We start from the raw sequence: 72,089 nt of genomic DNA, 5'->3' as shown, positions 1-72,089 counted from the left end.
GGGTGTTTGGTTTCAACCCAAAAGATCAGAATCCTTTCGCTTGTTTCCTTTCGGTTTCCGTTTTCTATTTATTGCATGTTGGGGTATCGCTGCCATCTTCTACGGCCTCACAACTTCGTGAGAGACGGCACTTTTAAGTTTCCTGCCAGCGCGCTACCGGGCGAACTCGATTTTCAAGCGCTTGCTGTTCTCCGTTCGATGGCGCCACGCATATATGCCACCATACGATGCTAAACTGACATGACCTCACTGCTCGCGACTCTCACTTGCCGGAGTGTCTTTTAAGCAACCGCATTTCAGAGCTTCACTCAAGGTGCAGTGTGTCTCTAGACTTACTAACATTAGTACGGAAGACTGTAGCTTGGACAAAACATCGACGTACCACGACGCTATTAAATGTAGACCACACAAACTTAATATTTTTCTAATTTTTTTATATTTGTGGTATGTGAAGTTCAGAACACAATTATGAATTTTCTAAAAGTAGTTCGACGCAGTTCTCCAAGAATTCTTTGGGCAATTGTCTTTGAAGTTTCTGCGAGAAGCCTTAATAATTTGAAGTTATACCAGAGTTTCGTTGGGCAGAGTGGCTCTGTGGTATTGTGCTCGCCTGACACAAACGGGCCCTGAAATCGATTCCTGGTCGATGTAAATATTTAAACGAATGCGTATATTTTACGAGCTTTCCCGTGAAGTGTAAAATGCATAAAGCTCGGAAAAAGTCCGTAGCGCTCGAGACGTAATCGCTGGATGGCTTGTTCGAGTCTCGTTGCAGTCATTATGCATTTAGCTGTCTTCTATTCAGTTCGAATATCTATATCATTTAAATATTAAATTCATCAAATATATTTAATTAACACACACACACATACCGAGGGATATTCGGAAAGTAAATTCCGATCGGCCAAGAAATGGCAATCACTGTGAAAATCTAATAAAAGCTTTGCACATATGTGTTCGACAGTGTCTTTAGTATGCCTGTCGGTTGCATCACTTCTCTCGTTTCTGTTCTGAGTCCGCAGCTCGTGGTCGTGAGGTAGCGTTCTCGTTTCCCACGCCCGGGTTCCCGGGTTCGATTCCCGGCGGGGTCAGGAATTTTCTCTGCCTCGTGATGACTGGGTGTTGTGTGATGTCCTTAGGTTAGTTAGGTTTAAGTAGTCCTAAGTTCTAGGCAGCTGCAAAATACTAACGCGAATTCTTTACAGACGAATGGAAAAACTGGTAGAAGCCGACCTCGGGGAAGATCAGTTTGGATTCCGTAGAAATGTTGGAACACGTGAGGCCATACTGACCTTACGACTTATCTTAGAAGAAAGATTAAGAAAAGGCAAACCTACGTTTCTAGCATTTGTAGACTTAGAGAAAGCTTTTGACAATGTTAACTGGAATACACTGTTTCAAATTCTGAAGGTGGCAGGGGTAAAATACAGGGAGCGAAAGGCTATTTACAATTTGTACAGAAACCAGATGGCAGTTATAAGAGTCGAGGGGCATGAAAGGGAAGCAGTGGTTGGGAAAGGAGTGAGACAGGGTTGTAGCCTCTCCCCGATGTTATTCAATCTGTATATTGAGCAAGCAGTAAAGGAAACAAAAGAAAAATTCGGAGTAGGTATTAAAATTCATGGAGAAAAATTAAAAACTTTGAGGTTCGCCGATGACATTGTAATTCTGTCAGAGACAGCAAAGGACTTGGAAGAGCAGTTGAACGGAATGGACAGTGTCTTGAAAGGAGGATATAAGATGAACATCAACAAAAGCAAAACGAGGATAATGGAATGTAGTCAAATTAAGTCGGGTGATGCTGAGGGAATTAGATTAGGAAATGAGACACTTAAAGTAGTAAAGGAGTTTTGCTATTTAGGGAGTAAAATAACCGATGATGGTCGAAGTAGAGAGGATATAAAATGTAGACTGACAATGGAAAGGAAAGCGTTTCTCAAGAAGAGAAATTTGTTAACATCGAGTATAGATTTAAGTATCAGGAAGTCGTTTCTGAAAGTATTTGTATGGAGTGTAGCCATGTATGGAAGTGAAACATGGACGATAACTGGTTTGGACAAGAAGAGAATAGAAGCTTTCGAAATGTGGTGCTACAGAAGAATGCTGAAGATAAGGTGGGTAGATCACGTAACTAATGAGGAGGTATTGAATAGGATTGGCGAGAAGAGAAGTTTGTGGCACAACTTGACTAGAAGAAGGGATCGGTTGGTAGGACATGTTTTGAGGCATCAAGGGATCGCAAATTTAGCTTTGGAGGGCAGCGTGGAGGGTAAAAATCGTAGAGGTAGACCAAGAGATGAATACACTAAGCAGATTCAGAAGGATGTAGGTTGCAGTAGGTACTGGGAGATGAAGAAGCTTGCACAGGATAGAGTAGCATGGAGAGCTGCATCAAACCAGTCTCAGGACTGAAGACCACAACAACGACAAGTTCTAGGGGACTGATGACCATAGATGTTAAGTCCCATAGTGCTCAGAGCCTTTTTTTCTGTTCTGAGCGCAAGGTGAGAACATCATGGAAAATAGTGTCTCCCGCCCAGTATGAGGTCCTGGTTGCAGATATCGCCTGATGTTATGCAGCCCACATTACAGAACTGTCGTAAGGTTCCTACTTCGTGACAATTCTCGGTCGCAATCTGCAGTGGCAATGAAAATTCTCCTGCACCGTTTTCGATGGGAAGTGTTTGATCACCCGCACTGTAGCCGGTAATTGTCTCCCTCTGTGTTTCATCTCTGCTCACATTAACTACTAGCTATGAAGACAACATTTTCGCACAGACAACGAGCTATTGATGAGCTTAGAGAATAGGGGGGAAGCACAGTCGGTTGCCTTCCATGACGAAGGTACTGGAAAATTGGTACAACGCTACAACAAATGTCTACGTCGGAGTGGTGGGTATGTAGAGCAGTAGCTCGAAGCTGTAGCTAACTGTTGCAAATAACATATTTCTGATTATCACAGCGGTTTACATTTCGCTATCAATCGGAACTTTATATACACTCCTGGAAATGGAAAAAAAAACACATTGACACCGGTGTGTCAGACCCACCATACTTGCTCCGGACACTGCGAGAGGGCTGTACAAGCAATGATCACACGCACGGCACAGCGGACACACCAGGAACCGCGGTGTTGGCTGTCGAATGGCGCTAGCTGCGCAGCATTTGTGCACCGCCGCCGTCAGTGTCAGCCAGTTTGCCGTGGCATACGGAGCTCCATCGCAGTCTTTAACACTGGTAGCATGCCGCGACAGCGTGGACGTGAACCGTATGTGCAGTTGACGGACTTTGAGCGAGGGCGTATAGTGGGCATGCGGGAGGCCGGGTGGACGTACCGCCGAATTGCTCAACACGTGGGGCGTGAGGTCTCCACAATACATCGATGTTGTCGCCAGTGATCGGCGGAAGGTGCACGTGCCCGTCGACCTGGGACCGGACCGCAGCGACGCACGGATGCACGCCAAGACCGTAGGATCCTACGCAGTGCCGTCGGGGACCGCACCGCCACTTCCCAGCAAATTAGGGACACTGTTGCTCCTGGGGTATCGGCGAGGACCATTCGCAACCGTCTCCATGAAGCTGGGCTACGGTCCCGCACACCGTTAGGCCGTCTTCCGCTCACGCCCCAACACCGTGCAGCCCACCTCCAGTGGTGTCGCGACAGGCGTGAATGGAGGGACGAATGGAGACGTGTCGTCTTCAGCGATGAGAGTCGCTTCTGCCTTGGTGCCAATGATGGTCGTATGCGTGTTTGGCGCCGTGCAGGTGAGCGCCACAATCAGGACTGCATACGACCGAGGCACACAGGGCCAACACCCGGCATCATGGTGTGGGGAGCGATCTCCTACACTGGCCGTACACCACTGGTGATCGTCGAGGGGACACTTAATAGTGCACGGTACATCCAAACCGTCATCGAACCCATCGTTCTACCATTCCTAGACCGGCAAGAGAACTTGCTGTTTCAACAGGACAATGCACGTCCGCATGTATCCCGTGCCACCCAACGTGCTCTAGAAGGTGTAAGTCAACTACCCTGGCCAGCAAGATCTCCGGATCTGTCCCCCATTGAGCATGTTTGGGACTGGATGAAGCGTCGTCTCACGCGGCCTGCACGTCCAGCACGAACGCTGGTCCAACTGAGGCGCCAGGTGGAAATGGCATGGCAAGCCGTTCCACAGGACTACATCCAGCATCTCTACGATCGTCTCCATGGGAGAATAGCAGCCTGCATTGCTGCGAAAGGTGGATATACACTGTACTAGTGCCGACATTGTGCATGCTCTGTTGCCTGTGTCTATGTGCCTGTGGTTCTGTCAGTGTGATGATGTGATGTATCTGACCCCAGGAATGTGTCAATAAAGTTTCCCCTTCCTGGGACAATGAATTAACGGTGTTCTTATTTCAATTTCCAGGAGTGTATATTAGGGCTATTCGGAATGTATATAATGGCACAGGTGACCTGATTACTCCACGTTAAGCCATGGTCCTGTTGTGGCTTATGTGATGGAAACAGGTGTTCTAGAAAAAGAAGGACGGATCAAAGCTCTACCAGGTACATTTAATAAGTAATGCAACATGTTTGTTTTGTGAAAGCGGGTTTGTTTTATTCAGGATTCCGATACACCACATTATACTCCACTCTTCTGGCTACAAAACAGTATGTTTCAATATAACCTCCGTCCAATGTCCGCCCCTGGTAGCTGAGTGGTCAGCGCGACGAAATGTCGCACCTCACGGCCCGGGTTCGATTCCTGGCTGGGTCTGAGATTTTCTCCGCTCAAGGACTGGGTGTTGTGTTGTCCTTATCATCATCATTTCATCCTCATCGACACGCAAGTCGCCGAAGTGGCGTCAACTCGAAAGACTTGCACCAGGCGAACGGTCTACCCGACGGGAAGCCCTAGCCACACGGCATTTCCATTTTACCTCCGTTCAATGCGACGGCGTTACGCCACCTTACTGGGAGGATCTTTTTGCTCGTATGGTACCACTCTACTGGTAGATGTCGGAGCGAATGTCGTGGTTCATCAATAATCTCTCCATATACTTACTAAGATGGTATCTGTTCTTCGGACATGTCCGACATGTCCGAAAGAACAGATACCATCGGTGACCAAGCAGCTCGTTGGAATGAGATTACAATGAAATGAACACCTTTAGCTGCTTACAGGCGTTGACATACGTCAACGGGGACAGATGAAAATGTGTGCCCCGGCCGGGACTCGAACCCGGGATCTCCTGCTTACATGCAGACGCTCTATCCATCTGAGCCACCGAGGACACAGAGGATAGCGCGACTGCAGGGATTTATCTCTGGCACGCCTCCCGCGAAACCCATATTCTCAACGTATTGTCCCGCACTACGTTCGTAGTGCCCCCGCCCATTATACTCGTTACTCGCGGCGCGTTGCCGATTCCCGTAAGAGTTCGGGCACTGTTTGTGCATTCGCACAGAAGAAGAACATGGTCAAGTGGCCGGTGAGCCTTAACTATATATACAAAAACTTGTACCAAGAACAATGCATTTTTGGTGGTTCCTCAGTGTGTCGTTGCCTTTAAATGTCATAGTCTCATAATACGCAAGGTACAATAATTCTTTTGCCACAAATATGATGATTCTCATTGTTTTATTGCAACGAATCATACAGGTAACAACGTGTTTCCGAGTGATTCTCAATTTGCTGGTGCTCAGAAACGGCATATATAGGCTTAAAATGAATGCCCATATGGCGCCTCAACTCTATGCTGAAGGAAGATGACGTGCTTGTGACGTAGATGGCGTTGTGCCATCTCGTTAGTCAACGCTCATACGCACGCTAAGTATATCTGACATGCTAGATATTTCCCTGCACGTTCGGAAAGACTACCGAACGTAGTATTCCACGCTGTGATGTCAGAAACTCGGCACGCTCAACGCTCAACGTTCGGATGCACGGTCCGTATGCCGACGGCTTAAGAGTTACTCGGATCAAAGACCCTCCCACTTTCGGCCTCTTCTGCCAAAAACTGCGGCTCTGCTGCTCACGCTGCGACCAAAGGAGTTGACTTAGCGCTCTGCAACCTGTGGGTCTACCATAGCTATTGTCAAGCTCCTAACCTGGAGGTCTACTGTCCGAGCCTGGGGACTAGCAATTGTTCAGCCACCATCACAGTGTGGGCAAACCCGTAGTCGGGTCCTCATCGTGATTTTGACGTCGCTGCGTGCCATTCCTGTGGCGCCAGGCAGCCCCTAGTCTACATTGCGAGCCTCAGCCTGCTGCTGTGGTCAGCATCCTTGCAAGGTTCCAAATGATTGGAAGAGAACACAGGTAGACTCTAATCAAGCTGCGGGCCTATGGGGTATCGTCTCAGTTGTGCGACTGGATTCGTGATTTCCTGTCAGGAAAGTCGCAGTTCGTAGTAATCGACGGCAAATCATCGAGTCAAACTGAAGTAATTTCAGGTGTTCCCCAGAGAAGCGTCCTGGGACCTCTGCTGTTCCTGATCTATATAAATTACCTGGGTGACAATCTGAGCAGTTCTCTTAGGTTGTTCGCAGATGATGCTGTAATTTACCGTCTAGTAAGGTCATCCGAAGACCAGTATCAGTTGCAAAGCGATTTAGAAAAGATTGCTGTATGGTGTGGCAGGTGGCAGTTGACGCTAAATAACGAAAAGTGTGAGGTGATCCACATGAGTCCCAAAAGAAATCCGTTGGAATTACAATTCTCAAGGCTGTCAATTCAACTAAGTACCTGGGTGTAAAAATTACGAACAACTTCAGTTGGAAAGACCACATAGCTAATATTGTGGGGAAGGCGAGCCAAAGGTTGCGTGTCATTGGCAGGACACTTAGAAGATGCAACAAGTCCACTAAAGAGACTGCTTACACTACACTCGTTCGTCCTCTGTTAGAATATTGCCGCGCGGTGTGGGATCCTTACCAGGTGGGATTGACGGAGGACATCGAAAGGGGGCAAAAAAGGGCAGCTCGTTTTGTATTATCACGTAACAGGTGAGAGAGTGTGGCAGATATGAAATGCGAGTTGCTCATTAAAGCAAAGAAATTTTTCGTCGCGGCGAGATCTATTTACGAAATTTCAGTCACCAACTTTCTCTTCCGAATGCGAAAATATTTTGCTGAACCCAACCTACATAGGTAGGAATGATCATAAAAGTAAAATAAGAGAAAGCAAAGCTCGAACAGAAAGGTTTAGGTGTTCGTTTTTCCCGCGCGCTGTTCGGGAGTGGAATGGTAGAGAGAAGTATGATTGTGGTTCGATGAACCCTCTGCCAAGCACTTAAATGTGAATTGCAGAGTAATCATGTACATGCAAATGTAGATGTAGATGTAGTTCCAGTTTTCAAGAAGGGTCGTCGAGCAGATGCGCAAACCTATAGGCCCATATCCCTGACATCGATCTGTTGTAGAATTTTAGAACATGTTTATTGCTCGCGTATCATGTCATTTCTGGAAACAGAGAATCTACTCTGTAGAAATCAACATGGATTCCGGAAACAGCGATCGTGTGTGATCCAACTCGCTTTATTTGTTCATGACACCGAGAAAATATTAGATACAGGCTCCCAGGTAGATGCCATTTTCCTTGGCTTCCGAAAGGCGTTCGATACAGTTCCGCACTGCCGCCTGATAAACAAAATAAGAGCCTACGGAATATCAGACCAGCTGTGTTGCTGGATTGAAGACTTTTTAGCAAACAGAAGATAGCATGTTGTTCTCTATGGAAAGACGTCTACAGACGATTAAGTAACCTCTAGCGTGCCACAGGGGAGTGTTATGGAACCACTGCTTTTCACAATATATATAAATGACCTAGTAGATAGTGTCGGAAGTTCCATGCGACTTTTCGCGGATGATGCTGTAGCATTAGAAAATTAAAGCGAAATGCAGGAAGATCTGCAGCGGATAGGCACTTGGTGCAGGGAGTGGCAACTGACCCTTAACATAGACAAATGTAATGTATTGCGAATACATAGAAAGAAGTACGCTTTATTGTATGATTATATGACAGCGGAACAAATACTGGTAGCAGTTACTTCAGTAAAATATCTGGGAGTCTGCGTACGGAACGATTTGAAATAGAATGATCATACAAAATTAATTGTTGGTAAGGTGGGGGCCAGGTTGCGATTCATTGAGAGAGTCCTTAGAAAATGTAGTCCATCAACAAAGGAGGTGGCTTACAAAACACTCGTTCGACCTATGCTTGAGTATTGCTCATTGGTGTGGGATCCGTACCAGGTCGGGTTGACAGAGGAGAAAGAGAAGATCCAAAGAAGAGCGGCGCGTTTCGTCACAGGGTTTTTGCTAACCGTGATAGCGTTACGGAGATGTTTAATAAACTCAACTGGCAGACTCTGCAAGAGAGGCGCTCTGCATCGCGGTGTAGCTTGCTCGCCAAGTTTCGAGAGGGTGCGTTTCTGGATGAGGTATCGAATATATTGCTTCCCCCTACTTATACCTCCCGAGGAGATCACGAATGTAAAATTAGAGAGATTCGAGCGCGCACGGAGGCTTTTCGGCAGTCGTTCTTCCCGCGAACGATACGTGACTGGAACAGGAAAGGGAGGTAATGACAGTGGCACGTAAAGTGCCCTCCACCACACACAGTTGGGTAGCTTGCGGTGTATAAATGTAGATGTTGATGTGAAAATCACTGACGTCACCACCTGCTGGCCGCCAACACTGCGTACTGCCACGCTGCCCACTGAGGAGCGCGCCTCGCCGCTGGCCGTGTGCAGCTTACGTCATTGGGCTATTGACTTCTCTATCATCACCGATGTAGTAACTGATGAACCCTACAGGAATGTTTTAACAATCAGATTTTCATGACAGCTTGTCGACGGTTACTAGGCACCCACCCAAGTGTCCACTGACACCTCGCCCAGAGGTCTCTTCACCTATGCTATCTCCGTTCCACCACCCATCTCAGAGACCTGCCAACTCGTCGTCAATAATACAATAAATTGTGCGAGGTGCCGGGACTAGCAGTGTATTTATTACTAAATTCTTCTACAATCTTCATATGTAAATGATGCTCTAAGCCCCCCCCCCCCTATTCTAACTCCGACTTTGATAGAAATTAATTAAATAAAGGAAAGTTTCATTAACGTAGTGAGAAATGAAAGGGTTGCTCTAGCGATTAACACAATGAAAGTTCTGTCCAAAATAACAATTTGATTTATTGTGACTAAACTCAAAATAATAAACAACACACATGAAACATTTACAATACATCAAATTGGATCAAATTGGATACTCAAATAAACGCTGTGAAGGTGAAGTTGTACATAAACTAGATTTTGACATTTATGACGAAGTGGCATGTGGAGCCATTACCTTGCAACTCAAATCTTAAGAGAAACACACAGTAAACCCAACATTAATTGCTGCTACGGTAGGGAGAACTCAGACAATGTACACCCAAGACAGAACAAAGTTAGAAGAGACAAACAGGCGCGCTCTGCTGAGCTCTGATTATCACCTAGCAAAATCCCTAATCTGCTGGTGCTGCAGATATACATTACCAAGCTCTCTTCTTAACTGCAAGAACATGATCTGGCGTACCGGAGGCGATGGCTGGTTGCTTCGACGTCCCGTCGTGGTGCTGATAATATCGCGAGTATAGCCCGAAACAAATTATTCTGGTCTGGTTGTTCCAGACTAAAGACTTCCTAGCAATACAATTGCGCCTCTGAGGGAGACGAAGAAGGCTCGCCACACAATCACTGACGGTACAGTGATTGAGTTTAACAAGCGAAGTCAGACAGTAACTCTGATACAGCAACTTTAGCCAAAACTGCTCAAGACAGAGAACATAGGCCGTTTGTACGCAGAGCGCTCAATTGCCAACTGTACTCGGAAAGTTACGTTGAAGTCAAAACTTCAGCAACTTCGTCAAACAGTTATAATTAAATAACAGTATATTAGACAGCCAACGGAAGGCAGGCTGTCCAGAGCAGCGAGAGCTCAGTCTTGTAACCTACTCCGACTGAAAGTCGAGAGCCTACTCTCTCAAGAGCACCCGTACAAGCCGAACACATAACATTCCCGCCCCCACGACAGTGGCCGTGGTTAAACGTTCCAATCAGCAACCCGAAAACTGGCGGAAAATTCCACTTTATTGCCGACGCACTATTAGTCGACCAATGGAGATACTTGGTGCCAATTTCTACGCCGATTTTGCTACGTCACGGAGCAAACCAATCACAATTATGAGTTTGCAGAAAATGCGGGAATTTGCCCGCCAAGACTGCCTGGGAACACAAGTCATTCCCACGCCTCGCTGGTAGCCCACCAGAAAGTGTTTTCACTAAGTTTCTGTGAATTAATGGAATCTCTAACCCCAACAGCACTTCCAGGCCCCTGTGGGCTTTTCGCCGCCGCTCTTATGACGATGTCGGAGTCTGGAATGCATCCACTCGACTCCCTCACACCCGTCGGGTTAACCCTTTCAAGATCAGCAGAACCCACTTGTCACTGGACCACCCGGGTGACTAGAGATGCTGTGTGGGAAGTCCGTGTATAAAGGAATAGCAACTTTTCACCGCATGCAATTAGAGAGAAAAATCGAATTACTCAGAGTAAGATAGAAAAATGAGAGGGGGCTCATGCCACCTCTCAGTTGCAATGACAGATCTCAGGCATCTTTAATAATAGCATAGCCCTGTGGACACTATGACCACACAAGTTAAGAAACGGATGTAGTCACGTACTTGGAACTTTAATGATTGTATTGTATTGAGATGAGGCTGAACGTAGAGAGGTGGTGAAACGATGGATTACAGCTGAGTCACATAGAGGGAAATTTTACAGATCTTCTGTTCGCCAGGAGAGTTTAATTATCGTACAAGAAATTTACGGTGAATAAATATTTACCCTGTTAACCTTCTTTATTACTGACTATTCATTCTACCGGACTGTGTGCACGCACGAAAGTGAGACCGACTCTCCGGTTTTGTTTTTCGCTCCAGCCGCTGGAAGCGGCCCGACCTGCCCCTCCGCTGGGCACGCACAGTGAGGGAGCTCCGCTTCCCTTCCAGTTCCAGTTGGCTCGCCGCCCTGCGGGCCTTTCGGGCAGGTAGCCCACGGTCGCGGTCGACTTCACACGCGGCGCTCGGACCCGCGTAATTAGGAATGCGCTTCCTCGCTTTCAGGAAGGGGAGGGGGGGGCGCGAGGCAGACGGGGAGAAGGTGGGAAAGGCGGCGGCAGATAGGCCGCAATTACGTCAAATGTAACTAGCGGCGTAATTAACGCGCGAGCCGCGCCGTTCCCGCCGCCCGGCCCAAAGAGTATTTCAGAATAATTACATGTTGCGTGATTAATTACAGCGAAATCCATTAACAATGTACCGAGACGGTAAGGGAGCCTCGCCTGACAACCGCGTTTCTTTTCTTCTCGCTTTCATCTGAAGCTCTGACACCTTTCTTTGGCCCGTTTTTCACGGCGCTGCCGTACCATTTGACGCCTTCCTGACCCCACACAAGTGACGCCTTTTATATTTATTAATATTGTGCAAACAGGTCGACTCTTTTTCACCTCCCACGAAGTATTGTCGTCAAGTGTAAATGAAACCGGAGCCACGAAACCGGGTGCCGTTGGATTATTAAAGGAAAAATTAGGAAAATTTCGCAGATTAACACGTACCTTCCTAAGTAATGATTAATATTTTCCACTTTCTATATGCTAAGCACCTTTTCTTCTGCACAGCGGTCATAACGTAACTGATACAGCAAACTCCCAATTATCTGGAAATAATTGGAAATTCACGTGTTTTTACCGGGATCTACTATTTATTATAATTACAAAAACGTCTCTGCATCTCAGATTTGAAAGCCAGCCGCATTACTTACAAATTAATTGCTAGAAACTGACAAATTACTTACACAGTTCCACAGTATCACTTGCTTTCCGTTCACTTTCTGAAACTAGTCGTTGAGTTTTTTTCTATTTCTGCTTTTCATTAACTTTTTGCCTGAAGACTGCTCTTATTTTCCGGAGAGGCAAGACGTCGCCACTGTTAAATGAATGTTGTCCTGTACACTCCTAAGAGATCAGCGTATTTCAGTGCTTAGGTAGGTATGATAAAACATGAGAAACAGGCCTAAAAATGTAACAGAATCTTCCGTCGGTTCTTGGTAGAACAACATTATAATAAATGAAAAGCACCAGTTCACTTTTGTTCTACAATATTACTTTTATTGTTAAGCGGTTTTTGCTTACAAGGCCATCTTCAGATATTTACTTAGTGCTTTCTGAACAAATGGTACACAAACCACAGTAATGTGCCAACGGTTGAAGTTAATGCTGAAAACTGTTAATTAGTGCCCGTCAAAGATCGAACATTAGCCGTTACTTTTATTGTTAACCGGTTTTTGCTTACAAGGCCATCTTCAGACATTTACTTAGTAAATGTCTGAAAATGGCCTTGTAAGCCGAAAACCGGTTAACAATAAAAGTAATAGTGTAGAACAAAAGCAAACTGGAAAGTATTCATCCTAATTGTAACAGCAAAATTGAGACATTGTCTTTTATTTCTTTAGAAATGATCGGATTATGGTTGGATAACTCGCAGATCTGATAATTCGCACCCGGTTACTTGGTACATGATGTTCACAAGTTGCAAAATAGTAAACGATGATAGTGTAGCATCTTATTGTTCAAAAATGGTTCAAATGGCTCTGAGCACTATGGGACTTAACATCTATGGTCATCAGTCCCCTAGAACTTAGAACTACTTAAACCTAACTAACCTAAGGACATCACACACAACACCCAGCCATCACGAGGCAGAGAAAATCCCTGACCCCGCCGGGAATCGAACCCGGGAACCCGGGCGTGGGAAGCGAGAAAGCTACCGCACGACCACGAGATGCGGGCTCTTATTGTTCAAAAATGGTTCAAATGGCTCTGAGCACTATGGGACTTAACATCTGTGGTCATCAGTCCCCTATAACTTACAACTACTTAAACCTAACTAACCTAATGACATCACACACATCCATGCCCGAGGCAGGATTCGAACCTGCGACCGTAGCGGTCACGCGGTTCCAGGCTGAAGCGCCTAGAACCGCACGGCCATACCGGCCGGCCATCTTATTGTACTTATCCGTTTCCTCAGCAGGCAAAACAACATGACACAGGTTAATTAGAGAACCAGATTTCATTGTAAGAAAGTTTCTGACGAATCGGCGTCGGTGGTGCTTTCTGAACATATGGTACAAAACCACAATAATGTAATAACGGTGGAAGTTAATACTGAATACTGTTAATTACTGGGAGGTAGCGTTGCTCACGTCCGTAGGTTTAACCTTAAAATACCCTACACGTGCCTCCTGGGTGGTGCTAATTGAGCAACAGTGATTACAGGCAGCCAGACTATCCATAGGATCTCCTGGCAATGACATATCAACTAAATAGCAGAAACAGTTGTTTTCAGAGCTCATTAACAAGAAACATTGGACCAACTATCAGACTCCTTCAACTGAATATCGAAAGCATTAGCAGGGCAAACTGTGACTACCTGTCAAAATTTTTGCTGGACAACAATATCGATGTCGTCGCCATTCAAGAAACTCGTGTTTCCAGTGAAGAAATATTCCGAAGCCGAGGTCGAATTCCTGGATATTCTGCACTTGGTGTAACTTACCACGAGGTGTATGGAATTGCTACGTATGTCAGTAACAACATAAACGAAGCTTCGCTGATTTCTGTAAGTGTGGAGGCAGATATACATACAGTTGTCATACAATTGCACGGCATTACTATTACAAATGTTTACAAACCACCCAAAACAACATGGCCCGATTTTGTCCTACACACAGCAGAACATCCTGCAATTTACATAGGAGACTTCAATAGTCACCATGAACTTTGGAAGTACTCTCAAAATGATGAAAATGGGAGCATGCTTGCAGAATGGATCGAAGAGAATAATCTTCATCTAGTGTTTGATGCCAAAGATCAAGGCACTTTCAGGTCAGCTGCTTGGGACAAGGATTCAAATCCTGACTTATGCTTTGTTAGCTGCAACGAAACTGGCTTTCCCATCAACACCACAAGGAAAGTGATAGATGCCTTTCGTCACAGCCAACACAGACCTGTAATAATACAAATTGGCTGCACTGTTCCTGTCATACGATCAACTCCGCATGCTCGATGAAATTTCCAGAAAGCCGACTGGATGAAGTTTTCAACGGAACTGGATAAGACCATTCGATGGATACCTCCATCACATAATAACTATCAACGCTTCATTGGTGCAGTAACAGCAATAGCTAAAAAGTGTATGCCAAGAGGATACCGAAAAGAATATGTTCCAGGATGGAATGAGGAAAGTGAAACACTGTACCAATACTTCCAGCAAAGTGGTGACCCAGAGATAGCTACGGAACTATTGTCCAGCTTGGACATGTCTCGGAGGCAGAAATGGGCAGAAACAGTCAAAACTATGGACTTTACCCACTCGAGCAGGAAAGCATGGAGTCTTCTGAGAAAACTGGGAGGAAGTGCACCAGCATGCAGAAAAAATTCCGAAGTAACACCAGACCAAATTGCTTCCCACATCGTTACCACCTCAAGAGTACCTCCTGACAAGAAACATACAAGACATATCAGACGACAGCTTCGTGACCTTAAAAAGAAGGCATCTCCCTCATCTGAGTATACCCATTCCTTCACAGTTTCAGACATTGACTCTGGACTGAAGGACCTCAAACCTCTTAAGGCACCTGGATTCGATGGTATCCACCCAGAATTCCTGATCCATATGGGAGGAAAAGCTAAGAAATTGCTGTCAGAATTCTTCACTGACATCCTGCTGGCTGGTCAACTTCCATCTGAGTTTAAAAAGGCGAAGATAATATCTGTTCTGAAACCTGGCAAACCCAGCAACAGGGTAGAAAACTATCGCCCCATTTCCATACTCAGCTGCTGCTACAAGCTTTTTGAAAGGCTAATATATAACAGAATAAGTAGCGCTATCTTAGAGAACGTTGCAGTTAATCAGGCAGGCTTCAGACCAGGGCGTAGCTGCTGCGACCAACTGTTGTCTCTCACATCCTTCATAGAGTCAGGATACCAAATGAAGCAGAAAACATCTGTGGCATTTGTTGATCTAACTGCCGCCTTACACACTGTGTGGAGGGAAGGCCTTATCTACAAATTTCTCCGCATCATACCCTGCAGAACAATGGCTCGACTGATTAACAGCATGCTAAGTGATCGGAAGTTCCAGGTAATCACTGGAAGCAACATAAGTAAGGAGAGAAAGCTGAACAACGGATTGCCTCAAGGATCAGTTCTCTCACCCTTACTGTTCAACCTATATCTATCTGATCTACCTGACACTTCGTCCAGAAAATACTGCTATGCCGATGACCTGGCTCTAGCCGTCAAACACCAGGAAATGAAGACAACAGAAGAGATATTAGCCAATGACCTGTCTGCATTAGACAATTACTTCAAAATCTGGAGACTCCAACCCAGTGTGAGTAAAACAGAAGTGTGTTGCTTCCATCTAAATAACCAGTTGGCGAACGTAAAACTGGAGGTAAGTTTCAGAGGCAGAATTCTTCGTCACAACTGGAACCCAAAATATCTTGGTGTCATCCTGGATCGTACACTATGCCTCAAACAAGACCTTCTTAACTTAGCTCAAAAGCTGAGGACTCGAAACAAGATCCTCCATAAGCTATGCGGAACTACCTGGGGATCTTCAGCAACCACCCTGCGAACTTCAGCTCTGGGCTTGGTATACTCAAGTGCTGGGTATTGTGCACCTGTTCGGATGAATAGTCATCATACAAGGCTTGTTGAAACCCAGCTGAATACGACAATGCACATAATATATGGCACAATCAGATCTACTCCAGTTTATTGGCTTCCACTGTTAAGCGGTATAATGCCTCCTGATCTACGCAGATGTACTGCCCTTATGAGAGAATTCCACAAGATCTCCAGGAATTCTAACCTAACCGTGCATAGCGACCTGCCACTTTTAAATCGCAAGAGACTGAAATCACGTCATCCAACTCTGTGCGATGCTGCTGACATGGTTGCTAAGAATTTCAAACCTCTTGAAGAATGGAAAAGTCGGTGGGAAGCAGTGACAGATGTGCACCTCCATAACATCATCTCAGGTGCTAAACTTCCAAGTGGATTCGACTTACCACGCAAGACGTGGTCTACTCTCAACAGAATCCGTACCAGCCATGGGCGATGCAGGGATGCTCTCTTTAAGTGGAAGAAGCTGCCTGATCCAGCTTGTGACTGCGGGGCTCCATACCAGACTGTTCACCACATTGTCAGTGAATGCAGGATTCGAGCCTATCACGGCGCCAAAGAGGACTTCCTGCTAGCAACTCCAGATACAGTGCGCTGGATTGAAGGACTGGATATTCAGTTATGAAGACAAACTTAAGTTTCTTGTGTGTCAATATGTACATATGTATATGTAATTTCATGATATGTCTGTATTAGCCATACACCCCCCCCCCCCCCCCCCCCCATGAACCATGGACCTTGCCGTTGGTGGGGAGGCTTGCGTGCCTCAGCGATACAGATAGCCGTACCGTAGGTACAACCACAACGGAGGGGTATCTGTTGAGAGGCCAGACAAACGTGTGGTTCCTGAAGAGGGGCAGCAGCCTTTTCAGTAGTTGCAAGGGCAACAGTCTGGCTGATTGACTGATCTGGCCTTGTAACAATAACCAAAACGGCCTTGCTGTGCTGGTACTGCGAACGGCTGAAAGCAAGGGGAAACTACGGCCGTAATTTTTCCCGAGGGCATGCAGCTTTACTGTATGATTAAATGATGATGGCGTCCTCTTGGGTAAAATATTCCGGAGGTAAAATAGTCCCCCATTCGGATCTCCGGGCGGGGACTACTCAAGAGGATGTCGTTATCAGGAGAAAGAAAACTGGCGTTCTACGGATCGGAGCGTGGAATGTCAGGTCCCTTAATCGGGCAGGTAGGTTAGAAAATTTGAAAAGGGAAATGGATAGGTTAAAGTTAGATATAGTGGGAATTAGTGAAGTTCGGTGGCGGGAGGAACAAGACTTCTGGTCAGGTGACTACAGGGTTATAAACACAAAGTCAAATAGGGGTAATGCAGGAGTAGGTTTAATAATGAATAGGAAAATAGCAACGCGGGTAAGCTACTACAAACAGCTTAGTGAACGCATTATTGTGGCCAAGATAGATACGAAGCCCACACCTACTACAGTAGTACAAGTTTATATGCCAACTAGCTCTGCAGATGACGAAGAAATTGAAGAAATGTATGATGAAATAAAAGAAATTATTCAGATAGTGAAGGGAGACGAAAATTTAATAGTCATGGGTGACTGGAATTCGAGTGTAGGAAAAGGGAGAGAAGGAAACGTAGTAGGTGAACATGGATTGGGGCTAAGAAATGAAAGAGGACGCCGCCTGGTAGAATTTTGCACAGAGCACAACTTAATCATAGCTAACACTTGGTTTAAGAATCATGATAGAAGGTTGTATACATGGAAGAACCCTGGAGATACTAAAAGGTATCAGATAGATTATATAATGGTAAGACAGAGATTTAGGAACCAGATTTTAAATTGTAAGACATTTCCAGGGGCAGATGCGGACTCTGACCACAATCTATTGGTTATGACCTGTAGATTAAAACTGAAGAAACTGCAAAAAGGTGGGAATTTAAGGAGATGGGACCTGGATAAACTGAAAGAACCAGAGGTTGTACAGAGTTTCAGGGAGCGCATAAGGGAACAATTGACAGGAATGGGGGAAAGAAATACAGTAGAAGAAGAATGGGTAGCTTTGAGGGATGAAGTAGTGAAGGCAGCAGAGGATCAAGTAGGTAAAAAGACGAGGGCTAGTAGAAATCCTTGGGTAACAGAAGAAATATTGAGTTTAATTGATGAAAGGGGAAAATATAAAAATGAAGTAAATGAAGCAGGCAAAAAGGAATACAAACGTCTCAAAAATGAGATTGACAGGAAGTGCAAAATGGCTAAGCAGGGATGGCTAGAGGACAAATGTAACGATGTAGAGGCTTATCTCACTAGGGGTAAGATAGATACTGCCTACAGGAAAATTAAAGAGACCTTTGGAGATAAGAGAACCACTTCTATGAACATCAAGAGCTCAGATGGAAACCCAGTTCTAAGCAAAGAAGGGAAAGCAGAAAGGTGGAAGGAGTATATAGAGGGTCTATACAAGGGCGATGTACTTGAGGACAATATTATGGAAATGGAAGAGGATGTAGATGAAGATCAAATGGGAGATACTATACTGCGTGAAGAGTTTGACAGAGCACTGAAAGACCTGAGTCGAAACAAGGCCCCCGGAGTAGACAACATTCCATTGGAACTACTGACGGCCTTGGGAGAGCCAGTCCTGACAAAACTCTACCATCTGGTGAGCAAGATGTATGAAACAGGCGAAATACCCTCAGACTTCAAGAAGAATATAATAATTCCAATCCCAAAGAAAGCAGGTGTTGACAGATGTGAGAATTACCGAACAATCAGTTTAATAAGCCACAGCTGCAAAATACTAACACGAATTCTTTACAGACGAATGGAAAAACTAGTAGATGCCGACCTCGGGGAAGATCAGTTTGGATTCCGTAGAAATACTGGAACACGTGAGGCAATACTGACCTTACGACTTATCTTAGAAGAAAGATTAAGGAAAGGCAAACCTACGTTTCTAGCATTTGTAGACTTAGAGAAAGCTTTTGACAACGTTGACTGGAATACTCTCTTTCAAATTCTAAAGGTGGCAGGGGTAAAATACAGGGAGCGAAAGGCTATTTACAATTTGTACAGAAACCAGATGGCAGTTATAAGAGTCGAGGGACACGAAAGGGAAGCAGTGGTTGGGAAGGGTGTAAGACAGGGTTGTAGCCTCTCCCCGATGTTATTCAATCTGTATATTGAGCAAGCAGTGAAGGAAACAAAAGAAAAATTCGGAGTAGGTATTAAAATCCATGGAGAAGAAATAAAAACTTTGAGGTTCGCCGATGACATTGTAATTCTGTCAGAGACAGCAAAGGACTTGGAAGAGCAGTTGAACGGAATGGATGGTGTCTTGAAGGGAGGATATAAGATGAACATCAACAAAAGCAAAACGAGGATAATGGAATGTAGTCGAAGTAAGTCGGGTGATGTTGAGGGTATTAGATTAGGAAATGAGACACTTAAAGTAGTAAAGGAGTTTTGCTATTTGGGGAGCAAAATAACCGATGATGGTCGAAGTAGAGAGGATATAAAATGCAGACTGGCAATGGCAAGGAAAGCGTTTCTGAAGAAGAGAAATTTGTTAACATCGAGTATAGATTTAAGTGTCAGGAAGTCTTTTCTGAAAGTATATGTATGGAGTGTAGCCATGTATGGAAGTGAAACATGGACGATAAATAGTTTGGACAAGAAGAGAATAGAAGCTTTCGAAATGTGGTGCTACAGAAGAATGCTGAAGATTAGATGGGTAGATCACATAACTAATGAGGAGGTACTGAATCGGATTGGGGAGAAGAGGAGTTTGTGGCACAACTTGACCAGAAGAAGGGATCGGTTGGTAGGACATGTTCTGAGGCATCAAGGGATCACCAATTTAGTATTGGAGGGCAGCGTGGAGGGTAAAAATCGTAGGGGGAGACCAAGAGATGCATACACTAAGCAGATTCAGAAGGATGTAGGTTGCAGTAGGTACTGGGAGATGAAGAAGCTTGCACAGGATAGAGTAGCATGGAGAGCTGCATCAAACCAGTCTCAGGACTGAAGACCACAACAACAATAGCCATACACTAAATAATAAATAAAAACTGTTAATTACTGTCCTCAAAGATCGAACACCAACCGTTACTGAAATTTCTAGAAATCCATTTCATGCATGGTGAATCCGCATATAGTTCCGATAAGGCCGGGAGAATCTACAGTAACAGCTTCAGAACAAGCTTTATCCTATTTTTAAGAAATGTAGCGCCGTGGATAGTAACTCAGTAGACAATGAGTCGTTCAAGTTAAAGAGAACAGGCCACTGTTCCCGACAAAAGACTGTTCGCTCTGCAGATGCCATCGAAAGGACGGTACAGGAATACGGGAAAAAACTGCTCAGTAGGCACTGCCCACGTCCCTCGTGAATTGTAAAATACAATGAGCAGACCACGGTGAGTACTGGTGCGTAAAAACAAGCTATTTTATGCAATACGAGGTGTGGCTAGAAAAAAACCGGACTAGTACTGGTGAAACAATAAAACGAATCCAATAAGGCTGAAAGTCGCGTGGCCTGTCACGTGACTCTCGCTCCGCCTACTGCTCGAGTTTCATCTGCCTCCTGCACTCAGTCTGCCCGTGGTGTCTGTTTTAAGTAGTTGACGTTTTGTCTGTGCGTCGGAAAATGTTGAGTGTACAGAAAGAACAGCGTGTTAACATCAAATTTTGTTTAAAACTAGGCAAATCTGCAAGTGAAACGTTTGTAATGTTACAACAAGTGTACGGCGATGATTGTTTATCGCGAACACAAGTGTTTGAGTGGTTTAAACGATTTAAAGATGGCCGCGAAGACACCAGTGATGACACTCGCACTGGCAGACCATTGTCAGAAAAAACTGATGCAAACATTGAAAAAATCGGTAAACTTGTTCGACAAGATCGCCGTTTAACAATCAGAGCAGTGTCTGAGTTAAAAGGAGTTGACAAGGAAAGTGTTTGGCAGATTCTTCATGAAAGTTTCAACATGAACAAAGTGTGTTCAAAAATGGTTCCAAAGTGTCTCACAATTGAACAGAAGGAACGCCGAAGAATGATTTGTTCTGACATCCTGGAAAACATTGAAAGTGATCCCACCTTCTTACAAAATGTTATTACTTGCGATGAATCGTGGTTTTTTACTTACGATCCCGAAACTAAACGCCAATCGATGCATTGGAAAACTCCTGGTTCTCCACGACAAAAAAAAGCACGAATGTCAAAATCGAAATTCAAGGCAATGATGATTGTTTTTTTTGACATCAAAGGGATTGTGCACATTGATTGGGTACCAGAGGGACAAACAGTGAATCAGCATTACTACATTAGCGTCCTGGCTACCCTACGTGAGCGAGTACGGAGAAAACGGAACGATTTGTGGAGAAAAAAGTCATGGATCCTTCACTAAGACAATGCCCCAGCTCACAGTGCGTTGTCAGTGAAGACGTTTTTGGCAAAACACAACATTCCCATCGTAGATCATCCACCCTACTCACCTGATTTGGCCCCCTGCGACTTTTTTCTTTTCCCTAAAGTCAAGTCAGCTTTGAAAGGAACTAGATTTGAGACTGTTGAAGCAGTAAAAGAAAAAGCGACGGAAGTAATGTATGGACTTACCGAAAATGATCTGCAGCATTGCTATGAACAGTGGAAAATTCGTATGGAGCGGTGTGGAGACCGAGGAGGAGAGTACATTGAAGGAGATAACATGAAATTGTAAATAATTGTAAATAAATGTTTTTTCCAGCATCAGTCCGGTTTTTTTCTAGCCGCACCTCGTACAGCAGCGATTCTGCTTGGCATGGATTTGACAAGTCGGTGGCAGCTTTCAGAAGATATGCGGCACCATATGTCTACGCACAGGTCAGGAAATTCTCGTAACATACAAGCCGGTTGCCTGTGGGCACAAAGCCGATACGTGATGGCGTCCCAGACCAGGAACAGATCTGACGAAATTGGTAGTTATCAACGTGAGTTCATTAAAATGCTCCACAAACCACCGTCGAAACAATTACGCTTTCAGTCGGAAGATGCCGCCCTCGTTGAGGAAGATACCAAGCACGAAGAGATGCAGGTGCTCCGCAGTAATGTTCACGTAGCCCGCACCTGACCAGTGACTCCCATAGGTCCTGTAGAAAACTAGATGAAAGTGTCCCACTGCATAATACTGTCCCCTTCGTCTGGATGACGGTTGATTCGAATACAGAACCCGGTGCCACAAAAAGCGCCCCTCATCTGATCAGTTGATACGTGTCCATTGATCCACAGTCCGTTCTCAGTGATCCAGTGGCCTCTGCAAACGTAACTGACGTCAACATGTGAACGAGTAGGAATCTTCGGCGGCGAAGGCCCATGTTCAACAATATTTTCTGTATGAGCTGCTCCTAAGCATCTGTACCCGCGCCTGCGTCGCGCTCTGTCATTAGATTTTGGGGGGTGTAAAAGTAGACTGCCTCCAAGTGGTACACCCCGGGCAATGCCGAAAGGTAGCTGAAAGTCTACTACTATCGTGGCGCTGCACGATGAGTGCGAACTCATCTCGCTGCTTAAAAGTGCAAATGGAAGCAAACAATAAAATGAATGGGTCTTCTCAAAACCCATGACAAGAGACCTCGGTCCATCAGTCCGAGTACTGCAAATTAACATATAAGGTATAAGTAAGACTAAATGTGATATCCTCTCAAGACTAGCACGGGACAACAATATACATGTCATACTGGTCCAAGAAACACATGTAAACCACGAGGCAGATCTCATGAAAAGAGGTCTCGTAAGTGGATACACCGTTGCTGGAGCTATTCACCATGAAAACTATGGATCTGCTACATACGTGCGTAGTGACATTGTTAACTGGGCTCCAGTAAAAACAAGTTCTTCAGATAACATATTTTAATAGAAACACTACTATGTAACCTCACAATAGTCAATGTATATAAGCCTCCTAACATCCAATGGCCAAAAGGAGCACTCCCTGAAACAAAATACCCTACCCTCTTAATGGGCGATTTCAATAGCCACCACAGTTTATGGGGCCATAGTGAAAACGATGATAATGGTCAAGCCCTACTTGAGTGGGCAGATATTGAAGACCTGCTACTAATGTATGATGCTAAAGAGAGACACACCTTCTGGGCAGCTAGATGGCAACGCGGTTTCAACCCAGATCTGTGCTTTGTTAGTAGAGACCACAATGGTAAACGTTACCCATCAAGCAGGAAAGTATTAACTAACTTCCCATACAGCCAGCATAGACCTGTCATTGTCAACATTGGAATACAAGTCCCTCTTATAAAATTAGCTCCAAAACCAAGATGGAATTTTGAAAAGGCTGATTGGGAGTCATACGCAAAACGTGCCGATGTCACTGTACGGTGGATAAAGCCAATCATTAACAACTATGAACGATTTAGTAAAGCTCATATTGCATCAGCTAAGGAAACTATACCACACGGTTTCAGGAAAGAATACACACCTGACTGGAAAGAAACAACTGAACGCCTCTATAACGACTTCAAAGAATCGGGAGACAGGGAAGTGGCAGAGGAACTTATCGAGTCACTTGACAACGCCCGAAGAGAAAAGTGGAAAAAAACCGTGGAAGGTATAGACTTTAGAAAGTCCAGTCGAAAAGCCTTGGCCCTACGCAGGAAACTAGGATCTGGTGCATACAATCCCTGTGAAAGAGCAAAAACCACTCCCAATGCAATTGCAGGCCGTATAGCCAATATGTCCAGGGCACCTCTTGACAAAGAAACCGCCAGAAACATTAAGAAACTAATTAAAACACGGTGGAGACAAGCTACTGAAAGATCACATCCTGCAGCACCTTTCACAGTGGAAGAACTGAAAACGGCTATCTCGAACATCAAAACTAGGAAGGCAGCTGGGCCAGATGAGTTATACCCAGAATTTATTAAGTATATTGGGAAAAATGTTATCAACTGGCTCGTGAACTTCTATAATAACATCCTTGAAGAAGACCGAGTGCCTAAGATATTCAAAAGATCTGAAGTACTGCCAATATTAAAACCAGGGAAAACACCAGACAAGCCTGAACATTTTAGACCAATCTCTCTCCTGAGCACCTGCTTCAAACTCTTGGAGAGACTCTAGTATAATCGTATTGGGACGACTTTAAATGAAAGAATCCCCATCGAGCAGGCTGGTTTTCAACCACAACGTAGCTGTTGCGACCAAGTACCGGCTTTAACAACACATACCGAGAACGGTTACGGACGGAAACTTAAAACAGCTGTTGCATTTGTAGATTTAACCGCTGCATACGATACTGTGTGGAGGCATGGTCTTCTTAGCAAGATACTTGAGATTATCCCTTGCCAGACCTTGTACAAATTACTAAGTGATATGCTCAGCAATAGAACCCTTGAAGTTCATCTAGAAGGAACCATTGTATCAAACAACGGCTTACCACAAGGTTCTGTATTAGCACCATTACTTTTCAATGTGTACATAAGCGACATACCAACAACAATTGCGCCGAGGTTCTGTTACGCAGATGACAGGGCCCTGGCTGTGCAACGTGAAAGTTTTGAACAGTGTGAAAACTCCCTTAACCAAGACCTCGGAGTAATGGGAAAATATTTCAGATCTTGGAGATTAATTCCTAACCCAATAAAGTCAGAAGTTGCAGTGTTTCATTTAAACAACCAACAGGCAACCCGATCCCTTGACGTTACCTTTGCTGGTAGAAGGTTAAAGCATAACCCAAACCCTAAATATCTTGGTATTAAATTGGATAGATCGCTTACATTCAAACCACACCTAATAGATACTGCTGCTAAGATACGTACAAGAAATAATATTATTCAGAAGCTCGCCAATACTAGCTGGGGGGCTGATGTACATACTCTGATGTTTCTTCTGTAGCGCTGGTATACTCTGTTGCGGAATACTGCAGCCCTGTTTGGCTTAACAGCAGCCACAAGTCTCAAGTGAATACTCACTTAAACAGTACCATGAGAACCATAACTGGGACCATTAAATCCACCCCATTACCTTGGCTTCCTGTTCTCTGCAGTATAGCTCCACCACATCTTAGGCGGCAAACCGCCTTAGTTAATGAATGGCGCAAAATCTCCTCCAATATCAACCTTCCAATCCATCAGGACATTGCCCCAAATCTTTCCCGACGAAGGTCTAGAAGACCACCATGGAGAACAGCTCAAAACCTTATGGCTACGTCTTACGATGCTATGGATTCATGGAAAAATGAATGGTCTCAGACTGGACTATCCAAGAACTGCAATGAAATATCACCTGGTGGAAACCTACCTGGTACAGACCTGCCAAGAAGGACTTGGGTTATACTCAATAGACTCAGAACTGGTCATGGCAGAAGTGGCGAGATGTTCTGTAGATGGGGCATACGAGATTCACCACAGTGCGATTGCGGACATCCAGAGCCAACGATCCAACACATCATTCAGGAATGCCCTAAACGTGCGTTTAAAAGATCCATTCGAGAACTTTATGCAGCCTCCCCTGCAGCCGTCGACTGGATGGAAAACCTAGACATAGAACTTTAAAGAGACTCTATAGATTCCATATATGTGATTGCTGAATGACCTTATAGCAACAATTTCTATATGATAATTTTATCTTACCTGTGACAAGATACCTTATTGTAACAACCTGTGTATGGCTACCTTATCCTTAATTGAATGTCCATAAGACGAGACATAATTTATGTGTTATAATGTATGTTGATTTTATCTTTATTTGTCTGTATGTACTTAAACATGAAACCATTTGTACTTGAAAACCACATACGCTAAATAAATAAATTAGATTTAGGCACAGATTGCCGCCTATCCTCCCTTACAGAGTGGGCAAGACTCCGACTTCCACATTGTGTGGTGAGGTCTATACACCCATCATTCGGTGGACTGCTCGCAGTGCACTGCACTCCAGCAAATTTCCATTACTGCCCGCGACAGTCGCACGTGACCAGTACTCAAGCCTCGCCGGTTTGGAGGCGCTCATCTCCAAGAGTAAAGCCATAACAATCTGCCCTTCTTCAAAGTAGTTAATGTCAGTTTATTGTGCTTTTTTCCGAACGTATTGTCGCTGTAATGACTCTCTATTCGTCTCTGTTTGGCTTACGTAGTTTTCCTTGCCACATCACGTCTGTGTAACGCAACCAGAAGAAATTCAGCGTCGCGATGGGCAGTGTGTGGGACAGCGGGTGGACAAATAATTATTCATTTTGTTGGTAATGCCGTTCTCAACACAGGCTCTCTAACTACAATGTTGGCAACCAGCAAAAACGTCATGCCTGTAATTATAGTTCACTGTGCCCACTCTGATGGAGAATTGGAGTTATTGTTATTGAAGTTCATTACTCTGAAGATTTAGGATGATGTCTGGGATTCATAGAAAATGCAGTTTAATATAACAATTTTCACTATATTCTGAAAACGATAAAGCGTAAAATTGCAAACAAATGATTACCCATATCAGCTGTTGTACTATCAGAGCTGTTCAGAGTCTATTGTGCGGATCCTATTATCCCTAGGAAACGAAACTGTTCAGTAGTCGTTATCGATGTGAATGTTCAAAGTGAATGCTCGCAAAAATTTGATGTTAATACTCATCAATCGTCACGCTAGTAATGGTAGAAGGTCTGTCCAGCGGCGACACGTGAAAATACGACATACACAAACTCAGGCTAAATCACTGGAGTCGTTCCGTAATTAACGCTTTACCGCAATGCGAACTCTTTGTTAAGTGCATATCTAGTTACGTAAAACAGCATCCAAGGCTGTTCCTGGCAACTTCACAAACGCGACGCGGCTTCCGACACGGAGTGCGCGCTGATACGAATCCTGAAGAGGACTGGGGCCTTCCCTGTAGCTGGCACGCTCTTATTTACATAGCCGCGGTGCGGACCGCCGAAGGCGCAGCCGACAAAATTTGCCTTAGTGACTAACAGCTGGGCTGACAGAACACCACTTCAAGTTACTAAATAATTAATTACTTCATTCGCTGAAGGCCAATGAAGCTCTCGATTTCACTGTGCACACAGGTAATTATCTGTAATAAAATTCTAATGTGGCTAGGTTAAATACTTTTGGGAGAGAATTATTTTAGTTGTACTGCATGCAATAGATAAGCTCTGAAGTTGCCCTTTGGGGAGACGCTACAGCTGTAGTTTTATAACTAACTTTTCGAAACTTCGCACAACTTTGTTATTATAGCGTATCTCCATTCTACCTAAATTTAAACATCCTAGATTTATCTAATCACTTACTTAACCTATCTTGCTTCCTAACAAAAACAGAAAATCATGAAGTTCAACCAAAACATTTCTTTGTGGTGCGGTGGAGGTTCGAGTCCTCCCTTGGGCATGGGTGTGTGTGTTTGTCCTTAGGATAATTTAGGTTAAGTAGTGTGTAAGCTTAGGGACTGATGACCTTAGCAGTTAAGTCCCGTAAGATTTCACACACATTTGAACATTACTTTGTGAGGTCCAGCATGCTGTTTCCATTAAATTACAATGAAAAAGGATTTCGAATACAAATTTTGAAGTTTCTAGTTCCTTCCTGTTGCACCGATGATTTTTTCATAAAATGTCCAAATTTCGAAAACTGTTAAAGTTACTAAACTCTAACTTAACACATTATCATTTTATCATAATTCCTGACATGCTATCAACTTTTCAGATTATTTACTTTATTTTTAAGGTATTGCGCAACATTCGTGGCGTCATAGCTACATACAGAGGACTAGGCTGACACACAATGGAAAGCATATGAATTTTATATGGCGTGAGTAGGTTACTTCCCTACGAATGCGACGAAATGCCCTATTTAGTTCTTCCAAAACATTGCAAGGCAAACGAAATTTTTTCAGGACTCGTGCTTCAGGTTGTACTTCTGACAGAAAGGTAGGATGAAGTGTCCGGATAGCCCTTGGGCTATTAAACCTTCTCATACCAAACTGAAGGACAGTCTTACTGTGACCACCGTACAGCACAGGGTCAAAGATTGAATATTTCACGCATCCCCCAGCTTACGTAAATAGAAGAAACCGTTTCGTTCTTTTTGCATTATATATGGTCTGCAGTTTGTCTTAGGGAGCTTATGGAGCATTTAGTTCATGGGCGGTTCCAGTGAAAACACGAAAAACGTGTTTTCCACCATATTTTCGCGGTCAGCAGCGGATATCTTAATAACTAATCGTAGCAAATAGCTAAAATTTTAAAGGTATATTCTCTAGAAATTTATCATTATGTTCCAACTTCCCGTTTTACAAAATTTGTATCCATCGTCCAAAAAAATCCCAAAAACTTGTTTCATGGATACCAAACTCGAGCTAAGGATTCTAAGTCAGCTATGCTCGGCAAAGGGCTGAAATTTGTACGATAAGTTCCTACGATTCTTATCTCGAACGGCCTGGAAACTTTTCTTGATATATTTATCCGTTTCCGAGACACAGAGGTTTAAATTTTCCTTACTTGCACACGCGGGATACGCACGTAAAAGCCGGTGCGAGGCGAAAACTTATTTTATAGTGGGACGCAGCACTGAAAAACAAGCCGTAAAGTGTCTCCGTTATCGTCATAAGCAGTCTTGGAACCCCGTATTGTAGTACTGAAGCACATGCAAAATTATTTGCTTCCTTAAAATCCGGTCTGAGGTGTAAAATGAGTTTTGGGATATTTAAATTACATATAGATATCAAAATTTTACTTGCCCATAAATTCTTTTAATATGAGTGACATGTCTAGCTGTAGCAGGGAAAGGGAGGGATCAATGGAAAAATGCTCATTTCGGAGGATATAAAGGCGAATATGGTCCTATTTAATGCAATATGACGAAGAAAGGGTACCAGCAGCACCATCCTGCCTTCCTCAGCACTTTTAAAATATGCTTAATAATTTTGGGATGCGAGGCGGACACATAAGTCGTTTTTATGTTGAAGGAGAAGACAGCGGCGATGGGAAGGAGACGGAAGAGTGGTTGTGGTACAGAAAGAACGAAGGAGACAACGACAGTGTGAGAGAAGGAGAGAGACACATAGGTAGTGGAACAGAGTTGTCAATGACAGAACAGCGCCAGGTACAGAGTGAAAGTCACAGTTCCAGTGGGAGAGGAATAAAGAGAAGGAGAAGGTGGAAGTAGGTGAGAGCCAGTGATGTTGAGAGGCAGCGTCCATGCAGTGACAACGAGGAAGAGTGATATATCCACAATGAGGAGAGATATTATCTGCGGGAAGAAATGAATGAGATGTTGGCAGTAAGAGAAAGCCCAGGGCAGACAGTGACACTGAGAAGAGACAGTAATAGTAGAACACAACGAAGAAGTTTGTGGTCGTGAGACAGGAGACAGTGTCTGCTAGAGAGACACAAAAGATAATGACAAGTTGGGTTTAATGAGTGAGTGAGAAAATGGGCTAGTGGGAATAGAGGGGTATGGGCCACCTACAGAAATTGACTAGTAGGTGTGATCGAGTTACAGTTAGGGGAGCTTATGGGAGTGAAAAATGAGAGGCATGTTAAAAAGTGCGAAAATATGTTCGCATTCCAAAATATTTGTAAAGATTTTTAAAGGTACTGAGGAAGGTAGAATAAGACAGCTGGCACCCCACTTTCCAAAGTCCTTTATTAAACAGGAGCATTGTCGCCATTTTCGTGCTCCAATACCAGCACTTTTCCGCTGGTAATGTTTTGCTTCAACAGTGTATACTGCAATACATTCTGTGACACTGGCAGCCATCGCACTGGACAATCGCGATGCGTTTAACTGTTTCTAGGATGTGTTAGATGTTTATGATAGCAAAAACTTAAACACTTGTTTCCGAAGTACCACACAACGAATCCAAAGCTCACGGGTTCGATCCCCAGTCACTACAAGGATTTTAATTTGTAACTTGTCACTTCTTTCACCTCTGTTAATGTTTGCAAATGTAACTGGATCGGTACTCAGTTCTGATTCTGGTGATGGTAACGACATACCAACTCCAACAAGACCATGCCCAATAAAAAAAACGGTGTTCAGACCAACATTCGGAATTATTCATCATCTTTCGAAAAAGGAAGGAAGGATGATTACGACTTAAAGTCCCGTCGTTAGAGACGGAGTACAAGCACGGATTGTTTCAAGGGTGGAGAGAACACTCCTGATTTCCTAATCAGACGTATCCTTTCTGAGGAACCATTCCGGCATCTGCCTGGAGCAGTATAGAGAAATCACGGAGAACCTAAATGTGGATGGCCGGCCGGACGCGGATTTGATCCATCGTCCAACCGAATGCGACTTCAGTGTGCTAACCATCGCACCACCTCGCTCGGTTTACCAACTTTCCACACAAGGGTTGGGAAGACCATGAGGATGCACACATAGTTGTTGTTGTTGTGGTCTTCAGTCCTGAGACTGGTTTGATGCAGCTCTCCATGCTACTCTATCCTGTGCAAGCTGCTTCATCTCCCAGTACCTACTGCAACCTACATCCTTCTGAATCTGCTTAGTGTATTCATCTCTTGGTCTCCCTCTACGATTTTTACCCTCCACGCTGCCCTCCAATGCTAAATTTGTGATCCTTTGATGCCTCAAAACATGTCCTACCAACCGATCCCTTCTTCTAATCAAGTTGTGCCACAAACTTCTCTTCTCCCCAATCCTATTCAATACCTCCTCATTAGTTACGTGATCAACCCACCGTATCTTCAGCATTCTTCTGTAGCACCACATTTCGAAAGCTTCTATTCTCTTCTTGTCCAAACTATTTATCGTCCATGTTTCACTTCCATACATGGCTACACTGCATACAAATACTTTCAGAAACGACTTCCTGACACTTAAATCTATACTCGATGTTAACAAATTTCTCTTCTTCAGAAACGATTTCCTTGCCATTGCCAGTCTACATTTTATATCCTCTCTACTTCGACCATCATCAGTTATTTTGCTCCCCAAATAGCAAAACTCCTTTACTACTTTAAGTGTCTCATTTCCTAATCTAATCCCCTCAGCATCACCCGATTTAATTTGACTACATTCCATTATCCTCGTTTTGCTTTTGTTGACGTTGATCTTATATCCTCCTTTCAAGACACTGTCCATTTCGTTCAACTGCTCTTCCAAGTCCTTTGCTGTCTCTGACAGAATTACAATGTCATCGGCGAACCTCAAAGTTTTTACCTCTTCTCCATGAATTCTAGTACCCGCTCCAAATTTTTCTTTTGTTTCCTTTACTGCTTGCTCAATATACAGATTGAATAACATCGGGGAGAGGCTACAACCCTGTCTCACTCCTTTCCCAACCACTGCTTCCCTTTCATGCCCCTCGACTCTTATAACTGCCATCTGGTTTCTGTACAAATTGTAAATATCCTTTCGCTCCTTGTATTTTACCCCTGCCACCTTCAGAATTTGAAAGAGAGTATTCCAGTTAACGTTGTCAAAAGCTTTCTCTAAGTGTACAAATGCTAGAAACGTAGGTTTGCCTTTTCTTAATCTTTCTTCTAAGATAAGTCGTAAAGTTAGTATTGCCTCACGTGTTCCAACATTTCTACGGAATCCAAACTGATCTTCCCCGAGGTCCGCTTCTACCAGTTTTTCCATTCGTCTGTAAAGAATTCGCGTTAGTATTTTGCAGCTGTGACTTATTAAACTGATGCACACATAAAATTGAATTAGTTGTTCCAGTACCAGTACAGGTATAACAACAATGTATCACGAACATAATTAAAAAATCGCAACAAAGTAGGAATGGTACATTAAATATCATTTTAGGTGCTATGTAATGGACGTGATGTAATAACAACAGTAATTAAATTGAGAGGTAGTGAGAACCTGTTACATAACAGGTACATTTGGCTTTTTCCACACAAGAATACTGAAGATTAAAAGCGTTGTTTGAGAGAGGGTTTCGTTTTACTGGTAAACTATACTCAGACTAGATTCAGCATTTATTACATAATTCTGTGTGACATTCTCGATTACTGTAAAGTTAAAAAACAGTATCATTTGCTGATGCTACTTTTCCACGTGGTCCTTACGGCGTTAACTGCTCCTTTTAAAGTGTTTTGACGACAGTTCTCGGTTTCTCTGATTGTGAGCAGTTGGTGAAGTGCATGCATCATAGATACTTTTTACTTCTAGCTTTGTCAGCTTCTCAAATGGTTCAAATGGCTCTGAGCACTATGGGATTTAACATCTGTGGACATCAGTCCCCTAGAACTTAGAACTACTTAAACCTAACTAACCTAAGGACATCACACACATCCATGCCCGAGGCAGGATTCGAACCTGCGACCGCAGCAGTCGCGCAGCTCCGGATTGTCAGCTTCTAGACACCCACATTTCCTTTAACTGAATTTAGTTTTTATACGAACTTGCCATAGAATTTCGTAAAACTTTGTGTTTTAAGTAATTTTACACAAATAAAATAGTGGCTGTATTTATCTTGCGCTCTATGCGGTCGTGGTGTGTGAAAGTACATAAGAGGACTTAATTCCGTTCATTTTCCATGCTGAAGGAACGGCGCCATCAACTCTGGCATTTCAGTATTATTGAAAACGGAGCTCTCTTTGTTTTAAAGCTCGTGAGCCAAGCCTCAGAACTGGCGAGCGCTTCCGTGCCGAGACCAACAGCTAATGCCTTAAAAAAAAAAAAAAATGTATACATCGTACTTAGAATACTTCTATCACCCAATTCAATGTTTAGTAAACAGTAGCCTAGCTAGAACCTCAAAACGTTCGTAAAATATAACTCTGTCCATAGATAAACTGCTCGTATATGAACAAAAAACTGTCAGTCGACAACATGGCGGATAACGTAGTGCGCCTGTGTAAAATACGTGACAAAAAGTGATTGTGCTGTTACAAAAAAGAAGAAAAGCCAAGAAAAAAGAAGGAGAGGAGAATGTAACTAAAATGAGCAACTGGTAGTGCGTTACTTTAAACTCGCGAAATTGAAGTAAATGATTGGAATCGTTGCTTTTGCACAGGCCAGCTGCAACATCCAAACTGCTGTCGATATTGTACCACTGTAGAAACTGAAGATACATGTAATTTGCTAGCTGAAGATGGGTGCAAACGCGAAATGCATATTGGCATAAATAAAAACGGATTAAAAAAGTGGCTGGTCGCTCTATTTTTATAGTAAAATAAAATTATCCACGGCCAAGGAGCTCTACAGTCCAAATAAAATGGACGAATTGTTAATGCCTTACCCTTTTCTTTAAGGATGTAACCTCTGAAACGTATGTTCTTTCCTCTGCAGTAATGTAGCCATTTCAGCTAATATTCACGAAGGGGAAGGAAATTACCTCTTACAAGGGAACCTCCCCATCGCACCCCCCTCAGATTTAGTTATAAGTTGGCACAGGGATAGACCTTGAAAAACTGAACACAGATCAATCGAGAAAACACGAAGAAGTTGTGTGGAACTATGAAAAAAATAAGCAAAATATACAAACTGAGTAGTCCATGCGCAAGCTAGGCAACATCAAGGAGAGTGTCAGCTTACGAGCGCCGTGGTCCCGTGGTTAGCGTAAGCAGCTGCGGAACGAGAAGTCCTTGGTTCAAATCTTCCCTCGGGTGAAAACTTTAATTTTTTATTTTCAGATAATTATCAAAGTTCAGGCAAATGTGATTTGAGACTTTCTCGGCGTATTCCATTCGTGAAATCTTCTCGGGTGATCAGCCGAGTAAAGGCGTCGTCTTCTCGCAACGTTTCGAAGGGTTTCGTACCCATCATCTTCGCTTGAAGATGATGGGTACGAAACCCTTCGAAACGTTGCGAGAAGACGACGCCTTTACTCGGCTGATCACCCGAGAAGATTTCACGAAAGGAAAGTTCAGGCACTCACACATAATCAACTTCGCTCCCCAAAATTCCAGGACATGTTCAGATTTGCTTGGACATATGCAGGATTTGACGGTCTACGCACGGAAACATTTGAAAACGTAAAAAGCATATGTTTTGACAGAGCACAGGGAAAACTGTGCGACTGTGAAACTGTTGCATTCATTTGTTGCAGTTTATGTGACAAACTCTTATGTTTTCATCACTTTTTTGGGAGTGATTATCACATACACAAGAAAACCTAAATCGGGCAAGGTAGAAGAATTTTTCTACCCATTCGCCAAGTGTGCAAGTTAGGTGGGTCGACAACATATTCCTGTCATGTGACGCACATGCCGTCACTAGTGTCGTAAAGAATATATCAGACGTCTTTTCCTGTGGAGGAATCGGTTGACCTATGACCTTGATCAAATGTTTTCGGTTCCTATTGGAGAGGCACGTCCTTTGGTCTACTAATCGCACGGTTTTGGGGTGCGGTCGCAAAACACTGACACTTAACTTATTACAGAGAACAGAGACGTCAATGAATGAACGGACAGATCGTAACTTTGCGAAAATAAAGAAAGTAAAGTTTTCACTCGAGGGAGGACTCGAACCAAGGACCTCTCGTTCCGCAGTTGCTCACTCTAACCACGTGACCACGGCGCTCTTCAGCTTATCTTGTCCTTGATGTTGCCTATCTTGCACATGGACTACTCAGTTTGTATATTTTGCTCATTTTTTCATAGTTCCACACAACTTCTTCCGGTTTTCTCGATTGATTTGTGTTTAGTTTTTCAAGGCCTATCCACTGTGTCAATTTATAACTAAATCTGAGGGGGGTGCGATGGGGAGGTTCCCTTGTTAGTGTCTGCTTCGTCCCTCTTTATAACACGTCTGTACCAATCTTGTCTTCCCGCTTCGAGATAAATTTTTGTCAGTATGGATGACGGAATCACGAAAATTATTGCTACATCCTTCTCTATCTCTCTCTCTCTCTCTCTCTCTCTCTCTCTCTCCCTTTCTCCCTCTCTTTTTTTCTCCTTCCCCGCAATCCATGGCCTCAATAACCTGCTTCTTTTCTGCGAAGGTTAGACACTTCTATGGCTTTTGCAGCAATTTCTGAAACTGAATTATGTACGTCAGTGCGTTATACATTGTTGAGAAAACAAAGGAATGTTATGAGGACTTGAATGACTAGACAGTTATTCGAGCAACTGACGAAACAGTCAGAATTAATCCGGTATGAGACAGCCGCTGAGTTCACGTTATAGTATGTTAGTTGGGCGGACAGTCATGACAATCGCTTCGATCTATCGAGAGTACCGTGCCCGCAGGGTTCCTTTGACTTATCGGGGCTATTTCGAGGGAATTTACAAGTTTAGTTTGTCGTGCAATTCTGTTTCCAGAGGTCCGAATTAACGACAGTCGACAGCAGTGGATAAATAAATTTAAAAAATGCATCGTCTCATCTGCAGTTGCTGGAATACAAACGACATCAAAGTCTTGCTGGCGGCCACGGCAAGTGCACGCACTCGGTCGGAAGATCAAAGAAGTGGAGAGAGGCTACCGAACTGTAAACAAGTGACGAGGTGGGCGAGTGACGGGCGGTCTCGATGCAGGAGTGCGGTCGCGTACCGCCCGCCGGCCGGGAGCCGTGTTTGTGTGTAGGCAGGCAGGCCGGGCTGGTAGCAGTACCTGTCGGGGTGTTTGCGGAGCCGGCGCGCTCCGTGACCGGAATACGGCGGGCCGGGGGCAGCCACTCCTGCGCTGATTGCGGCACGCCGGGCAGGGGGCGGCTGGTCGTCCGCGGGGGACACGAGCGGCACGGCGCGGATTCAGAGTAGCGGCTGCGCTCGCGTCTATGCTATGCAGCTGGGTCTCCTGTGCCGAGACGAGAGGAATTTTACAGGTAGCATTGGGAGCCAATTTCTTTTCCCAACATACACAGGGTGTTTCCGTCAAGGAAAAGAAAGACGCTAAGAGGAAGTAGGATATGTCCGGAAGTGGTCATGATGGGTAAGCATACAAAAGTGCAAAGAAGGAGGCAAAACGAGCCGTGGCTAAAGCTAAAGCTGAATCAGTAAGGGAGGCACACGAACAGCTACAGAAAAATCAGGATATGAGACAACTGATACGGAGAGGCTAATCAAGAGATACAGCTTCTAAGGATCTAACAGCTCGCGTCTCTGTTATTCAGCTGGGTCTCCTGTGCCGAGACGAGAGGAATTTTACAGGTAGCATTGGAGGAAAATTTCTTTTCCCAACATACACAGGATGTTTCCATGAAGGAAAAGAAAGACGCTAAGAGGAAGTGGGATATGTGTCCGTAAGTTCTGAGGATGGGCAAGCATACAAAAGTGCAAAGAAGGAGGCAAAACGAGCCGTGGCTAAAGCTAAAGCTGAATCAGTAAGGGAGACATACGAACAGCTACAGAAAAATCAGGATATGAGACAACTGATACGGAGAGGCAAATCAAGAGATAAAGCTTCTATGGATCTAACAGCTCGCGTCTCTGTTATTCAGCTGGGTCTCCTGTGCCGAGACGAGAGGAATTTTACAGGGAGCATTGGAGGACTATTTCTTTTCCCAACATACACAGGGTGATTCCGTGAAGGACAAGAAAGACGCTAAGTGGAAGTAGGATATGTCCGGAAGTGCCGATGATGGGAAGCACGCAAAAGTGCAAATAAGGAGGCAAAACGAGCCGTGGCTAAAGCTAAAGTTGAATCAGTAAGGGAGGCACACGAACAGCTACAGAAAAATCAGGATATGAGACAACTGATACGGAGAGGAAAATCAAGAGATAAAGCTTCTAAGGATCTAACAGCTCGCGTCTCTGTTATACAGCTGGGTCTCGTGTGCCGAGACGACAGGAATTTTACAGGTAGCATTGGGAGCCAATTTCTTTTCCCAACATACACAGGGTGTTTCCGTGAAGGAAAAGAAATACGCTAAGAGGAAGTAGGATATGTCCGGAAGTGGTCATGATGGGTAAGCATACAAAAGTGCAAAGAAGGAGGCAAAACGAGCCGTGGCTAAAGCTAAAGCTGAATCAGTAAGGGAGGCACACGAACAGCTATCGAAAAATCAGGATATGAGACAACTGATACGGAGAGGCAAATCAAGAGATAAAGCTTCTAAGGATCTAACAGCTCGCGTCTCTGTTATTCAGCTGGGTCTCCTGTGCCGAGACGAGAGGAATTTTACAGGGAGCATTGGGGGACTATTTCTTTTCTCAACATACACAGGGTGATTCCGTGAAGGACAAGAAAGACGCTAAGTGGAAGTAGGATATGTCCGGAAGTGCCGATGATGGGAAGCACGCAAAAGTGCAAATAAGGAGGCAAAACGAGCCGTGGCTAAAGCTAAAGTTGAATCAGTAAGGGAGGCACACGAACAGCTACAGAAAAATCAGGATATGAGACAACTGATACGGAGAGGCAAATCAAGAGATAAAGCTTCTAAGGATCTAACAGCTCGCCTCTCTGTTATACAGCTGGGTCTCCTGTGCCGAGACGACAGGAATTTTACAGGTAGCATTGGGAGCCAATTTCTTTTCCCAACATACACAGGGTGTTTCCGTGAAGGAAAAGAAATACGCTAAGAGGAAGTAGGATATGTCCGGAAGTGGTCATGATGGGTAAGCATACAAAAGTGCAAAGAAGGAGGCAAAACGAGCCGTGGCTAAAGCTAAAGCTGAATCAGTAAGGGAGGCACACGAACAGCTACTGAAAAATCAGGATATGAGACAACTGATACGGAGAGGCAAATCAAGAGATAAAGCTTCTAAGGATCTAACAGCTCGCGTCTCTGTTATTCAGCTGGGTCTCCTGTGCCGAGACGAGAGGAATTTTACAGGTAGCATTGGAGGAAAATTTCTTTTCCCAACATACACAGGATGTTTCCATGAAGGAAAAGAAAGACGCTAAGAGGAAGTGGGATATGTGTCCGGAAGTTCTGAGGATGGGCAAGCATACAAAAGTGCAAAGAAGGAGGCAAAACGAGCCGTGGCTGAAGCTAAAGCTGAATCAGTAAGGGAGACATACGAACAACTGAAAGGTATGTGCTAAGGTCTGATCAGGGTAGCTCCAGAATATAGTCGATAGTTGCCAATCGCAACGACTATAATATCTTAGAGTAGGAGGTTCTGTGTTGGTTAAAAGACCCGGGCGCGTGCAGTAAAAAACAGAGGAGTCGCAGGTAGGTGCCCGGCGGAAACAGATTTGTGCAGACAGCTTTAAGGGAGGGGTCACAGCTAGGTGCCTGGAGGAAGCAGACGTGTCGGGCCAGGTAAATGTTAGAAGGTTTCAAATCATGTAAGTTGTTTTGGAGTTCCAATAAATCGTATCTTAAGCAAGTTGCCCATGTTTGTGCGCTGGTGATTTCCCCAAGTGCTCGTGACTCCAGGAATCGTAGAAGAATGGTATTTTCGTAATGCGTTTTACGTTATTAACTCTCTTCCCTGCAGTCAGTGTACAGTACGTACAGAAATATCGGCAGTCAGATCACTCGTCTCGAATATACAGGACAGAAAACCGTGACGACTGGAGAAACAATGTACGTCAGTGACTCATACGGTTAGATGAAATCAGTAGTCTAACTTTTTTCGTATCACGAAGGGGTAACAAGGAATTGACAGAATGAAGGTTGTAGTATTTTGTTGGGCTGAAGAACCTTGATGAGGAGTAGTAGAACTTAATTCATCAGAAACAACAGGGGAGCTGAAATGTTTTTCGACAATATATGTTACGTGAGATACTTACAAACGTATTGTGAAATATTATATGCACTCCTTGTGTGTGTAATGTGAGGCTATTGTAAAAAGGGAGTTTAAGAAATTGTTGACAGGGATTAACTTCATAAACTTACTTTGAAAACATAAAGTACACATATGTACACTATGATGGTGATGTTATGTCTGTAGATGCTCTGAAAGACCGAAGTTGGATTCAGAATAAAACAGTTCACCCGGAAACAGTCGGTGTTTGTATATTTTATGAGTTTCATACAATTTTAATGAGCATCCATTGTTAAAAAGCGTCCAAATGTAGAATGAAAAATTTACTCTGTAGCAAAATGCGCACCGGGCCGCGACTCTAAACCACATCAGTGTCTATCACTGACAATGCTCTTTCTAAAATAAAAAGCCGCAGCTTACGACTCTCTGCTGGTTCCAGAACTTCAGTTCTGCCAGTAGTAGCTATGTTCTGCTTTCCATACATTACAGAAAGCTCTCTTCCATACCTATCTGGACAAACACTGTTGGAAGAGAGTAAACAACTGTAGACTCAGTCTACTCATTCCTCCGTGCAATATTTCCTAACAGAGTTAGTAATCGGACAAAGTACGAAGAACAGCTTCTGTCAAATTTGGCGAGGTGGTAGTAGAATTAAAGCTGTGCGTCGTGCCTTCATAACTCACTCGGTGAGACCACTGCCCGCAAATGACAAGATTCCCACAGTTTTCATTTGCAATGAGGTTAATCCTTAACCGGCGTGGTTGAAAAGTTTAACACTAAATGCGTTGTTGAGTCTTGTGGACTCCAAAACAAAAAAACTGTATAGTGGTTCAAAATGGCTCTGAGCACTATGGGACTTAACATCTGTCATCATCAGTCCCCTAGAACTTAGAACTACTTAAACCTAACTAACCTAATGACATCACAAACATCCATGCCCGAGGCAGGATTCGAACCTGCGAACGTAGCGGTCACTGCGGTTCCAGACTGTATCGCCTAGTACCGCACGGCCACACCGGCCGGCAAACTGTATAGTGTCTGGTAACTTTTTTGTTGTCGTTTAGGAACGTATACATCATCAAAGTCGTGCTTTTATATTTATAACCAGTTTAGAAACAAACGAAAGCGAGAAATCTTAAGCTAAAGATATTACAAAAATAAATATAGTCTTTCTGTTACATCTATTTCCCAAGAAGATACTGACATATAAAAACATTTTTTGTCGAATAGACATTTGGTAAGGTCTGAAGTACAAGAAAAGAGCAAACATTTACTTCTGTAGGAAAACAGTATAGTACTGCCTACACTACGCTTGACGGTCCTCTTTTAGAATACTGCTGCGCGGTGTGGGATCCTTGCCAGATAGTACGGACGGAGTACATCGAAAAAGTTCAAAGAAAGGCAGCACGTTTTGTATTATAGCGAAATATGGGAGAGAGTGTCACAGAAATGATACAGGATTTGGGCTGGAATTCACTAAAAGAAAGGCGTTTTCGTTGAGACTGAATCTTCTCACGAAATTCCAATCACCAACTTTCTCCTCCGAATGCGAAAATATTTTGTTGACATCGACCTACATAGGGAGGAACGATCACCAAGATAAAATAAGGGCAATCAGAGCTCGTACGGAAAGATATAGGTGTTCATTCTTTCCGCGAGCTATACGGGATTGGAATAATAGAGAATTGTGAAGGTGGTTCGAAGAACTCTCTGCCAGGCACTTGAATGTGATTTGCAGAGTATCCATGTAGATGCAGATGTACTGACAGTGGTAACAACACGCATAAAAAAGAGATAATATTTTAGAGTCTTATAGATTTGCAATTCATTGAACACACACTTTTCGTCTCCACTTTCAGTAATCTGTATCTCATCTTCGTCATCAGATTCATCTTCAGAAAGTTCACCTGCTGTTTCGTGATCACTTGAAATAGCATTTTCGACAGTAACGTTGCTCTTGAGATCGCCATCTCGATCTGAACTGTCAGCATCGCTGGGGACTCTAAGCTTGTTGTTTACAATGCTTGTCTTGATAACAGACTGAAGTCGCCTGAGCACGCGACGTGTCTTCACACCACAGGAACTTTCTGAACAGCGCATGTTACCTGGTCAACAAATACCAAAGTTACTACAGCTTAATACTTCGCTGGAGTCCCAGAGACTCCGCAACGCCGGTTAAGACTTAAAGAATAACGAAACTTCATGAAGGTATTTTGTTACGATGTGTTCAATTCTATGACACATGCAGGAATGATTATTTTAAAACGGATGCTTGAACACTGTAACCTCCCCCCTCACTTATCGACCTTAATGACAGTGAAATATTAAACCGCGTGTACCTAATGGAAATTTGGGAAAGGCAATCGTCACCGATGTTAATTTGTCGGTAAAGAGGGAGGAAAGGGTTACATATAAATGAAAGGAAAAATGCAAATGAAACTGGTGGAAATTAATTTTGAAATAGGGGTAAAGTTAATAAAGAAAGTAAATGTGCGGCCTTTACGTTAACAATCAACTAGCGATAATTAGATATTTGAGATTTGGGGGAAATTATGGTCGCCAGTCCTAAGGACAATTACTATAGTAACCGAAAAAGAAAGATTATTACACATATAATTAGCACTAGAAGCGTGGCAACTGAAGGTTGACAAGTGTAGTGTGAAAACTGAAAGTTTGTCAGAAGTAATAAATTTCGCTACACTTAATTTAGCAAAAGAATTAATAAAACCGGAAAATCGAAAGTTAATTTAGTGACTGAAGTTAATAATGAGCTTTCTTTCTGAAGCACATCGAAATTCAGTAAAATACGGTTAGTCTTGGACTATCTCAACAATCATTTCAAAAGCTACTTGAATCTACGCAATTTAGAAATAAGAGATTTAACTTTGAACTTGAATTAAATGATTCTGAACAATTAACAATAGTAAAATTTAGTACGTACCAAGCTGAGCTGCAGTCACAGGTAAGATAAAATATGGTAACAAAACTAGCACTCTTAATTTGTGCTTGTGTAATCTAAGTATTGTAGCCAGCTATGAATACTTTAACTGAACTTTGAAATTAAACCAGTGAAATGGAATTATGCTGGCGTTTGAATTTCAACGACACTCGGGTTCATTTCGGAAAAGGAAGGGACCCTGCTTGGTAATGCAACTGGGACAATGAGCAACAAAGGTTCATGCTAAGTTGCTGTAATTTTGCGAGGCAAATGGAACAATTTGAAAAGCTGAGGTCTGCCATACAGTTCTGAAACTTTACGTGCTTTTAGTCTTCCTTGTTAGTTGATTGAAGGTTTGAAGCCGTCGATCGAGGAGGTGGCGACGGTCACTCATTGTCGGCCGTCGCTGTTGCAGAAGCTGGATGTTGGCGCGCCTTCTTCTCGACACGGTCACCAAACGAAACGGGCTCTTGATGTGCGCCGGCTAATGCTTCCCGTCCGCGACACCGTGCCAGAAACTAACATAGCAAGTCGAGCGCAATTACATGCTGCTAAACCCCGAAAGCGCGGCAACTCGCGGGAGCGTCACACCACACACCTGCTCCACTCGCTACTCCAGCCAGACCCCAACTGCCCTGCCCGCGCTCCACGCGGCAGAGTTAACACTACCAAAGATCCTACACACTTTGATTCTTCACACGACCTATCGATGTAATCGTTCGATAGCAGTTTTCCCTAGGCAAGACCCAGCGTAAAAATACAAATAATATTTACGAAACAAACCAATTATACACCGACATAAATAAATAAATATATATATATATATAAATAGTAAAACAATTACAATATATAAAGGCACAGAAATGTCATATATTCAGGTAACAAATTAAGGAAAAAACTTACAGTACAACAGATGGAAATAGGAGGATATGCATTTCCGGCGTTACAACACATCTGTAGATCATTTGGCACTCAAACTGTGGTGTTACACAAATGTATTAAGCACAACGAATATCGAAATTAGCCCCCTTTTCTTTAGCAGATAGAGGATTTCTGACTGTGACATGGTATTGGCTCAGTGCTGGAAGCTACATGCACTTCATTTAACGCAGCTGTAATGCAGTAGCAAGAAATATGAAACGGGATGTGATCTCGTGGTGACATCTGGTCGCAACGAGAGCTGTAAGTTTCCACGAGAAAAATTTTAACTAGCTGTATAAAGCCGAGCGGTAGTTCACACACGGACTGTGGACAGAGTGTGAAGGCGTCGCTGATGAGCTGATTGCGGCTGAATGGGGCGCGCGCTGTGTACGTGTAGAGGCGGGGAGAGGACACGGATAGGATAGGGTGGCAGCGCAGCAAGTGCGGCGGCGGGGGCGAGGACAACTTAACGGGCGCCCGCTGCGTCAGGAGGGTTGCCGCTGCGGCAGGGGCAGGGGCTGGCGCGGCGCCCGCGCGTGCTCAAGTGTGCGCCGGCCTCGGCTGCGGCAGCGGCAGCGAAAAACGAGGGGCTCTGGCCGCGAGGGCAGAGCGCAGCCCGGCTGGCCCTCCGTTCCACTGTAGCTAGCACACTGCGGGCGCTCACGCGTAACCCACGGGATCTGCCTGAGCCCTTGAGAGGGAAAAAAGCGTTGCGTCGTGCAATGCTGCACGTACTCAAATGCAAAGGACCAACATAGAAACACGAAAAATACATGGAACAGAGCGTTTCGAGACCGGTTTCTGAGCTGTCAATTGCCCGTGTGTGGGCAAGTCTTGAATACAGTGCCTCCAACTGTGTATTTTTCGCATCTAACCTGCTAATCAGTCTCAGGAAGGATGCGTGGGGAGTTCAATACTTACCACAACAATTTTTTTCTCTGCCTATTTGCGGAATTTGTTGTGGGACATCATGGGATATCCCAGTTTCAGCCTCTACACTTCCATGAAGTTCCGATAGATGGAGGCTCTGTAGCGGAGTTACGTTCGAAGAAAAGAGCTGTCACTGAGTTTCTTTTGGCGGAAAACTAGATCATCACAGACACTCATATGAGATTGCAGAATGTCTTCGGTGACAAATGCACTGAACTAATGCACGGTCAGTCATTGAGCAAGCATCGTAACAACGATGCCCAACCCTGTTCGATCTCCCGCCTGCCGGCCGGCTGCAGCAGCTGTGGCTTCTACAATGGCAGAACGTGCGGACACTCTCCTGAGTAAAATCAACCTAATTTCTGAGAAAAATGTGGTGCATTACTTATTTAACTCCCAGGAGGAGTGCTCAGTACTCAGGGGTACTACGCAAACGATCTTTTGAAGTAAAAAAAGTCTAGTAAACATGGACCCTAAAATGTATACGTTAAGAGCTGTGAGCACTTCTTTACCTTCGATACAGTGAAACAAATCTTGTACTAGAGGCTCTTTGATTTCCATATTTGTCGAAGAGGTAGTAATGGCTAAAGCAAGAAAAAATTGTGTGATAAACATGAGCTCTAAAATGCATGCCTTAATACTTAGATCACTTATTCATTAGAGGAGATGTGTCTGACAGTAGAGCAGATGAACTAGTACTCACAGATCTCAAGGGCATGCACCTTAGAGCCCATGTTTACGAGACTGTTTTACTTCGAATGCCGGTCGGAGTGGCCGAGCGGTTCTAGGCGCTACAGTCTGGAACCGCGCGACCGCTACGGTCGCAGATTCGAATCCTGCCTCGGGCATGGATGTGTGTGATGTCCCTAGGTTAGTTAGGTTTAAGTAGTTCTAAGTTCTAGAGGACTGATAACCAAAGAAGTTAAGTCCCGTAGTGCTCAGAGCCATTTGAACCATTTTTTGCTTCGAATGATCGTTGCTGTCATATCCCAGAATATTGGCCATTCCTCGCGGGACAACCTGTGTACAGCTGCAGCAACTGTTGGTTGTTTATTCGAATTTTAGCATGGATTTAATCTGGCTCATTACCAGATTCAGCCGTTCCGGACCCATTTTATTACTATAAGAATATGAAACACCAAATGACAAATGTACTTAAAGAGCCAAGTTAGGCACTCGTATAATTAATTTTATATACAGCTATAAATATATGTAAAACATGACTTATCAGCTTCGAGACAGTCTTAAGGAAACATACAATTAAAGTACGCAGTAATATATGAGGCTGTCAAATGAAAATGAGAAAAGTGGAAAAAATGTAAATTTAAAAGTAATGACTATAGCTGTTTATGCATTTATCCCACTGTGAGACAAGACAAACATTAAATTAATGTAAAAATATTTTCTGTTGCCTACACATTGCCAAGCTTATTTCGACAACGCCCTGAAGGAAGACACTCGTTGTCGTCGATCTGCTTCGGACGAAGAGGTGCACGCCTAAGTACAACCATGGTTCCGTAGCGTACAGCAGACATTTTCCCATAAGGGCACTGACAACTTTGTGTCACGGTAGAATAAACGTATAATCATGACAACTACTTTTGAAATAATAAACAGTTTCGTTACTTCCGTCACAACTGTCTCGTTTTCATTCGACTGCCCCTTATGCAACAAATATAACACAAACTGAGACAGAACTAAGTAGCAGGAAAGCAAGTTTAAAAGTGAAGGCTAAAGTTAGCCTTTCTGTTATCAGCAGCAACTATTGTCAGGGAATGGCACAAGTTTGTTTCCAACAAGACGCACAACTTAGAACGTTGACATTTACAGTGTTCAATAGAAATTTTCAGTGCAACACAGATTCGAAAGTAAAAGGGACTAAGAAATTAAATGAAATACAATTACTCTCCAATGTGTCAGCAGAGACCATTGGTGCCTGATATCAAAACACTCATAAAATGTTTCTAAGCAAAACTAAGTCAGTGAAAATTCGGATTAGTCTGTATATTACTATTACAAGTAACACCACTCCTTTAACTTTCACGTATGCAAAAACTGTCTTACAACTGACTAATTCGACTCACTGCCCGTAATAGAACGCACAGCACTCGAATATAAAAACTATGAATTGACCAAATTTCATTGACATAGTAGTTCGTCGCCATGTATGGCTGTCTGAACTTTACAATACTGCCAGGGAAGATGGGAACATGCAAGAAGGTGCATATCATACGCAGACATCATTATCTCTCTCTATTATAACACTTCTCCTCCTAAACCTCTGGATCGATCTCAACCAAAGCTTTTACATGTAAGTTACTGCCTGGAAAGAACCACTGTGGTGTAAGAGCCACATACCTCTATAGCTCACGACGCACAAATAGCCAGACTACATTCATCCAGTATCTGTGAATGACAGACCGTAGTGACTAATAATAAACTTTACACGTAACTAAAAACCTTGGCGAGGTTTTTTCTAGCTCATACCCCCTACAAAATAACGAAAGAAAAAAATTATCTCTTACTAGATTTTGGCTGTATGCAATAAAACTTTCGCATCAGGCATGATCTTTTGTTACTTCTCTACTAATAACTTTATTCGCAATAAACTTACCAGACAGTATTAACGTTTACCAGTGAATGTACCGGCAAAAATATATCACTGTACGACACTTAGTTCAAGAGACATGACTTCATAAGCAATGAGATGCGTGAGAAACTGTTGCGTCATGCATGTAGTTTTAATTTATTACTTCTTTACTGACGACTCTATTCACAACACATTTTGCAGAGGAGGATACAGAGGCGGCGGGAGGAGGAATACAGAGGGAGGGAGTGAAGGAGTCGGACAGAGAGGGAGAGGAGGAGATTGACTCACTTTGGGGGACGAGAAGATGGACAGAGAGAGGAGGAAACAGTATATGGACCAACAGAATTGGGATAAATACGTATCTAGGCAATGTCGGGTACTCAGATCTCATATATATATATATATATATATATATATATATATATATATATATATATATATATATATATATATATATATATATATATATATATATATATCGCGAATGGACCCAGAAGGTTCACGCAAAGCTTTCTGACGTCGTTTCTTCCATACTTCTTTCATTCGTTCTCCACGTTTTCTTTTTCTTTCTTCTGTCCATTTTGTTCCTGGTCTCTTTAGTGCTTCCTTCTCCGACAATACATTCCACTTTTCCACCTTATTTCTAAAAGTTTTTCTATCTTTGACATCTTTAAGTTCAATATTTGCTTTTTGTAAATCTAATTTTACTTGGATAATCCATGGTGTTGTTGATTTGACTTTTTCTATGTAAGTGAGAATTCTGTTGGTGAGTGTCTAGTGACATGTCCATAAAATTTTAATCTTCGCCTTCTTATGTCTGCTGCCAGGTTTTATATAGTTTCTGTGGTTCTTCTTGATTGTATCCGGTATCCTTCTTCTGTTAATTTTGGACCTAAAATCTTTCTCATAATTTTTCGTTCTTCTTTTAGTATTTTTTCTAAATCACATTTTGTGTGGAGTGTGAGCGTTGCACTAGCATATAGTGCTGCTGGCTTAATTACTGCGCAGTAGTGTCTGATTTTTGTGTTCGAGGAGATGCATTTTTTATTGTATATTTCATGTGTCATACCATATGCTCTCTTCATTTTCTGTTGTCTGATCTTCTGTGCAACTTTCTCTCCTCCGGTTGGCTCCAAAATTTCACCTAGGTATTTAAAATGCTTTACTCTATTTATTTTTCCATATTTTGTGTTCAAACTGTGTATATGGAATTTTGTACAGAAAAATTCTGTCTTTTGAAACGAAATTTGTAAACCTACTTTATCCGCGCATTCCTTAAGGATCTCTATTTGTTTGGTGGCGATTTCTTCATCATCTGCAAGTATGGCCAAGTCGTCCGCGAATGCTAAACAAGATATCTCCACGTTGTCTTTGGTTCTACCAAGATGGATTGGTTTCCAGTAGGATTGATTTTTTAATTCTTTTTCCCATTCCTTAATGACTTTATCCAGGACTATATTAAACAAAACTGGAGATAGCCCGTCACCTTGACGTACTCCAGTTTTTATGAGAAAAGGTTCAGAGATTTCTCCCCTGAATTTAACTTTAGATACAGTGTCTGTCAGTGATTCTTTGATAAGCCTTAGTGTTTTGGAGTCAAGTCCAAGTTCCTCTAAAATGTTAAACAAAGATTGCCAGTCAATTGAGTCATAGGCTTTCTTAAAATCTACAAATGTACAAATTATGGGGGCATTTCTAATTGCTTTGTGTTTTAATATTGTTTTTAAATTAAATATTTGTTCTATGCATGAGCGACCGGGGCGGAAGCCTACTTGATAATCACCAATTTGGCATTCCAGCTGCTCTTGTGTTCTTTTCAGCAGTATATATATATATATATATATATATATATATATATATATATATATATATATATATATATATATATAAGGTTTAGGCGGAGATGTGGAATTAGAGAGAGAGATAGAGAAAGAGAGAATGATGTCTGCGTATGATATGCACCTTCTTGCCTGTTCCCATCTTCCCTGGCAGTTCAAATGGTTCAAATGGCTCTGAGCACTATGGGACTTAACTGCATGCATGTTACATAGTTACCTGGCGTGTCGTTTCCCAGCAAGCTTATTCTAAAGTGTCAACTCATATTGACTGAAATACGTTACACTGTAAAGAATGTGTACATCAATTTTAAGATCAAATCGATCTGGAAATACACAGTTATACAATACCAGACTTAAACTGAAGATGATGGGACAGTAAATATGTTTGAATGATATAATGCAAAACTGCGTCAGGCAAAAGTTTAATAAAGACACCTTCTATACACCCTGAGCTACACTGGAGAAACATTTATTTCCAAAACCGGTTTTCGGGTTTATAGCCCACCATCAGTGGCATCTGATACAGAGGAACAAACAACATCGATTCCCCGATTTCAACAAAATGTGTATATAGCAGCAGTTAAATAAGTCTACTTTCATTATGTACCTCTATAGCAGTGAAATGCTCGTCAGTTAATACGATAGGATCTGAACTCTGTCCTACCACATGGTATATAGGTTGCCACGTATTTACTGCTGTCAAATCTTAGGCAGTGACAATTCTCAATAACGTTTGACATAGCTGCCATATTGTGTTAACATGAAACTGACCTGTCAAAGAGTCTACATTACCCATCTTTAGTTATTTCCACGATCACGTTTATATACAGGGTGGTCCATTGATCGTGACCGGGCCAAATATCTCACGAAATACGCGTCAAACGAAAAACCTACAAAGACTTGTCTAGCTTGAAGGAGGAAACCAGATGGTTGTATGGTTGGCCCGCTAGATGACGCTGCCATAGGTAAAATTGATATCAACTGCGTTTTTTTAAATTAGAACACCCATTTGTATTACATATTCGAGTAGTACGTAAAGAAGTATGAATGTTTTAGTTGGACCACTTTTTTAGCTTTGTGATAGATGCCGCTGTAATAGTCACAAACATATGGCTCACAATTTTAGACGAACAGTTGGTAACATTTAGGTATCTTAAATTAAAATACAGAACGTAAGTCGGCCGGTGTGGCCGTGCGGTTCTAGACGCCTCAGTCCGGAATCGCGTGACCGCTACGGTCGCAGGTTCGAATCCTGCCTCGGACATGGATGTGTGCGATGTCCTTAGGTTAGTTAGGTTTAAGTAGTTCTAGGGGACTGATGACCATAGATGTTAAGTCCCATAGTGCTCAGAGCAATTTGAACAGAACGTAAGTACGTTTGAACATTTTATTTCGGTTGTTCCAATGTGATACATGTACCTTTGCGAACTTATCATTTCTGAGAACGCATGCTGTTACAGCGTGATTACCTGTAAATACCACATTAATGATGTCCGTCAACGTCAATGCATTTGGCATTACTTGTAACGACATTCCTCTCAAAAGCGTGTAGTTCGCCGTCCGTAATGTTCTCACATGCATTGACAATGCGCTGACGCATGTTGTCAGGCGTTGTCCGTGGATCACGATTGCAAAAATCCTTCAACTTTCCCCACACAAAGAAATCCGGGGACGTCAGATCCGGTGAACGTGGGTGGATATTTTTATTATTTTATATAACATTTAATAATCTGACATTCTGCTATACAGAGAATGGTAATTATTTTGTCAATGTCTTTAGCATATTCTCTTAAATTGGCACTGAATTCTGAGGAATTGGCTTTGATAACATTAATATGTTATCTAAACCTCGTTTTGTAGTCTCTCCCCTGTTTTCCCAGCATAAAATTTATCACATCCACTACATCTTGTTTTATACACAACTATGTTACATGTTTGCTCGTGTCTACAGTACATATCAGATATGCACACACTCTGCTTTTAACCCGCCCTGCTTGCCTGTCACCCAGGAAGGAAGGTGGCCGCATTTTATAAGCAGGACGGCACACTGCTTTACTCCCATCCAAGCCAAGCTATGCGCAACCCAGACAGGCAAAGGAGTCCTGCTTGCCTGGCCGTCTTCCCGCTGTGCTACGCTGCGTAGCACATCTTTCCGTGCGCTTTCACTGTAGTGTTACGAGTACAATTCGGATGTTGATTAAAAGATGTTTTTTACCCGAGTATCGCAAGACGGCTCAATGAAATGGATATTCATTTTGAGTTATTCAAGGCCAGCAAATGACGGATTTTATTTGTCCTTTTTTTCATTTTTGGCGTATTTCGTGCTTATTTATTTATTTGGCTATGAATGGTTTTTCTCTGCAACCTCAACTGTCTTTCGATTAGTGCTGGCTATTCTCAGTTCGAACCTTCAACAAGTCACCCCTAACATGTATTCTGTAGCAAGCAGAATCATCTCTGGAAGTCGCGCCCCTTTGCACCCAAGAACCTGAAGATATCTATTACACCGCAATACCAACCTAAGTAATTCTTTGGAAGTCTAATTTATGTAGGCTTAATGCGTTTCAGCCAAATATGGCCCCAGTTACATCCATTATATTTAGTTTTGCGAGGCTGTGTATTGTGACTTCGCTGAATTCATACTAAGTGGCCAAAATAGTTCATTCTGAATTCTCCAAATGCATTTTAGTAAACAAAAAGTTTGGTTATCATTTTATGTCAGTCTAAAAAGGAAACCTCTCAAGATGAAGCTTTTCTGTCATAACAAGCTTCCTTCCCCGTTGCATACCACCAGAATGTGTTTTTTTTTTTTTTTTTAAATCCACTGAGACTTCCATTTCCTATTTCCATCAAGGTAGGCTGAAAGGAGAATTTGTACATCCCTGATCTATACTGTGTATATGACGCGATCTTATATTTTTCTCTGTCCTGAAGCCAGTTTACGGATTTGTTTTTTGAAACAAACGATTTATTGTGTCGGAAATTTGAACTCAGTAAGGTAAAGTTATAGTAAGGTAAAGTTAGTTTATAATCTTTTTTCTACTTTCTGGCTCTTTACTAACGTGATCTGAGTTTTGTTGTTACTATGTTCTTTCTGATTTTTGTCTGTAATTTTATACCTAATTTTGGGTCATAAGCATTGTGATATGTTGCCTTCTCCATTGTGTGTATTTCAGCATAAATATTCGTCCCGTTTAAAGGGTATTTGATTAACCTGTAAGTCGCTGAGCAGAAATAGGCTTCTTTATGGGATGGGGGACGTCAAGAACTGTTGTTGAGGATGCAGTCACATGTTGTGCGTTTCAGGAATATGTTGAAAAGGGAGATATCTCTTTCTCTTTCAAACGTCTGGTCCAAAAAGTTAATACTTCCATTTTCTTGGTGTTTTGTGGTAATGGTGATGTTTTACGTGACTGATTACATCGGTGGTAATATGTCTTCACTTTTTAAGGAGTACCATCGAAAAAAACTAGTATATCATTTGCGCAACAGCAAATGTGAATGACTATCTTAGTTGGGTCCCAGGTATTTTCAAAAAAATCTGTTTTCGATATGATCTCAAAATAAAGTGGCAAGTGTTTCTGAAAGCTAGAACTTATTTTTGTTCATATGGGGTAAGGTTGCTATCAACGGACCAGTTAACTTTTGTCTCGAACTGAAGGAAACTCAATGCTTCAAATGTTGTGAAACTGAATGTCAGAATTCTTCAGGTGACCTATACTTCACTGTATAGCTGTTGTCCCTGAAATAACATTAACTACATCAGGAAAGGCTCCTGAAATATTTTCCGTAAAGGTCCATGCATGGATACCCGTTTCCGTTAATACAGCATCTGAGTTCCATGAATGCACCATTAGATGAATATTCGATACTTCATGATTAAATACCCCTTATTCGAGACTACAACGGCTGGATGGATTTCAATACGGCCCCACGGCATAATTCAGAAAATAAGAGGAGTATTAGGTGGAAATTAATTTAACATGAACTAAGAATGTTTATTCTGAACAGAAAAGAACTAAATTGGACGAATACTAAAGTACTGTGCAATTCTAATATGACGTTATTATGAAAGTAAATGAAATTTTGGTTACTTTATTGCGTACTTCCTAACTCCAACGCAGTTTTCATGCATCTACTTTCTACATGCCATGCACTGAATCATGTTTTCCACTGATCGATTTTTCCGTAGCTGGCAAATTCAATGGTGGTGCTAGTGCTCTTCACTTGCTTCCTTTGCTGCTTTTCATCTCTTTCGTTTGACTCACAATAAGCAGCTTTCATTTTAGATCAGCGGGAGCTTTAGCGCTACGTTCTAATTGGTCCCTGTGTGGAGAACGTATCAGTAGTAAAGCTTTTTTTGTGCCGTCTCTTAAGATGGCATTCAGTGACGTGATAGCTGTTTGAATAAGACAAAAGTCTGCTAAGTAAACAGCCAAACGGCTGGGTTCTGTAGGATTTTTTTCCGATGTACTTTGCAGTTGTTGGTGGTCTTTCTGAGGTGTGTGAATAAAATGTTAAACCTAATGCTCTTTCCATAACTCTCACTACTGGTAAGTCTTCATTATTGCATTAACTCTGCAATATTGGCAGGAGTGTGATAATCCTTAAAGACATCTCTACCCACAGGATAGACGACTGAACGAGCAAATCCATTAATTGCCGTCTCTATAGTTGCTGCCCTCCCATATACTTCTGCAACAATTGCTGAAACTTGCAACTGGGCCACTGCACGTCCCGGATATCCTCGTAGCCATTTTTCCATTTCGTGTATGTAGTAATTACTTAACGGTTTGTAGACACATTAACAGCTGCAGTTTATGCATGTTGTGCCAGGGAAGAGAAAACAATATAACTCCACTCACCCGATCTAGATGCAGTACTACCGCATTTGTTTGTATGGGTTGTATGACCACCAAGGCGAAGAAGAACTTTATGCTACTTTGAAGATCTCACATAAGCAATAAAATGTTCCCGATATTTCACAAATACTTCTTTGTTTCTTTCTCCGCTATCCGGACTGAAAGCGAAGGCTGTCTCAGGAGATGCTCCATCCTTCAGCTCATCTTTACCACGAGCACGATTGAAGATCAGCATCGGCTGTGCAAAATGCCCAGTAGCACTGACGCAGCAAAAAGCGGTTGTTGTAACACCATCATCTCCGCTCGATGTGGATCTAACATGTTGTTTTCCATTCTTAGCAATTACTTTCCTTGTGTTTTTCTGTGCTTTGGAAAGCCCAGTTTCATCGACGTTAAAAACTGCTGAAGCTTCCGACACGTTATCTTCGATTATCTTCACGAGAATGTTGAAAAAACTCTGCAACTTTCTCTTTGATGAAATCAGTGGCACGAGCCTATGGTTGTCACAACGAGAGTTCTCTATGCCTCTTCGTAAAATTGTGGTCCCACTTCTTACCGACCATATTTTTCTCACGGTTGAATATGCGGTTCATTGTTTCTTTCTGCAACTTTGAATGCTATCGTTGGTAAGCCAATAGGCGTGATCCCAAACATACACTCTTCTAATTGTAATTCAGATGACGTTTGAGAGTTGCTTTGGGAACACGATACTGCTTTGCAGCACCATTCAAACCGAGATCACCATTTCGCACAGCACCAGTTGCTCGCTGCGTTTTCTCTTCTCTCCATCTTCCATATTTAACTCCTCCCGCTATTTTTAAAACTTCAAAAGGATAGGTTACATATGCTTCAAGTAATCATAAAGCAAACGTTACTTGTAAAATGAGTTTCAAAGCCATGAAAATTTTGTTGGGTTTCTGCGTGGTAAACTTTAAAACCATTCGAACATAACTGTGCAGCTGTGAAGTGTGACTTTTTTTTTTTTTCATTCCAGTACATTTAAACAGTGGGTGTGAGAGCAATGTTGTAGTATTAAATGTAATTCACAGCTGCTTTTAACTCAACTCGTTAGAATAATTTTAATGAGGTGGAACAATTCAACATCATTTGTTAAATATTTAATTACAGTTTACTATGTGTACTTTTAGTTACATTTATGTGCCTGTCACAAGAACAAGAATGGGCTCTTGTACGTATTTCTTGCCAGTGAAATAAATACATTCTATTATTGAAACTTCCTGGCAGATTAAAACTGTGTGCCGGACCAAGACTCGAACTTGGGACCTTTGCCTTTCGCGGGCAAGTGCTCTACCGACTGAGCTACCCAAGCACGACTCACGCCCAGTCCTCACAGCTTTAATTCCTCCAGTACTTCGTCTCCTACCATGCAAATTAAAGCTGTGAGGACGGGGCGTGAGTCGTGCTTGGGTAGCTCAGTCGGTAGAGCACTTGCCCGCGAAAGGCAAAGGTCCCAAGTTCGAGTCTTGGTCCGGCACACAGATTTAATCTGCCAGGAAGTTTCATATCAGCGCACACTCCGCTGTAGAGTGAAAATTTCATTCTAAACTCTATTATTGTTTGCACACATGATATCCTTACGCAACTTTACGGTCCACCCACGGGAGCTGGCAGCGGTTTAAGGTCTACTATGTACGCTATTAGATAGACAGTAGCGGTAGGTAATAAAAAACTAATATCTCCATGAAAAGTAGATAAGATTCATTCACGAATGGTATACCATCGTATACGTTTACCATCTTTGATGCCGAATTGTTTGCGATCTTGCGGGCATTGGAGCAGATGAGATGTGTTCCCCGTCCTAAGTTCCTCATCTGTTCTGACTCTCTGAGAGCCCTTCAGACCATGCAACACTTCTACCCAGCGGATACGGTCGTCCAGAACATCCATGATGCCCTACTCCACCTGCAACGGCAGGGGACGGAGGTTCCCTTCTGCTGGGTGCCGGGGCACATGGGTATTAGGGGAAACGAACTGGCGGATGTGGCTGCCAAAGATGCGTGTTCCCTCCCTCACGTTTTTGCATGTGCCGTCCCCCTCCATGCTGTTACCTCCCTCCTGCGTTTTCGCGTTCTGCGTCAGTGGGAAGAGGAGTGGCTGGCAGTCGGTGAAAATAAGCTGCGTCTGGTCAAGGCCACCACGCGGCCATGGCGTACGTCCTACCAGTCATGCAGGCGGGATAAGGTTCTCCTCACTCGCCTCCGCATCGGTCACAGTCCCTTAACGCATGGTTTTTTACTCCGGCGGGAGGACCCCCCAATCTGCAGTGCTTGTGGCGTCCAGATTACTGTCCGCCACATTTTACTTGACTATCTTTTATTCTCTGACCAGAGGGCGGTTGTTTCTTTGCCACCGGATTTGCCCTCTATTTTACAAGATGGCGCAACGACTGTCGTTAAGGTCTTACGGTTTTGTGTCCTGTCCAATTTGTTGCCTCGGATTTTAGGGAGAGGGTTTTAATGTGCTGCTGGGTGACTGGCTCACCCAGGTTTTAGGTAAGAGGTCAGCCAGTCACGATTACCTCCTTGTTTCCCTTCGGTTCCTGTTCTCTTTTCCTTGTTTCCCTTCCTTTTTAGTGTGTTCCTTCTCCTCTTGTTTTGCCTCTGTATGTGAGGATTTGAAACTGCGTCACGTCTGTGTCTTTTAGCCGTTCTCCTTGCTCGCTGTCCGTCTTAGTCCCTTCACTGCATGTGTTCCTGTTTTTATGCGTTTGGGCGCTGATGACCCCGCTGTTTAGCGCCCGTAAACCTCAAACACACACACACACGAATGGTATACACCAAGCAGGCCTGGTATAACCGACGTTAGCACCATACACAATCCAACTCGAAAGACGCAGCTTCAAACTACACACTTTTCTTCTTAGATTTACATCTGGTCTTCACAGTAACCCACAATTTTCATACTAAGATGGTGGAATGGTTCTCAACTGGTAAGTCGGTTCGGCATAGCCAGATGGCAGCACCTGCGGACCAAACAATAATATAGCGATGGTCCCTCCATGAAACTGGTCCAGTGATGGCAACCTTATTCTTTGCGGCCGCAGGAGGTTGGAATATATCTGATACAGAACTAATTCATTAATGTCACCTCAGTTCATTAATTTATATTTGGCTCATTATACTGAATTTGGATAAGTTCGTTTTGATAATGGATGCAGCTTAAGTGACAGGGATGTTAGTGACATCTAAGAAGAAGCAGAGAAGTTGAGAAGTGAATATATTTGACTGGGTTTATCACGCCTACTGAATTACTAATTGTAAACTTTTTCTCAAACGCATGATTTGAGGTAATGCTGACATTAAGCTTTTTGCTTAATAAGCTAGTTTGATTGTTTACACAATAAACAATATGTCTGACAGGAACATGTTCTTTTTGAATACTGGCTTTGGATCGCAGTTCACAAGACTGAGGGCTCATTGTGATGGGTTCTAAACCTCTAAACCGGTGTTTGCAAATAAACATTTCTAGTGCGGCTCATGGTGCACAGAAGACGTCCTTTACTAAAGATTGGAAAGCTGTGGAGTACCAAGCATTCAAGATTTTCGAAACAGAGTAATTCTGAAGTCCGTTGGAGTTAGAACTGGCAAAGTCATCGACGCATTCATAAACTGAAATGGTTCAAATGGCTCTGAGCACTATGGGACTTAACACCTGAGGTCATCAGTCCCCTAGAACTTAGAACAACTTAAACCTAACTAACCTAAGGACATCACACACATCCATGCCCGAGGCAGGTTTCGAACCTGCGACCGTAGTGGTAGTGCGGTTCCAGACTGTTGCGCCTAGAACCGCAAGGCCACTACGGCCGGCTATTCATAAACTGAAGCCCTCCTTTTGGACGACATGAGCCGCAGGTTACAAATATTGTAGGACAGTCAAGTGATATCAAATATCAAAATTGTGTCGGGCTCGAAACTTCACCACAGAACCTTGTTCATGATTCAAAATAGGATGGAGAGGAATATCAATTCTGAAAGCATTCCATAGGGTATGGGTAAACTACCCTTTCTTCTTGGTGTTCGCGTGTGAGGTAGTTGGCTTGAATTTTGCTGCTGAAACAAGCTTTCGCTGGCTGAAAGACGCACAGTGGTGATGTAAAGCTCCTGATCACCATACCGCACCCATTGAAACCTATAGTCACCAGTCCTACCTAAGACGCAAGCTGCACACCACAAAGAACAGATCCGGTATTTGCAGAGTTAGAAAACCTTTGCTGTTCAAGCAGGTGAACCTATCTATGTGGGGCGGGGGTGAGCGGTGGAGGAGGTACGGACGGACGTGGGCTGTCTCCTAGCTACATCTTGTTCTTTTCTTTCTGTGAAGTCTGACAAGAAGGATGGAGGTACCATTAGAACTGCAGCTGCCTGGACGGGTCGGGAGTCTAGGTAAATAACTTACTTGGTGCGACATCGTCTGTGAATTGAGAGTTTCTGGTCTCGTGTGCCGATCCGGTACACAGATTTAATCTGACAATTTCAAACCTAAGGTCTTAATGTTTACAAAGTCTTTGCATGAACTGCAGCATTTGGCTTTCCAAGCGCTGCTAACGGGTAAAACTGATAAGAGTAGTAGTTATACACTACACCCGCTGACAAAAGGGACAGTAATTTCCAAAGGACTTTCCTGTTAGCAGATACATCAACATCACTGCTCTAGGAAACGAGGGTAGCTGGCGCCTTTGATAGATCAGTTCCTGGATGAATAACCGTTTACAGCGAAACTCGCCTGTGTCGGCCCAATTAATCGACGTAAATGTTGATGCAGCTAGAGACGTGTGTCAAAAGGAAAGGGCAGAGTGCTTCGCTATCTCCCTTTTATCGGTGTCTTTATGCCGGTTCGAATCATTTTACGCGACTCACGTAACGGTTTCAAAGCGTTGCCGGCAACGTGCGTGCTCCCATCTGTCCGAGCGCAGCTGGAAGGCTCTCCACGCTAATTGGCAGACGTCTTTCCGGGAAATTTCCCCGGAGGGAGCATTTTTCTGCGGACAGTCAGTAGCCTGTGGAGCAATGCGAAGTGTGTTCTGCGGTGAGGCAGCAAGCGTGGTGCGCGGGGCACACACAGAAACTGATGGACACGCACACACACACACACACACACACACACACACACACACACACACACTTGAATCATCATTCCTTGTGTGCGTACACAAATCAGCATGACAGCGCTGGCTCACAGCCACACATTCGGGCCGTCGTCCACGCTTCAGTAAAGTGAAGTTTTCCATACGATGTTCCAGAGTCGGACGACAAAATGACGAACACCGCTGGTAGGGAGACAGACTGCGTCGCAGTACAGAGTATCAACGGCAGAGGGACGCTGAATATTGCTTAGGACGCTTCTAGAGCAAGTCAACACACTACTTCAAAGAAAACACCCAGTCGCAGCTTAGAATATACAGAGGGGTCCAGAAAAATGTATCCACTGTTTAAAAGTCCATAACGTGCAGACTAATTGACGGAGTTGTCTCATTTTTGGTGAAAGTGTAGCTTAAGGTACAACTTAAAGATATCACTGAAGGTGTTCGAAATGGTCACCATTAACATCCACACACAAACGATGCCGCCGAATTGCAGCACGAACTACTGACTGCAACGTGTTCAGTTGGATATTTGCACATGAATGTACGATGGATTCTCGAAGTTCATCCTATGTGCGTGGCTTTTGTCGATAAACGACGTCCTTTAGTGTTCCCCACAGGTAAAAGTCCAGAGGAGTTAGGTCTGGGAAACGTGGTGGATACTCCACAGCAATTCTACGGCCTATCCATCTTCCTGGTAGATTTTCGTCGAAATACGCCCTAACACGATTTTGGTAGTGGGCTGGGGCACCATCTTTTAAAAGTAAACTATTCCGTCTCCATACACGTCTCGGATGGGAGGTAAAATGGATGTCTGAAGCTTCTGAAGGTACACCTCACCGGTAACTGTGCCGTCAAAGAAGAATGGCCCAATGAAGCCTCGATAAGACACCCCCACACCACACATTTACTCCTGGCAAATGCACGGCTTTGTCTACATGGACGTTCGGATTTTCGGCTGCCAGTAGATGCAATTGTGGCGATTTACTGTACTATTGAGTTTGAACTGTGCCTCATCGGACCACACAATTATCTCTGCAAACTCTTCATCGTTGCGCACCATGTTTGTAAACCACTCGCAGTACTCCATTCTACGATCTGGGTCGTCCTCGTTCATTGGTTCAAATGGTTTAAATGGCTCTGAGCACTATGCGACTTAACTTCTGAGGTCATCAGTCGTCTACAACTTAGAACTAATTAAACCTAACTAACCTATGGACATCACACACATCCATGCCCGAGGCAGGATTCGAACCTGCGTCCGTAGCGGTCGCTCGGCTCCAGACTGTAGCGCCTAGAACCGCACGGCCACTACGACCGGCCCGTTCATTGCCTGTAGCAATCGTGGGATGTAGCACTTCTACTTCGCTGTCTTCAAAATTCGCCGAACACTTGAGCGACTCACTCCAGTTTCACGGGCACACTGTCTCACAGACTTCTGTGGTGAGCGAGTAAATTGTTGTAACACACGACGGGAGTTAGCTGGACTTGTTACTGGTACAGGTCGTCCAGGTCGTTGTTTGTGTACATCTTTAACACAGCCTTGGGCTTCAAATTTGTCTCGAATGCGACGAATCGTTACATGTGTCGGTGGCTCTGTTTGATACTCACTTCACCATTGCCGTTGAACCTCATTAATGTTTTTGTATTTAAAATACCACTTCAAAACTGACTTTCTTTCATCGAATGTAAGCCTTGCACCAGCCATGTTTGCTCGAGTAACTAGGTGCTACTAACAAGGGAACCTCCCCATCGCACCCCCCTCAGATTTAGTTATAAGTTGGCACAGTGGATAGGCCTTGAAAAACTGAACACAGATCAATCGAGAAAACAGGAAGAAGTTGTGTGGAACTATGAAAAAAATTAGTAAAATATACAAACTGAGTAGTCCATGACAAGATAGGCAACATCAAGGACAGTGGGAGTCAAGGAGCGCCGTGGTCCCGTGGTTAGCGTGAGTAGCTGCGGACCGAGAGGTCCTTGGTTCAAGTCTTCCGTCGACTTATAATTTTACTTTCTTTATTTTCGCAAAGTTATGATCTGTCCGTTCGTTCGTTGACGTCTCTGTTCACTGTAATAAATTTAGTGTCTGTGTTTTGCGACCGCAGCGCAAAACCGTGCGATTAGTAGACGAAAGGACGAGCCTCTCCAATGGGAACAGAAAACATTTGATCGCAAGGTCATAGGTGAACCGATTCCTCCACAGGAAAATACGTCTGATATATTCTATACGACACTGGTGACGGCATGTGCGTCACATGACAGGAATATGTTTTCGACCACCTAATTTGTACACTTGGCGAATGGGTAAAAAGATTCTTCTACCTTGCCCGATTTAGGTGTTCTTGTGGATATGATAATCACTCCCAAAAAAGTGATGAAAACATAAGAGTCTGACACAAACTGAAAATAAAAAATTAATATTTTCACTTGGTGGAAGACTTGAACCGAGAACCTCTCGTTCCGCAGTTTCTCAAGCTAACCACGTGACCACGGCGCTACTGAATTCTAATTGGCCTTGATGTTGCTTATCTAGCACGTGGACTACTCAGTTTGTATATTTTGCTTATTTTTTCATAGTTCCACACAACTTCTTCCTGTTTTCTCGATTGATCTGTGTTCAGTTTTTCAAGGGCTTTCCACTGTGCCAACTTATAACTAAATCTGAGGGGGGTGCGATGGGGAGGTTCCCTTGTAAGAACAAAAGACTGACTATCTGGCGACTGTCATCTGACAAAATAAAACAACGCAATACAACGCTGGTGTGGCGATTGCCGGAACAACAAACTATTACACTACCAAAGATGAGACAACTCCGTCAAATAGTTTGCCATTTATGGACTTTTAAACAGTGGATACATTTTTTTGGGCCCCTCTGTATATGGTAATTAGTCTCTTCTCTCAAATATTCTCTGTTGACAGTGTCGCATAGCTTCAGTATATTATACATTGATGGGGAAAAAAATCGCAACAGCAAAAAAAATTATATAGACTATGAAATTCCGGGAATAAATTTTTCAGGTAAAATATTTAAGTGATTATCATTACAAAACCAGAAGTTAATGTAAGCGCGAGATAATCCATTGCAAATGTGAAATTCTGGTACACCAATAACTGGTGTAATCGCCAGCATGTGAGCAAACGTGCATGCATTGTGTTGTGCATGTGCCGGATGTCAATTTGTGGGATAGATTTCCATGCCTGTTGCAATTAGTCAGTCACTAGAGTGACGGTGAATGATGTTGGTGGATGACGCTGGATGATGATGATGTTTGGTTTGTGGGGCGCTCGACTGCGCGGTCATCATCGGCCGTAAGAAGTCCTAATTTTTACACAGTCCAATCTAGCCAACGTCACGAATGATAATATGACGCTGGAGCTGACGTCCGATGATGTCCCATATGTGCTCGACTGGTGAGAGATCGGGGGATCGAGCAACCAAAGGCAACAGCAACATGTCAAGAATATTGGGTTACAACAACGGTGTGTGAGCGGGTGTTATTTGTTGCAAACGACCCTCTGCAATTCTGTTAATGAACGGTAGCACAACAGTTCGAATCAACAGACTGACGTACATATTTGCAGTTAGGAAGTTTGGGATAGCCACGAGAGTGCTGTAATATTTCTGGCTTAGTCAGCCATCATATTAGGCTCCAAGAAGCTGTTCCCAGAGCAGTGGAGATGCAAGAAGTATATAGAGGACGAAATGTGGTGTGAGGTACCTGTGACAGATGTTAGATTCGGTACCATTCCTGTGGAAAAGACCGCCTGCATAATACTACTGCTCTGTGATTGGCTGCTGTGTTCGGAGCAATGGCGCCAAAACGTTAAAGCATAGTTATTACTATTAGTTAAACTACTCATTGGAATGACTTCACTTTTTAATACAAATATCTCTCAACAGCTGACTATCAGTCAGTCATTTTAGAATTATTAAAAACAATTTAAATCAAAAACAAAAGATTGACGAAATTGCCGACGAAGCACTTCGGAAGCGTTCGGGTCACGCCTTTTCTGGTATGGCGTGCGAAGTGTTTCGGGCTGTTCGTCACTCTTGATTAGGCAGTCGAGAGGAACAGACATGTTGTCTGTTGTAGGATGTGTTTCCAATTTTTATTTAAGTTCCTGTTGGTGACTCTGGATTGGGCAGTCGAGATGTACAGTCATGTTATCTGTGGCAGGATGTGTTTGCCAGTATTCAGTATTAAAAGATTCACTCCGGTAGTCAAGAGGCACAGACACTTGCCACAAATAGTGTAAAGATACATTTTCGTAAACCTTGTGTTTGATCATGTACACTCTTTGACATAAAACTTGACCGGCGGCCGGCCGCTTCAGAGGCTAAGTCCGCGCCGATCGCGACATGGGACAAAAAAACTGGCCAACTCGCTAATTCTCTAAGTCCGGTTATCTGCACAATCTGGCAACACTGTAGACTGCGGCACTTCCTGGAGGAAAACTTGTCCCATGATAGAGAAACTCTAGGCTGATTACGCCTGTGGTCTAGCGGTAGCGTGCGCTGTTTCTGTTCATAATGTCAGTGGATCGAGAGCAGCTGGCATAAAATATTTTTTATAGCCTCTTCTGTCTGAATGCTGAAGACGTGAATGTAATGGTAGCGCAGATTCAATCTGTTTCGCTTTGTGACACACCGATATCAAAATTTTATCCAGTAACGATTTTGCGGCAGATTTCCTGCAGACTGTCCTCCTCTGGACGCCGTATGCGGCAAGGCTCCGGGATCCATTTGCTGGCTACTGGCAGCGGCCGTGGCGACAGCAGCGGCGCTGCACTCCCCCGTTCTTTATCGAAAGCGCCTGCTACCGCTCATCGCTTTTGATGATTTAAAACGCTTTATTATTAAATGTTGCTCCACAGAAAATTTCTACAATTTCCATTCACGCTCAAAAGCAACGGAGACAGACGCCCTGATTAGTAGGCGGGTATTATATTACATTAATCGGCAAGAGCTGAGTATGGTCCGAAATTAATTTTATAGACTGGGACGAAATTAAACCACCTCACTACATTCGATGAATTTATAAATGCTTCATACCTCGTTTCTTTTCCTTTCAAACTCAATTATTTGTGCAACTTTTGGTCAATGTTTGGATGTTTTCGTCAAGCCAGAGTGAGCGTCTGTGGTGTAAAGTGTATTACAGTTCTTGTTTCATTCCTTATGGTAAGTCTATGCGATAAACTGTGTGAATACCTTGCAATGCAAGCTCTGTAGCAGTGCAGGAACACTGCACATTTGGAGTGCCACGTATGGGTTCATGAAGTATTTATTGTTGATCGGAAGTGATAGTTAAGGTCATCAGATTTAAACCAGAAAAATTTGTCGTTTTGAAGGTTTCAGAGAACGGAAAGGAATTGCTAACGCCGGTGTTAGAAAACGTCTACAGTTAAATGCTATTGCAAAAATTTAGAAGAAGGGAACTATATTAATGAACATGTGCACTTCATAAACAACCTTCTGACATGTTAGACCTATATGACGAACAAAGCTCAAATTTATATCGTTGACAGTCGGTTTGAATCTTTTCAGGGTCTATTTTACAGTGAAGCACCTTGGAATTTGCAAAGCAGAAATCCATGATATTAACTTAATTTACTAAGTCGAAATCGGACGAAGATTGATTTTTAAAGACATTCTTCAGATTTCGCATAATAAATTTTTACTAGCAGTTTGCAACTCCATTAATTAAAATGGAAAATAAAAGGTTGTAGTCAGCGGCTTCTACCGTGATTCGAACTGCTCTGTTTTATAGTACAAGCACTGCAACGCACAAGGGAACCTCTGAGCTAACGACACACTGGCGGCCAGAGGCAGAATATAGTCACTGCGATGTTGCCTGAGCCTCAAAACGCAACCTTAAACACACGAACAGAGGAGGTGGAGATTACTGTTTTAGCGTCCCGTCGACAACGATGTCACTATAGACGGAGCACAAGCTCGGATTAGGGAAGGATGGGGAAGGAAATCGGCCGTGCCCCTCCTAAGGAACCATCCCGGCATTTGCCTGAAGCGATTTAGGGAAATCATTGAAAACCTAAATCAGGATGGCCGGGCGCGGGATTGCACCGTCGTCCTCCCGAATGCATACACAAACAGGTGTTCCTTATGTGAAGAACGCCGTTCTTGGAGTCCAGAAATTAAATATACTTTCTAATTGTGTCATCTTGCAGTGGATTATATCGTACGAGTCTTCGATGTGGAAAACGAATGTCAAGTGAATTTAGCGAGGTAACGCCGACCTACACCCGGAAGTAAATGCACTATCAGAGTGTTGACAAATACTTGCTACGACGCTGCCATTTCTAGGCTCTCTGACGAGGCAGCTCTTCAGCGAAATGCTTGCCGTGATTCTCCGATACGGTTCTTCAGAGTGGAGACGCGCGCGCACGTTTGGTTTTTATGCGGCGTTCTCCCCTGATGGTTTCTGACGTCGCCTTGTGGGCTATGTATACATATGAGACATTCAATTATCATTAATCCAGAATCATACAAGTTTCAGCTTCCGGCGTGGAAGAAGGCTGTTGACGCCGACATTATATCATTTCAACGTAGGGAAAGCAAAACGGATCATTCAATGTTTCTCATTCAACATAAAGCATGTGAGATAATTTTCCGTAACGTTCATAATCATCTAAAAATACAAACGAAGTAAAAATACACCGGAAGCTTATTCGAATTGAATATAACGCTTTGCACCTCGATGTCGAATTTGTCCACTTGCAATCTTTTGCAGCATACACATAGAATGTCATGATTACCACGAGAATGAAGAAATATGTTGGTAAGGATGGAAACAAGAAGAGACGCAGTCAACAAATATTCTATTCCTCATGGCATTCATTTCATTTGACACGTAAGAAGAGGTAAAGCGGGAATTTACTTTCGTTAACACGAAAGATATGCCGCACATATTGATAACGAGGAAGTCTGCGTCTTCATACGTTTCTCCTTGAAATCTGTATGCTCTATTATATACTAAGTAGCCCGATCATTGTTTCAGTAATGTTACCCTCTTGTTTGACCCCGTAACGATGAACAGATTCCAAATGCATGTCTCCCTTCCTGGGTTGTTTTTTGTGTTTTATTGCTTGGAATTCCTGAAGCAGACCACTGTGCCTTCCCCCCTCGTGGGTTAGGTCGCAAAACTAAACCGCTTTGTATCCAATGGCATAATTTATTCAGACAGCATCAGCATAAGACAACAAACAAAGCCTTCCATTTACAGTTGCAGCACTCTAACCAGCACTGACCAAAGTGTAATCCACGGTCATGGTCCTAAATTACCAGCTGTCTGCTACTGTGGCAAAGTCCGTACTACACTTTCGATTCCGCAGCACCATTTTATCTGTTGCACAGTTGAGCTACGAGGTCTGTCCTCACACTGTCACCTTTATGTATCTCACTTCTCCTGTAGCGTAGATCACGAGGAGCCGAAGTAAATGAGTGTATTCTGCATGACGTAACATTCAGTATTCCCTTCTTTCCTAGCCACTCTTCATGTGCATCGATACCAAATAGGAATGCGAAAACTCTTGCGAGTGAGAGAATGACAATAACAATCGTAACAAGAACAAGCAAAAAATGAATGATGTTTATTCCAACGCAGAACGAGAATGGCATTAAATATAAAAATCTGTATCTATATCCATATCTATTGATCTTTGAGTTGGCACAATGCAAATATATTCTTAGCATTTAGTTACTGAATTTAGTTCTGGATGTTTGCAGAGAAAAGGAAAAGTCGGTACTTCTCGCTAGTGTAATATAATGTGAACCATCAACTACCCTTTCCTTAGAACACGACTCAAGCAGGTCCTCAAGTAGGTAGCAAGGCACTGCTGCATTCTGTTCCCTGACATTGCTCTGATGACGGTTAATGCAGATAGTTCCGATTATGAAATACAAAACGTATTGCAGGCTAGTTCCTAGGATAGTAACATTAAATTTGCGTTGTAGACGGCACATGAACGTGACGACTATCCATATTACTCATCAATATAAAAAGACAATATTTTGGGAATTTAGCAGGATTACTCAAAATGAATTCTGAAATTGGGTGACTGACTGCACAGGTGCTAAACGTCGTCAAGAGTATACGATGTCCTAATCGCATTAGGAATATGAAGATCGTCTTCGACAGCTCGCAACTTTCACATTGCTATCTCCACCCTACTCCAGACAGCCCTCGGTGGAGTTGCACTACGTTGCCGATGTTATGGAAGGCCTTCAAACCGACAATAGACCACATATTGAAAAATACAAGCGAATTCTCTTGCAGCGTAAGCTTATTGTAACTAATCTAAAAATTATTGGAGAGGAACATTGTCCTATTCAAAAAAAGTAAAATGTTACACACCGTTGACGTCAAACGGATATTATCTATGTCCTGTCTTGTGTCCTACTCATCTATAATATCAAGTGTACTATGAAAATGATTATATATAATGGATGATAGGGTAATGCATTGATACCAGATGGTGGGGGACGGCCGGTGTGGCCGTGCGGTTCTAGGCGCTTCAGTCTGGAACCGCGTGACCACTACGGTCGCAGGTTCGAATCCTGCCTCGGGCATGGATGTGAGTGATGTCCTTAGGTTAGTTAGGTTTAAGTAGTTCTAAGTTCTAGGGGACTGATGACCTTAGAAGTTAAGTCCCATAGTGCTCAGAGCCATTTGAACCATTTGAACTATTTAACACAAAATGACATTAAAAATTAAAGTTATTCACGAGCAGCTAGTTGAGAATATGTATGAACATTAAATGACACGACGAACTGAAATAATATGACGAAGAGTTCAGCGCTCACTGGGAATAGAGCCCCACACATATCGTTATTGACTACACACAAAGAGACGTCAGCTACCGAATTTTTATCCACCAGCTGCTCAGAATAGCATCTTGAACTTACAGTCATCTCGCAAATAGTTCTGTGTCTCACTGGGAGTTAAAAACGTCAGATATCGTTAGTGTTGACAACGAATGAAAATACATTAAAAATCAAAATTATTATCCACCAGCAGATAGGTGTTCTCATGATAGAGCTTGATAATACATAATTAAATCTTTAGTGCCGGGCCAGGATTCGATCTCATTCACGCGTAATATGTGAAGGTGTTGAGGAATCTGCAGTTTTGAACAAACAATAAATTGTAGCCGAGCTGTATTGCCACGAAGGGATCAAATTCCGCGTTAAGGGCGGTCTGAGTTGCATTCCCAGTTTAGAACCAATTTTATCGACATACAGAAGCTCAAATAAAAGATGGAATAAGTGTCCTGTGACCATACATAGCGTTTGTGTCGTCACTTGAAATAAATAACTAGTATAAGAAAGGTTACTGGTGATAGAGTTTCTACATGTCGCCACTCCAGACTTTATTGTGGTTCAACCTACCGTCTACTTGGTAAAGAAGGAATATCATCTTTAATGTGAAATTTCAGACCACGCAGCCATTATATCTCCTTCACTTGGTGTAGCCAGGAGAGAATGGAATCTGTCTCTCCCTATCTAAAATCATTGACGAAAGTGGGAATCGAACCCAGACCATAGGTATAACAACCTACCATCCGTCCAACAGACCACGAAATCCTCTTCTCTGCGAGTCATTTTTCTATCGTAACGCAGTTGCGCCACACTGGATGAGAATTCTGACACACAGGCTCCCTGTAGTAATTTGCAGCATGTTCAGTAAATTCATTTACTTGGTTGACCGAATCACCATGAACTAGCTGCCTCGGCTACCCAGTGCATACATTCGACTATTTTGTAATCACAGAAATAAAATCACGTAACTGCCACCTACACACAACTGCCAACAGTGTAGGATGCAGAAGTTTAAATAGGAAGTGTTCCTTTCCACTTGACCTATTCTATTGCGCTATCTGTTACTAGAAAACGTCGTTCAGTCCAAAAGAAAAGCTGTAACTGTTTGTCTCTCAGAAGTCAAGACCTGGCCGTATGCATAATCTCACAGTGCTGTGGAATCCAAAAGTTCTGGAGGAATAGTTGCCGAGCTCTGGAGCTGCTGTAGCTACGTGTCAGCTTGTAGCATAGATAAGATGTCGCGAGTTCGAATACATTCAGTGCTACATTTTTTAAAACGCAATTCTGCTCTCTGCTGAAGGTATCAATCTAATGGAACTTTGAACATAATTCCCTTCACTTCTCAACCCAAAGTAGTCGCATGTGGAAAAAGGGCTAACTACTGTGACATTTTGTTCTATTCAGGTTTAATAGACAGCAGGCAGCAGATGCATCTCGAAGATGTGCAGGGAGAGCGCATCGTGCCATAATATGTCAGAAAAGTATTTTCTACATTAGCCGTCGTGTGGTAGTGATATTTTATTCTTCTTCAAACTTTGTTTGACAGCTTTAACTCAGAACAAGTTTTCTACATGCATGTAATCAATAAACTGCATGTGCATTGTCAGACTGTCATAGGTAACATCAGAGAATTCGCATATATCGTTGATGTTTAATTTCTCTCTCATGTTTACTATTGTTTTAACAACACTAAAGGAAACCTTACGAAAATTGTGCACTGTATTATAAGAAATGAAATAAAACTAACCATGATAACCTTACGACGAAAGTATCTGTACACAAGCATGCCTCTATCGACACGAATTAGTAAAATACTACTCACTTAGATTTTGATTAGGTCTGTGTTTAATTGCCATGCTATGTCATACTCAAGATGTATGCAAATGTGGCATTTCATAAATAAAGTTATGTATTCCTAGAAACCCAAAATTTGCTTGTCAACAGCGGAAGGAGGCCTTACCTGTTGTGCAGCATTGTAAGTTTTTCAACATTGCACTATGAGCTGAAAGCATTTTATTGCGATTTCCTTATTGATGTTTGATCTGACTGCTTGTAGCTCTTTCACAGAAGGGATAAAAACGTTACAGTCAGTGAGACTGGAACTGCGAACCGTAACAGACGCTTTTTCACAGGTCAGCACGTATCCACAGAGCTGGCGAGGAGGTATGGGTCTTACCTTCCTATTACGAGGGCAATAGCAACTAGAACTCGTAAACCGCTATTTGAAGGTCGAGATTAGTTGCGGTTTCCACCTGCAACGACTTTCCTGGGCTGAAAACCGTAAATTTTCAATCTATTGTTACCCTTCAAGCGATAATAACTCAGATTATTCAATGGAAATGACAGGTAAAATCAAGTGAACTTTGAGGCTTAATTCCGTGCACACCAGGAAGTAACTCGTCGATCACAGAGTTGCCAAACATACGTTGCCTTGTTGCCAAATCTCAGTTACAGTACCAGCAGGAAGAAGACGAACCGATGTGATCCTACAGCCGTCTGGGAAGTGACCATAGCTGGTGTCTCCAAGTCGCGGCTGCTACGGCCTGGAATACGTAATGCGTCTGATTCGCTTTCTGTAACTAGGTTTAGGGACTGGAGCGTAGTTACTAATAATACTCAGAACTGACTGAAAACTGAGCATCATAAATCAGTAACTCTCATTGTTGTTTTTATATTTCTTTCGTAAGTGTACTCAAAACTAAGAAAGTCATTCACAGGCGTTTTCGTGCCTCGCCGATAGTCGAGCACAACATACAAATAAAAATAAAAAAGAATGTGTGTGTGTGTGTGTTTGTGAGAGAGAGGGAGAGAGAGAGAGATAAATAAAAAGCAATGAGAGAGTGTAAAAAATTGTTGTAAAGAAATTGAATCATGGTATTTAAAGAAATCTTTCATTAAAATGACACGTTCCACATCATTACGAAATGTCGTATTCATGATCTATGGAACAAGAGTTAATCTAATGTAAGCTAATCTCATCACATCATATTGATGATTAGCCATGAAGAGTCATGAATTACCGAAATTTTGGCCAATACCAGTAACCAAATCTAAACTTGAAAATAAAAGACGACAATTTTTGTAATAAACCGTGACTCCTATCAAGACCCTTTCGTCCCTGTTATCTAACCACGAAAGATGTCTGATATACCTCCATTCTGAAGTAACAAAGTGTGCATGCATTTAAAGATGAAGTGCATGATGTGAAGTTCTGTGACGGAGATACGAACCCAACACGTAATCCGATTGTTAACTAAGAAAAATCAAATGTTACGTATCGGTTTTTCTTACGAGCCGCTAGGTGTCTGAATCTAAAATAAGGATACAAACTTTTGTGCCTAAGCGACAATCGAACTGCACACCTACCGTGCATCCACGAATACAGCTTAAGTATCAGTTGCTTACTCATGAACAGTAAGATGTGTGCGTGTTTGACCAGAAATAACGACACCTGTTGCGATTGTTGGAAACACATGAACAGACATTGAAATTGCGCGTTAATTTTCACTAGCAGGTGGGTGTGCACTTGATAAAGCTAGAAATGAAATTATGAATATTTTTGTACTGGATCAGGTTTCAGACCCACATACTTACCTTTGGAGGAGACCTAGAGAAGATTGCAGTCTTGGGAAAAGGAACGAAATGACTGAACTATACTGTTCCGAGAGATTCAGATCCTCGAAAGAGGAGATACGAATTCGAATCACAGTCCAGCACCAAATTTTTAAACGTCTCTAGTTCAATCAAGTACAAGTAAAATAAGAGCCCTGTCCCTTTAAATGGCTATCGGTTCATCAAATAAAATAAAATTTCCTAATGTAAGTAAGCTTACTGGCGACTGTATTTCTGTTTACCATGACTTTCGCTGTGTCATTTCCCAACGTAAACCGGCTCTGCCCAGTTGGTAATGAAGGAACGTGATGTTTAACGCGGATTCTGGATTATAACGTCTTTCTCTTGAGGTTACCAGAGGTAAAATAAATCTGTTTGTGCCTCTTAAAAGTAAATGCCTGAACCCACGCATTGCACCTGTGATAGCTCGTTCCACCATACCATTGTGGCCACATTACCCAGCCCCAAGAGTGTGCTGTAACGGATGATGTGCTTAGCTTACAAAATTAGTCACGGTGGAAAAAATGCGAGTCTATTAAATGGTCAAGTAGAAGCAAGCTTCTGACGCAGAGATTATGCTATTCTCATGTCAGCAGGATGTAAAGACTCTTCTAGGCATCATAGGCTGGATGTGAAGCCATTTTGATTTTTCACAAATTCAGCAAATTTCTTAGTTCGAGAAAATCCACTGTGAAGTGTGAAGTTGCCGGATAATTCGATTATTACTGTTATTATTAATATCATTCTATTCATACCGCTGCTGTAACACAAGTGCTTGAACATCATTTAATGCCTTTTGGTCACTATAGATGTAGTTTCCCAAGAACAGGTTCTTTCCCTGTCTACGGAATCCTTTTCATGTTAATATCAAACACCAGCAATTAGTCGTAGATTACTTTAAAACTAACGTAATTGACGAAGACGTTACTTGGTAACAAAAACGCACGTCCTTTCTTCATTTACTTTCGCCTAGAAATGGCTATCGAGTACTGACAAACCAAAAGGCAAGAGATCTTACTGCCTTCCGATATACGTTGCTGTTAGTTCTTCCACAGGATTTGGTCGACATGACCTGTTTCAAGTTGTGTATGACAGACAGTGTTTTAGAAAATGTATTGTTTTCCTTTGAAATAAACAGAAGTATTTTCATTGTAAGCTGTCCAAGTACAAAATTTTCGCAATATTAGTTCAAATTTAATATTCGCTTCTATAATGTAGGAAAGTATTTCACAGTCGCAAAACTCGCATCCGAAACGTTGACCTTACACTTAGTCGCTGACCATACATTCTAGCTCAGAGTGACACCAGTTTAAATAACCTAATGTAGCGAAGACTGTTTGCCAGTGCTCTTTCTCACCGGAAAATACACAATTCACTCATTTGGCTCCATAAGTACACTGTAACAGTAATTTCTGTGTGAAATTTGTCAGTAAGCTTTTGCCTTCCAACCGGCAAAATACGGCAGAGTACGGCCGGTAAACAATTCACAAACCACGATTTAGTGCCAATAAGACGATTTCTTTAAACATTGTCGAAGCTGAGGGAATTTAGTTTCTGCTTAAATCGTCTTAAGCAGCAACGTTCACAGATATCTCAAATAGGAAAAAGCTGAATATCCAGGTACGAAGGTTGTAAAACAAACTTCCCACAGTTTGTGTCAGGTTGATCTTTTCGTCTGATAACACTGCTTAAGTATTTTGTCTAAGAGGTATCACAAGTAGTATCCCTGTAGCTGTGGGAATCATTGGTTGAAAACGAGTTTAACACCAATGGGTACAGTGCTGCTAAATTTTCACAATTATTATCAACTTAAGTCTGAGTTCATCCACAAACTGAGGCGTATTTATAATATTGGAGCTAGACTGTGTATCCTTGTCTTTCTTGAGTGGTCATTGGAAGGCGTTTACACACACGTATACAATACTATGAATACTTCGAACGCTATGGTTAACGTTGCTCTCATAAACTACTTTTTTTTTTAATTCTTCTGGGCCTTCAGCGTGCAATATGTGTTGTAGATACAGTCTCAGACCAAAAATTGACCGCCGAGTCGTTCACGTAAGGTGGACAATACAGTCGTGCTCCTCTCAGGATTCTATGTCTGGCAATATGCTCGATCTAGCAACATGTAGACTGCGGCACTTCCCAGAGGAA

The sequence above is a fragment of the Schistocerca nitens genome, chromosome 7, assembly GCF_023898315.1.
Source record: "Schistocerca nitens isolate TAMUIC-IGC-003100 chromosome 7, iqSchNite1.1, whole genome shotgun sequence".
Lineage (NCBI taxonomy): Eukaryota > Metazoa > Arthropoda > Insecta > Orthoptera > Acrididae > Schistocerca > Schistocerca nitens.
Note: the sequence above shows the minus strand (reverse complement) of the source record.